The following is a 72089-nucleotide window of genomic DNA, read 5'->3' as shown; positions in this document are numbered from 1 at the left end:
TAAAATTCTTAAAGAAGAAAATATGACCCAAAGATTTCCTACAAAGCCAAACTGTATTTCATGTATAAAGAAAAGAGGTAATCTATTTTGAAAACACAAAAATTCAGGAAGCACATTCTTCAATGTGAAGGCTTTAAAGTCTTCTTGAAGAGTTCATATATTGTTAGGCTTCTTTCTCAGCATGCTGATTTGTAGTCTGTTTTTAAGTACCAGTGGTATCAATTAGGGTGCCTCTAGATCCTTGTTTAAGACAGTGACGGCACACAGTGAACTGTTTTTTTTTTTTTTTTTCCATTTATTTTTATTAGTTGGAGGCTAATTACTTTACAATATTGTAGTGGTTTTTGTCATACATTGACATGAATCAGCCATGGATTTACATGTATTCCCCATCCTGATCCCCCCTCCCACCTCTCTCTCCACCCAATCCCTCTGTCTTCCCGGTGCACCAGGCCCGAGCACTTGTCTCATGCATCCAACCTGGGCTGGTGATCTGTTTCACCCTAGACAATATACATGTTTCGATGCTGTTCTCTCGAAACATCCCACCCTCGCCTTCTCCCACAGAGTCTAAAAGTCCACAGTGAACTGTTTTATAGTTGCTATATCAATGACTCTGAACACAAAGGAAAAGTTGGGTACATACTTAGTCTCTCGGATTTGAATTATTTTATTCCCAATTTTCAAGTAAAGCTAGTTTGTAATCCTCATTCAGCAGCTCACTTTTAACTGAAGCTTGTAATTCATTGGCTCTTGAGATATGTAAATATCTTCTTGAAGTGAAGCATTAGTCTCTCAGTCATGCCTAACTCTTTGCGACCCCGTGGACTGCACCCACCAGGCTCCTCTGTCCATGGTTTTCCAGGCAAGGATACCGGGGTGGGTTGCCATTTCCTTGTCCAAAATGTCTTCCTATCCACTGGCTAAAAATCACTGACAGAACTCATTCTTCTCTCCTTTTCTCCTGACTTACTAGAGCATACAACTCAATAATATTAGAATGTCTCAGAAGATATTGCGAATCTCAAAGCTGTGTCTGAACCTATAAACAGCATAACTGCTACCAGCAGTTGGCTCAGTATGAGAACTTGGAATTCATGTGCACAATTGGTATATCACATAACTGCATTTAAATCCCTTTGTAATATGCCATATTTCCAGCAATTCATGACCCTTACTTTTTTTAGTCCTAACTCCTCCAGGACAACAAAGACCAAAAAGAAAGAAACCATTGGGTGGCTGCTTGTGCACTGACCTCAGAACTAGTCCCAGAAGTTGGGTGTCCACACCATGAAAAATAAACACACCCCACCACTGTTGACACTAATTGAGTCCTTCACTTATCTTCTCAGAAGAAAAGCCAAGAAGGTAATTGCTGTGAAGGACAAGCTCCTTCTCATCGCTGGGGGTGGCATCTTCACTACAGGGTTAAAGCCCAGCTCTTGCTGTGAGCTCAGTGCACATGGCCAGTGCCTGTGCTATTCATAGTGTGTGGAGAAGGAAGGCAAGATTACCTCCTGAGACATCTAGCTTCCATGACTCAGCAGCAAATCTTGCAAAAGTTAAGAGAAAGTAGAACATCCAAAAAACAGGTGAGAGGAGACTAAATGTCATTACTCAGAACTTTCTCTTATGATACGTGATTATCTATGATATGCCATCACTTAACATAGTTTTACATACTACCAGATTTGAAAGTTATGAACTTTTTGAACATTGACAGAATTGGACTATTGATAGGAAAATGTGTTATTGGTCACCAGCAGAATAAGTCTGAGTTACCAGGCTCATTTTACTCTCACACATTCTCCTATACTGGCTCCACTGTAACCACATTGGTACTTAGACTTCCATATACCCAAGGCTGACTGCATATATATGGCTTGCCTCCTAACAGTTGCACACTTAGAAGGTCTCTGTGCTTACAGGTCCCTGGGCTTGGTTCATGCTCTGCTATCCCTGTCTTGAAATTCAAATTAGTATTAAACAAAGAGATTCATACTTCCATTTTGTACTGAGCCCTCAAATGAGGAAGGTGTTTTGCATATACCATCCATTAATTTTTATTTGTTACTTTGTTATTCTTAGGTGAAGAAGAGGGATGCTATTTATTGAGCAGCTCCCCCAAATCACAATACATCAAATCATATAAAGAGGGAGATTATTTAACAATTAAAAGCATAATTTAGGGAACTGCATGATTATACCATGCACTATAGAAACAAAATGTATAAATTCAAGTATTAAAAGACAAGGAAAATGTGATAAAAATATGATTATAGTTAAAGACTTTAATTATACTTCTCTGAAATAGGATGGCAATATAGTCAAAAACATTAACAAAGACATGGAGAAATTGAGTATCCCTATAGTAGAGATTTACATTTTTCTCTTTGTCTATGAAACATTTACAAAAATTAACAGTGTGCTTACTCAAAGAAAATTTTAAAAATTAAGACTTAGGGATTTTATACTTTACATTTGATTTTGTTGTTGTTTTCAGTTGCTAAGTCATGTCCAACTCTTTGCGACCCCATGGACTGCAGCATGCCAGGCTTCCCTGTTCTTCACTATCTAACAGAGTTTCCTCAAATTCATGTTCACTGTATTGGTGATGCTACCTAACCATTCTCATCCTCTGCTACTCTCTTCTTCACTTGCCTTCAATCCTTCCCAGCAGCAGGGTCTTTTCTAATGAGCTGGCCTGTCACATCAGGTGACCAAAGTATTGGAGTTTCAACTTCGGGAACAGTCCTTCCAATGAATATTCAGGGTTGATTTCCTTTAGGATTGACAGTTTGATCTCCTTGCTGCCCAAGGGACTCTCAAGAGTCTTCTCCAGCACCGCAATTTGAAAGCATCAATTCTTCAGCACTCAGACTTCTTTATGGTCCAACTCTCACATCCATACATGACTACTGGAAAAACCATAACTTTGACTATACAGACCTTTGTCATCAAAGTGATGTCTTTGCTTTTTAATACTCTGTTTAGGTTTGTCATAGCTCTTTTTCCAAGGAGCAAGTGTCTTTTAATTTCATGACTGCAGTCACTATCTGCAGTTATTTTGGAGCCAAGAAAATAAAACCTGTCACTGCTTCCACTTTTTCCCCTTCTATTTGCCATGAAGTGATAGGACTTGATGGCATGATCTTTGTTTTTTGAATTTTGAATTTTAAGTCAGCTTTTCACTCCCCCTTTTCACCCTCATCAAAAGGCTCTTCAGTTCCCCTACACTCTCTTCCATTAGAGTGGTATCATCTGCATATCTGAAGTTGCTGATATTTCTCCCAGCAATCTTGATTCCAACTTGTGATTCATCCAGCCCGGCGTTTCACATGGTGTTCTGCATATAAGTTAAATAAGCAGGGTGACAATACACAGCCTTGTTGCACTCCTTCCCCAATTTGTAGTCAGTCCATTGTTCCATGTATGGTTCTAACTGTTACTTCTTGACCTGAATACAAATGGTTTCTTGGGAGACAGCTAAGGTGGTCTGCTATTCCCATCTCTTTAAGAATTTCCCACAGTTTGTTGTGATCTACACAGTCAAAGGCTTTAGGGTAGTCAAAGCAGAAGTAGATGTTTTTCTGGAGTTCCCTTGCTTTCTCTATGATCCAACAGATATTGTTAATTTGATTCCCAATTCCTCTGCCTTTTCTAAACCCAATTTGTAATCTTGAAGTTCTTGGTTCATACTGCTGAAGCCTACCTAGCTTGAAGGATTTTGAGTATAACCTTGAGTATAATGAGCATAGCTGTACTGTAGTACAATTATGAACTTTCTTTGGCATTGGCCTTCTTTGGGATTGGAATTAAAAATGACCTTTTCCAGTCCTGGGGCCACTACTGAGTTTTCCAAATTGGTGACATATTGAGTGCAGCACTTTAACAACATCATCTTTTAGAATTTGAAATAGCTCAGCTGGAATTCCATCACTTCCACTAACTTTGTTTGTAGTAATGCTTCCTAAGGCCCACTTGACTTCACACTTCAGGATGTCTGGCTCTAGGTGAGTGACCATAGCATTGTGGTTATCTGGGTCATTAAGACCTTTTTTGTATAGTTCTGTGTATTCTTGCTACCTCTTAATCTCTTCTGCTTCTGTTAGGTCCTTACTGTTTCTGTCCTTTATCATGCCCAACCTTGCTTGTAATATTCCCTTACATGTAATGAAAATATTTCCAATTTTCTTGAAGAGATCTCTAGTCTTTCCAATTCTATTGTTTTTCTTTATTTTTTTGTATTGTTCCTTTAAGAAGGCCTTCTTATCTCTCCTTGCTATTCTCTGAAACTCTGCATTCAGTTGTGTATATCTTTCCCTTTCTCCCTTGCCTTTCATGTCTCTTCTTTCCCCAGTTATTTGTAAGGGCTTCTCTGACAACCAATTTACCTTCTTGCCCCTTCATGGATCACAGCCTTGTTGTGGCAAAGGGGCTTGCATAACTCAATGAAGCTGTGACCCATGCCATGTATGACCACCCAAGATGGATGGGTCATAGTGAAGAGTTCTGACAAAATGTGGTCCGCTGGGGCATCAAATGGCAAATTACTCCAGTATTCTTGCTGTGAGAACTCCATGAACAGTATGAAAAGGCAAAACGATATGACATTGGAAGATGAGCCCTCCCAGGTCAGAAAATGTCCAATATGCTACTGGGGAAAAGGAGAGGACAATTATGATAATAATAACTCCAGAAAGAATGAAGTGGCTGGACCAAAATGAAAATGACACTCAGCTGTGACTATGTCTGGTGGTGAAAGTCAAGTCCAATGCTGTAAAGAACAATATTGCATAGGAACCTGGAATGTTAGGTCCATGAATCAAGGTAAATTGGACATGGTCAAGCGGGAGATGACAAGAGTGAACATCAACATTTTATGAATCGGTGAACTAAAATGCATGGGAATGTATGGATTTAATTCAGATGATCATTATATCTACCACTGTGAGCAAGAATCCCTTAGAAGAAATGGGAGTAGCCCTCATGTCAACAAGAGTCCAAAACGCAGTACCAAAACACAATCTCAAAACAACAGAATGATCTAGTTCATTTCCAAGCAAACCATTCAACATCACAGTAATCCAAGTGTATGCCCCAACCACTAATGCTGAAGAAGCTGAAGTTGACTGGTTCTATGAAGACCTATAGCACCTTCTAGAACTAACACCCAAAAGATATCCTTTTCATCATAAGGGATTGGAATACAAAAGTAGGAAGTCAAGAGATACCTGGAGTAACAGGCAAGTTTAGCATTGCAGTACAAAATGAAGCAGGGTAAATGCTAATAGAGTTTTGTCAAGAGAACATACTGGTCAGAGCAAACACCCTTTTTCAACAACACAAGAGATGACTTTACACATGGACATCACCAAATGGTCAATACTGATTTCAGGTTGATTATATTCTTTGCAGCCAAAAATGTAGAAGCTCTTTATGATCAGCAAAAACTAGACCTGGAGCTGACTGTGGCTCAGATCATGAACTTCATATTGCAAAATTCAGGCTTAAATTGAAGTAAGTAGGAAAACCACTAGGCCATTTAGGTATGACCTAAATCAAATCTATGATTATACAGTGGAGGTGCCAAACAGAGTGAAGGGATTATATCTTGTAGACAGAGTGCCTGAAGAACCATCAATGAAGGTTCATAACATAGTACAGGAGTCAGTGACCAAAACCATCCCAAAGAAAAAGAAATACATTTGATTAGCATAATCTGATAAAATTAGAAATAAACAATGAAAAAAATCACCAAAATTTTAATGATGTGAATATAAAGAATCATTACCTTGGGAAATTCTTCAACCAAACAGGAAATCAAACTGAAATTATGTCAAGAGAGCAATGAAGAGGAATTCTTATTCTGAAAACCAATGGAACTGAGATGAAAATCCATAGCTGTGATTGACTTAATTTTTAAAGAAGAAAAACCAAGAAAAGGAGCAAAGTATTCATGTTAAGAAATTAGAAAAAGAAGCATAAAATAATCCAAAGTTATTGGGCAGATGGAATTATTTAAATAAAAAGATGAAACAAATAAAGCATAGTGAAAGTTGCTCAGTCATGCTTGACTCTTTGTGACCCCATGGACTCTACAGTCCCCAGAATTCTCCAGGCCAGAATACTGAACTGGGTAGCCTTTCCTTTCTCCAGGGGATCTTCCCAACCCAGGGATCGAACTCAGGTCTCCCTCATTGCAGGCAGATTCTTTACCAGCTGAGCCACAGGGGAAGCCTAAATAAAGCATAATAAAATACTAAATAGAAACAAGAAGTATATATGCAAAGTATTGGTTTTTTAAAACAAATGAGGTAGCTAACCCACTCTCAGATGAGCATAACTTAGAAAAATTGAGGGTAAAAAATACATGACATTAAGAATGAGAAATCACTCATAGCCACAGATACGGGAAAGATTAAGTTGTCCATAGCAACAAAATTGAAAATCTGTATTGAAAATTGGAACCCACTCCAGTATTCTTGCCTGGGAAATCCCATGGACAGAGGAGCCTGGTGGGCTACAGTCCAAGGGGTCGCAAAGAATCAGACACAACTGAGCAAATGACATATATAGAATGCTATGAGCTTCCCTGGTGGCTCAGTCGGTAAAGAATCCACCTGGAATGCAGGAGACCGCCTGCAATTCATAGATCCAGGTTCACTCCCTGGGTTGGGAGGATCCCCTGGAGAAGGCAACTCACTCTGGTATTCTTGGTTGGGAAATCCCATGGACAGAAGAACCTGGTAGGCCACAGTCCATGGGGTCGCAAGAGTCAGACACAACTTAGTGACTAAACCACAACCACAGGATTCTATGAGCATGATGAAGAAGTATAAGGCTACATACTAAGTTGCTATGAATGGGAACATGGTTTATGTGGGAGAGGACCAGGTTATGTAAGATAGAAGGGAAAAATGAGAACCAAAAATGCAAAAAACAAGACTGAACTTAAAATAACCAGCACTTATAATACAATTTGCATTATGCATTCAGGTAAAATTATTCCCACATACAGAAAGTAAAAATTTTGTAAAACAGAGGACCACAGCCTACGGCCAGCATGCAGGTCTTCCAAGAAAAATTCTAACTAAAGGCAGAACATGGCATTAAATTGAGATTCTGGTCCCAGCCCTAGCCTTCCTTCTGTGTCATTTCCTTTTTCAGATTTTTCGTTTCCAGCATAAACTGGTTTGAATTTCCACACAGGACCAGGAGATGGGAGCACCTTTAGGAAGGTGAAAATAGTATGAATGCAGAAAAGCCATGAAGTGCTTAATGGTGTCAGGTTTCCTTCAGTGGTGATGAAAATATTTTGGAAATACATAAAGGTGATGGTTGCACAATATTGTGAATACATGAGATGCTACTGAACTGCCAAATTTTAATGGTTAGTTTTATGTATTGTAAACTTCACCTTAACTTTAAAAAAGCATGAAGAATGTTACAGACAAATATATTCTACATGCTATTTCTGAGCTTAGCTCAAGAGTCACAACCACTTTGAAGCTTATTCTAAACATGTGGAGACAGGTGTGGGATCATCTACTTTAATTATATTCCTAGGTTACCTTTGAAATCCAATTTTTGAATTTTCTAAAGATACAGCTTACCCTCATTGACACAAACTGTAGGCTAAAAGAGATGCAGTCATGTCTGCAATAGTTATGTATTCAGCTGGTAGGGCCTCAGTACTCCAGGAGACTGTGTCCTTCTGGGATGTAAACTCCTCACCCATCTTTTTCTGAAAATCCATGCTGTATCAAATTTCCCTAAACCCAGAAGCAGGCCTCCTGGCCCTTGAATACTCTAGTTCAAGACTTATATCCTGGCACTCCTGATGATACTGCCTATCAGTGCAAGAGACACGGGCTCGATCCCTGGGTCAGGAAGATCTCCTCGAGGAGGAAATGGCAACCCACTCCAGCATTCTTGCCTGGAAAATTCCATGGACAGAGGAGTCTGGTGGGCTTCAGTCCATGGGGTTGCAGAGTTGGGCACGACTGATGAAGCAGCTAAGCACAGCTGATGGTCATATATCCAGAGGGGCGTGTGTGTGTGTGTGTGTGCGTGTGCGTGCACGCACTTGTGTGTCAGAAAAAGAACTCAGACCCACAGCCAATGATGCTTGCTCAAAAATGACCACATTCTAGGACTTCCCTGGAGGTTCAGTGGTTAAGACTCTACTTCCATTGCAGGGGCTGCGGATTCAATCCCTGGTTGGAAAATTAAAATCCTACATGCTGTGTGGTGTGGCCAAATAAACAAACAAATAAACAAAACTTACCACATTCTTACTCTACTAAGGAATAAACTCCCCTCGCAGCTGTAGAAATGTATGTTCAGAATCAACATTGTCCAGCTATATAGGTTCCTCGGCTATCTTATATTAGACTAGAATCCACATTTTAGTTTACAAGCTCTTTTCTACCCACTAGGTTAAAATTCAAAGTCCTTGGTTCACCATTCTTAAATGGTCCAAGAAAAGGGAAAATGTCCTTAGAATAGTACCTTCAGTGGTACTCGCCTCCAAGCCAACTGGATATTTTCCCCTCCCACCACTGCATTAACTTAAAATAATCTACTCCCACACAAGCACTGCAATAGCTATCGTAACACTTCCTAACTCCCACTCCACTCTATTGTCCCAAACACAGATGATTTCCCTGGGATAGTGCTTGTTACACATCAGCTTACTACAGTAACTCTTTCTGCAAGAAAAAGTAACTCGTGTAAATTAATCATGAGGGGAGATCTACTGTAAATGGAAAACTAATACCATTTATTAATCCAATATCTCTGCCAACTAAAAAAGATGCACAATGTGAGAATTGTGAGTTAAGTTTTATTTGGGGCAAAATGAGGACTGCAGCCCAAAAGGCAGCACCTCAGACAGCTCTGGGAAACTTCTCCAAAGTGGTGTGATTTTGGTGAAAGGGAAGTTCAGTGCAATCAAGCACTTGTTTTAGAAAAGGTTTTCTGCTGGTCATGAGGAGTGGATGTCATCATGAAGGGATTTAGTGCTTTTCTAGATATGAGGAGATACAACTATTGGGATTATGAAATTAGTTCCTGAAAATATCTATCTAAAGACCTGTTCTACCAGTTTTCCTGGAGCACAAGGTGCCTGGTTCCCCACCCTGAACTGCCTCCAGGGCATGTCAGGGGTCAACAGCTGCAGCGGCACAGGGTTCAATCTCTGCAGAGGCGATGGCAAATAAATGTCTTTGTTGCTGTTCAGTCACTGGCAAATACCCTTGGCAAGTGCCAATTTGTAGTTGACATCTCCAGCCCAGGTCCCTGAACCTTCCTCTTTTTCCTAATGTTTTTGTCCCTTTCAACTTCTTAATACAGTTTTGATTTCATTAGTTAAAATTCTTTCTTTCCATAACTGTAATGTCCTTGCGTCCATTTGCTTTTACCACATTCATCGTATAGCCTGCCAGTCCTACATCCAGTTTACTGCCTAGATTCTCCATTCCTACATCTGGGTTTTGAGTGCTTCTGGAAGTTGCAGAAAACCATACAATAGAATTGGTGTCATTACAACTCTTGAGTCTATGTTAGGCATATTTCCAACGTTGAAATTGGAGTTGAGTTCTTTCAAAGTACATCCAAGCTGAGATTAAGGAAGAGCAGAAACCAAGAATCATGCAGAACAGACAGGAGAGGAGAGATCACATAGAAAGCGAGACATGGACCAAATTAGGGAGAAGAAAGGCTGACCCTGACATTCCAGTTTTGCTGAGTAGCTCTACAACTCCCCGTTTAAGGTAGTGTGAGAAAACTGGTTCTTGAAAACAAATGATACTTCACAAAATAAGCACCTATCCTTTCAGACACTTTGGTTTTTACACCTGCCACACAGACCATGCCCAAGTTCACCCTGCTGGACAATATGGCTTCCACTGACCATCACTTTCTCAGCTAACTTATGGATTTGCATTGTAACATAAATTTTCTATTTAGTATTTTTCACCAGACTGCAGATTGTATGCTTCATTTCTTTTTATACTCTTGAATTCCTAGCCTAGCATCCTATGACCATATTCATAGTAGATGATCTCTAGATACTTGGTGAATGAATAAACAACTCATTCTTTATTAGTCTTCAGAAGGGTGATAACAGCAAGAAGCTCTAGAGTCTTTGATCTTCAGAAAGGACAAGAAATCAGAAAGGGGGAAGCCCCAGAGAAGGAAATCTTGTTTTCACCAATATTCAAAGGAGGACCAGGAGAAAAGCCAACAGAATGTCACTCCTGAGACCAGGACAGCAGGCAAGCAGGCAAGATCTTCCAGCTCTCCAGGACTCATTCTATTCAGGACCCTTCTGACCTGCCATTGACATTCAGAGGACCCCAAAATAAAGCTGAGCAGAAATATCTAACTATAGTTACATCTTAAAAGCAGGGGGAAATATATTTGCAGAGCCAAACATTGTTTTACCAGTAACCTTACTACCTGCAATCCAAAAGACATCACATTAGTTTTCTGTTTTGTTTGGTTTGCTTATTTCTGGAACTGTGGTTTCTCTTTAGAATAACTCCAGGGTGGAAACATGTGAATACTTTTGAGTTATTAAAACCACCACCGCAGTCTTCAGTTCAAACATGGCAAATATGAAAGGTGACTCTCATTTCACCAAGTTATGAAAATAATATTTGGGGGAGAAAATAAGAAGAAAGAAGCCTCTACATACATGTAAGAAATGCCTATAAGTGATCTAACCCTTTGCTCTTCAAAGTTCAGGCATCTAAAGAGAAACATCATGGGGCCACACCTTCATTTGGCTAAAGATATGGTTTTAAGACACTAAGCTACTCATTTGCAGGTTTCTGCTTAAATTTTCAACCACATTTTAAGCATGAAACTTTGTGGTTCATGAGTTAATGAGATGCCCCCCAAGAAAACACTGCTGTATGGGGTGTCACTCTTGAGATCCTTGGAGTTGGCAGATCACAGTGGGTTCCCTGTGACCCTCTGCATTTGAAATGCATTGGTTTGCTAATGGTTGGTTTCTGACTACAGTGGTCCACAAACTGTTTGTTCTTTTTCTATGGTCTGTGAATGATATGCCTCAAGGAATGGTGGCTGATATTTTTTTCATTTTCCTCCCTAATTTTCTCACTAAAATGTTTAATTAGTGAAAAGGCAACATATTTATAGATATAATAAAACAGTAGAGGAAAGGTTGTTTTAAATATATGCACAACATACTATACTTAGATACACACACATACACATATATATTAAGGTATATATTAAGGACACTTTACATTCATACATATGAGATTTAGGAAACTATATATCTGTGTTTCTCTAGAATATGATGAAAGTGAACTATCATACGAACAATAATTTTTTTGAGATGTTTCAAGATAAAAGGAATATATGTATGCAAAAGTTATAAAAGGAGTGTTTAATATTACATTTATGTAATCCTAACTCTATCCCTAACTTTAATCCTAACCATCCAAGATGTGAACTATATTGAAGACTCACAATAGCAGACATTACATATGCACTATCTTATTGCTCATAAGGACTTTAAAATAGGTATCATGATCCTCATATTAAAAATATGGAAACTGAAGGACTTCCCTGGTGGGAGTGGATAAGAATCTGCCTGCCAATGCAGGGGACAAGGTTTTGATCCCTGGTCCAGGAAGATCCCACATGCCGTGGAGCAACTGGACTCGTGAGCCACAACTACTAAACCAGCGCTCTAGAGTGCACAAGCTGCAACTTCTGAACCTTCCGGCCACAACTTGTGCTGCCCATGTACCTGTAGCCTGTGCTCCACAACAAGAGAAACCACCACAAACAGAAGCCTGAGCACCCAACAAAGGGGAGTAGCTCCCACTCGTCGTAACTAGAGAAAGCCTGTATGCAGCAGTGAAAACCCAGCACAACCAAAACATAAATAAATAAATAATATATTTAAAAAATATAGAAACTGAGGCTGAGAAGCTAAAATGACTCTTAATTCTAATAAAAGATGAACAGTTATGTCAACAATCTAAATTTGCTATTGACTTTTACAACATTATTTAAAAATGACAATATCGTAAAAATTGGTGATGCAATATTTTAATGACAAAACTAATGCTCTCTAGCTCATTTTGGTGTCCAAAAGACATAATAGAAAAGCCCAAACCAGGAGGTAATGGATACTGAAAAGAAAGGTACAGGAATCAGGAAAACAATAGAAAAGGCAATGAATTCCACTGGACTATAGAACATAATAAAGAATTATTATAACAAAATAATATATGAGAAAATGTTTCAAGGAGTCATGCATTAAATTGTGTTGTAGATTAAAGTAATGAAATGCAAATGTTAGTTTAAGCTGAGAATAGTATTGTATTTTACTGTATTTAATACAAAATTCCAATTATCAGTAAGATTTGGTCACCTAAGTAAATGAAAATGTAAATTATTAGGGATCAATAAGTAATTTTTAATTGAAATACAGTTGGTATATGATGTTCAGTTCAGTTCAGTTCAGTCGCTCCGTCATGTCCGACACTTTCCACCCCATGAATCGCAGCACGCCAGGCCTCCATGTCATCACCAACTCCCGGAGTTTATTCAAACTCATGTCCATCGAGTAGGTGATGCCATCCAGCCATCTCTTCCTCTGTTGTCACCTTCTCCTCCTGCCCCCAATCCCTCCCAGCATCAGGGTCTTTTCCAATGAGTCAATTCTTCCCATGAGGTGGACAAAGTACTGTAGTTTCAGCTTCAGCATCAGTCCTTCCAATGAATACCCAGGACTGATCTCCTTTAGGATGGACTGGCTGGATCTCCTTGCAGTCCAAGAGACTCTCAAGAGTCTTCTCCAACACCACAGTTCAAAAGCATCAATTCTTTGGCATTCAGCTTTCTTCATAGTCCAACTCTCACATCCATACATGACCACTGGGAAAACCATAGCCTTGACTAGATGGATCTTTCTTGGTAAAGTAATGTCTCTGCTTTTTAATACGCTATCTAGGTTGATCATAATTTTCCTTCCAAGGAGTAAGCGTCTTTTAATTTCATGGCTGTAATCACCATCTGCAGTGATTTTGGAGCCCCAAAAATAAAGTCTGACACTGTTTCCATTGTTTCCCCATCTATTTTCCAGGAAGTGATGGGACCAGATGCCATGATCTTAGTTTTATGAATGTTGAGCTTTAAGCCAACTTTTTCACTCTCCTCTTTCACTTTCATCAAGAGGCTTTTCAGTTCCTCTTCACTTTCTGCCATAAGGGTGGTGTCATCTGCATATCTGAGGTTATTGATATTTCTCCTGGCAATCTTGATTCCAGCTTGGGCTTCTTCCAGACCAGCATTTCTCATGATGTACTCTGCATATAAGTTAAATAAGCAGGGTGACAATATACAGCCATGACATACTCTTTTTCCTATTTGGAACTTGTCTGTTGTTCCATGTCCAGTTCTAACTGTTGCTTCCTGACCTGCATACAGGTTTCTCAAGAGGCAGGTCAGGTGGTCTGGTATGCCCATCTCTTTCATAATTTTCCACAGTTTATTGTGATCCACTCAGTCGAAGGCTTTGGCGTAGTCAATAAAGCAGAAATAGATGTTTTTCTGGAACTCTCTTGCTTTTTCAATAATCCAGTAGATATTGGCAATTTGATCTCTGGTTCCTCTGCCTTTTCTAAAACCAGCTTGAACATCTGGAAGTTCACGGTTCATGTACTGCTGAAGCCTGGCTTGGAGAATTTTGAGCATTATTTACTAGCGTGTGAGATGAGTGCAATCATGTGGTAGTTTGAGCATTCTTTGGCATTGCCTTTCTTTGGGATTGGAATGAAAACTGACCTTTTCCAGTCCTGTGGCCACTGCTGAGTCTTCCAGATTTGCTGGCATATTGAGTGCAGCACTTTCACAGCATCATCTTTCAGGATTTGAAATAGTTCAACTAGAATTCCATTACCTCCACTAGCTTTGTTCAGTTCAAGTGTTTAACACAATGATTTGACATTTGCATACATTATAAAATAATCATAATGATAGGGGTTAGTATCTGCAATGCTTTTTATATTTCCCAGGCTGTCAAATGTTCAAACAAGAAGTGAGTTCTCCATTCTTATTAAAATTTGCAGCAGATATATTTTCCAAGTTCAAACTGTAGTTCCAGTAGCATTTTCAGGCTTCCACAGAGGCATGAACAAAATTTTTATATTTTAAAACTTATTTAACAACAAAAATTCATTTAACACTTAAGATTGAGGAGTTGCCATTTAACTTCAATTGAAGGTGATTAATTTGCAATGTAATGACAGGATAAAAGGCAAATATCAAGAGACAAACTTAACAGAATTCTATCCGTGACTTCCCAGTAATGAATATGCTCAACTAAAATCACATGATTTTGGACTGATATCAGTATTTGGCTGGATCTATCTGATGGAAAGACATTTTCAAAGATGAAGTATGTGAAATTTCATTAACAGATATCCTTTTGCAATTAATTTTGATGATAGAGAATACCGTGAACATTTTACAAAGTTGAAGGGAAGGATCCCTAAATGGCATTTTACTTATTAAGCTGCTAACATTAGGGGGTTTATCCAAAGTATGTGGAATTTATTGCATCAATTTGCCCTATGTAAGTTCAACCAGAGAATCACCTGATTAAAACAAAACTTTCTCTCTGTATTGAGGTATAATTTATATACAGCATTATATTAGTTTCATGTGTACAACATAATGATTTGATATTAATATATATTGTGAAATGGTCACCACAACAAGCCTAGTCAACATTCAAGAACAAAAAGTATTTTTGGCCTTGCCACACAGCTTGAGCAATCCTAGTTCCCTGAGCAGGGGTAGAATCAGTGCCACTTGCCGTGGAAGCGTGGAATCCTAACCACTGGACTACCAGGGAATTCCCCCAAAATGTTTTTAATTTAAATCATCCCAGGGTATGAGCTAGGATTCAAATTACAGTCTTAATATATTTTGTCTCATTGGGGCTTCCCTGGTGGCTCAGATGGTAAAGAATCTTGTCTCATTATGATACATAAATTATGCTATCTCTGATTATATTTTGTACAAATTAAATTTGCTGTGACCTTAACTAGTTTTTTACCCATCACACTAGGAGTTTTTTTTGTCTTAAAGATGAGAATGACTGAGGCTCAAAGTGGTCAATCAGTTTGTCTTAAGTTACAGAGCCAGAACTTGACCCAAGAAATGTGTCTCTAAGCTTGTTTTTTCATGGTAGAACTCGAACTGATGTCTACTTTCCCATGACAGCTCCCACTGCAGTGGGGGTGAAGTGCTCAGAGATGATGTGAGGGCAGCGCAGTGTGGAGGCCTTGGTGTGTTCTGGTGTTCCCCTCCCTGTCCCTGGTTATAGACCTACTAAGTGCATTATGCTGGCCCTTGGCCATCCCTTTTATACTCTGATTTTACTCAAGGTAGCCACTTAATTAAAGCTTAAGTATCAATGCTCTGATATCATTATAGCTTAAATTTAAAACTAAGTATGTCATATGTTCATAAAAAGATAGGTACATTAATGTCTACTGTAGCTTTTTTCATGCCAGAAAAAAACTGGAAACAAACTAAATGTCTATTAACTGGAGTATGAATAGTCAAATTGTGGCATATTTATATAATGAAATATTACTCATCAATAAAAACAGTGAACTACTGATACATGATCAAACTGAATGGATATAAAATGTATGACACTCAATGGAAGAAGTCAGAAATCAAAGAATGCTTACTGTACAATTTCATTTCTATAAACTTCAAGAGATAGCAGGGACTTCCCTGGTGGTCCAGTGGCTAAGACTCCACGATGCCAATGCAGGAGACTCTGGTTCAATCCCTGGTCAGGGAACTAGATACCTCAGGCCACAACTAAAAAAACCTACAGGCCACAACAGAAGATCCTGCATGCCACAGCTAAATCCTGGTGCAGACAAATAAATAAACATTTTTTAAAAAGAGAGATAACAAAACTTATCTATGGGATGCAAAGCAGACTTGTGGTTGACTCTGGCAGACAGAGGGAACAGACTAGGAAAGAATATGAGAGAACTTTTAGAGTAAGGCAAATGTTCTGTGTTGATCTGGGTATAAACAATTATCAAAACTTAATGAACTGTTCACTTAAGATCTATGTAGTTTACTATTTGTGTTTATACTTTAATTTTTTAAAATACCAAATTTGTTAAAGGCCCCAAGTTTGAACTGGAGTCTGATGCTATTTTAAGCCTTAACAGCTTTGAAACAATATTAAGTTCATACTAGCAAGTATGCTTAATTCACTGCATCAACTCTGCCTTACATGGACACAATCACAGGACTCCTGGCCAAAGCATGGTGCAATTAACAAGGAAAATGAAAAGGCATTCTGAGTTATCGTCTAAAGAGTTAAGCTGAAAATAGCACCATGGTTGTTTTTACAGTGTTGTCTAGCTAGTTGGATACTGCAGTAACTACTGTTATCCATATACATAAGGGTGTTTGAAAGTTTCAAGGGGGTCTGCAGTTTCTTCCTTAGTGTGCATGCTAAAAATGTAATTCCATTTGTAGAGCCTACAACTTTGGTATGGTTCTAAAGAATAATGTGAATGTGAAAATGAAATAGAAGAAACCTTGTAGTAAGAGACAGGCAAATTGATTTCTGATCCTCTGGAAATGAAATTAATTCATGTATTTTGGAGCTGATTAAGTATTTTTCATATATTTAAAACAATGAAAAAAATCTCTCACTTCAACTAAGTTTACACTTACCCACATGGGAATCTTTAAAGTCTCCTGAGAATGTGTTTATTTTCTTTAGTTTTGTTAAGTTTGCTATCTGTTCTTTGAGAAAGAAAAAAAAAAGTCAAATGCAGAAATATTATAAAAGGCTTTGTCTGATGGCTTCTTTTATCATCTTAGAAGGCACTTAGATATCAAAATGCCACTAATGAGCTTACCTTAGACTCTTCACAAAGAAATTATGGACAATTTTTTTTAAGTTTTATTGGGATAACTTTGTATCTTCTTATTGGGATATTTTTGTATCCCTAGTATTCATTTGTCATTGTGCCTAGTACCTAGCAGGTGTTGAAAATGATGGATAGATGAATTGATGGATGGATGGATAAGAATTTTGGAGAGTCTATGGCTTACAACATCACAGACTTACCAAGAGAAAAAATGGCTGCTATTACTACTGACTTATCTATATCAATTTGGACCTCATGAAAAAACTGAAATTGAGAGGCTCCTCCTCTCAAATGGAGGAGGAAATGGAAGATGACCTCCATGGGTACCTTTGTGGTCATTAAGTGGACAAATAAGTCTATAGACTTTGGGTGTATGGAATATCATTGCTTAGCAACAGTGTGTTTTAGAAAATTATAATCTTTCTTCAAATTTTTGGACAAGTGTCTAGATTATGTTAACCAAATTCTCTCTTGAAATATGAATTTTATTCTAGGAAACAAATGAAACAAAAAAAAGATTTTCCCACCAGTGCCATGAAAGAGCTTTGTGAAGTTCTGAATTTCTGTGCCTTTCTTATGATTAGGCACAGTGAAGTGTTTAGTTCATTAGATCCATCTTTTTCTGCCACTATCTTTGTTCCCACGTCCTACCCCCACCCCTGCTCCACTCCTAAACAGAATCTACCACCAAACTTAAAATATCCAAATCCCTGGGGAACTTCTGTCTCTCATGGTGGCCAACACTTCTTCTACCACAGAGACCATTCCTGGTCTCTCATGGGTGGCGGCTTCTCACTGACACAGTAACACCAACAGAAGGAAAGACTCTGCCAATTTACCTTAATAAAATATGAACTTGAATGTGGAGTAGGACCTCTTGAGCTATTACAGGAAAACATAATTACAAGGAGGACTTGACTCTGGTTTTGAATCAGCCTGAAATTGTAGGCAAATCCCTTGACCCCCACCTTACACGTAAAGCCGCAAGACTAAGGGAGGACATCATCTCCTGATGCCAGCTCATCAGATTTCAAGAAAAATAAGTTCCACGTGTTTTAAAAGATTTTCTAACTTGGTGGATTTATATCACAGAAACTTGAATTTAATGGGCTCTCCAGTCCACCATCCCATAATTGTATTATTTTCCTTTTACTATTGGGAATACTGAACTTAGCCTTTTGGAGATGTTATTTAATTTTATATTTCTATCAAAGAATAATTATTTCTAGGCTTTTAGACACCTGTATGCAAAAATGCCAAAACCCTCACATTTTTGCATATAAAGGTTATTCTTTCAAAAGAGAGACTTTGTCAGATATCAGGTGAAGTAGGCATTTCAACATTTTTGATGGTGACAGTGATGACAGTGACAGAAGATCATGTTTTCCAGAGTTGTTGAATTTCTTGCTTAATCTGATTGACTTTATTTCTGACTTGGCCTATTATTAGTTAACTTGTCATTACTTTATTACATCTGATTTTATTATAAGTTGTTCAAATTTTTTTAGATTTTAAAGGTTGAGGAAAGACATGTCATCTTATCCTTTTCCTCTGAGCATGGCTGTGCCTGGAGAATACAAGATACAGATATCCATCTTGAGTTTAAAATCTCTTTAAGAAATGTTTTTCTTATGCATTAAAATTTTGAATCTAGAAACTAATATTTTGTGGGACTTCCCTGGTGGTCCAGTGGTTAAGAATCTGCCTTTTAAAGCAGGAAATGGTTCAAATCCTGATCAGAGAACTAAGATCCCATGTGCCAATGGGCATCTAAGCCCGTATGCCACAGCTAGAGGGAAGCCCACGTGCTACAATGGGGAGCCCACGTGCTGCAATTAAGACTTGATGCAGCAAAATCACAGTAATAATAAAGGAATAAAATAAATTAATTAAAAATAACTGATAGTTTATTCTTTAGGGTAGTACATAGGATTAAGAGTAGGAAGAACTTACATACCAAATTCTGTTATAGTAGGAAGACTTTGTCCATGGCAATAAATATAAGAAAATCAGTCATTCAATCTGTCACCCTGCATCTAATAAGCTCTTTCTATAGGTGTAGTACCATGACAGCAACACAGAGAGTTATTTGGAAGCAGAGAAAAACAGTGAATTAACTAGAAAATATCAAAAGGAAAAGAAAAAACCCTAAAACTACAAATTTTTTAGGGCAGAGGATCTAGATGAAAGCCCAGATACGAGGACAAAAAATCAGCTGGAAGAAAAGGAGACATACACATAAAGATTACTCTTCCAAAAGGGAGAAGCTTACTTGGAATGCATTGGACCACAGGTATCCCCAGGAATCTACACTGGACACATTCAAGCAGAACATACCAAACTAAATCCAATAAATGTCCACTATGTGAACAGCTGGCCTCAGCTGTGTTGTAACTTTTACGGCTGATGCAACGGAATGAGCCATATCATACAAAATTACAACACAAGACCACAACTAAAGACTGGCAGTGATTTGTTTTTTGTGGAATCACAAACTGTCATTATTGCAGGTCATTTCAGAAGGTCCAAGGCAGTGGAAACCTAAGGAATACCAAAAATATAACCCTAGCTAGTAACTAAAAGACTATATTTGTCAATTGTGCAATCCCTGAAATGGTGATTTCTGAGAACACATTTCTCGTATTTTGGTGTTTTTGTATTTGGTATTTCTAGTATTTTGGTATTTTTGCTGAAGAATATGCTGACTTGATAAATATACTAGGTGTTTTAACTTCACACAGTAAACATTCAGGTTTTTCATGAAGTAATTGAATAATAAAGTAATAGCACAAAACCTTATCATTGGTAAGTAAAAATCTGCCTCCAGCTCAAAACACAAAGAAGGTATAAGAAAATTATTAACTAAAAAGTGAGATCAAAATAATCCTTCAGTCTGTTCACATAAAGAAAAGAGTGTTCTTTCCTAACTATGGCTGATATACATAGATATAGACATGACAGCACTCTGGAAATCATTATTGGTTCCCTTCCCCATTCTCTTAGCTATTACAATGGTTCACAGCCTTTCAAAGTTCAATTCTATTATTCCTTAGTATTTAATTTCTCTCTGTAGCAAGATGGGCTTCCCTGGTGGCTCAGTGGTAAAGAATCTGCCTGCAGTGAAGGAGATGCAGGAGACCTGGGTTTGATGCCTGGGTCAGTCTTTGCTGAAGCGACTGAGCATACACATTTAGGGAGATATTATGTTACATTATTTTTTTCTTCTTATTGGACAATAATGGAAAAAATAGGTTGAGAAACACTGTGATAGATGGCCTTTCGGTATTCATTCTTAGTAAGTCAGCCATTATTTCAAGAATATTTATTAAATAAATGTCCTGAATCAGGCAGTGTGATGAGTGGTTGGAGATATAATGGTAAATAAGACCTTGATCCTGTTCTCAAAAATGCCTAACCTATTCAGAGCTCATGAGAGATAAGCAATCAGCCCTGATAGAGAAGGGTCATTACTATCCCAGGAGTGCTTTGGAAACATAGAAGAGATACCAACCTAGCCAAGGTGAGGGTAGGAACCGGGACAGGTTTCCTAAAGATGTGACTTCAGAACTGATCCCTGAATGACTGGTCAGAGTTAGACAAAGTCAGCATGTGTAAGAGCCTAGAGAAAGAGACATGATATAAAAGGAAGGAAATGAAATACTTTAGTATGGCTTGAGCTTAGTGTGAGACAGGAAATTAAAGGAACAGGACTAGAGTCATATGTAAAAATCAATCATGAAGGGTCTTCTATGCAACTCTGAGAAGTTTAAATTTTATCCTGAGGATCCTAGAGTCATGGAGGATTTTAAGCAGATGTTGAAAATACATTACTGAAAACGCATTTTAGAAAGTTTATTTTGGCCACAGTTTGAAAAATAAAGAGGTTCTTGTAGTAGGCCAGGTGAGACAACAGTGGTCAAGTAAGATAACAGTTGTAGTGAGGGTGAATGGAAGAAAGATTTAAGGGGTGTGAAATTAACAGGACCACAGTGGGGTGGGAGGGGTAAAGGACAGACATGATAAGGATGATATCAAATTTCTAGTATGAACAATTGGAAAAAAAAAATAGAAGGGCATCTGGGAATTTGAGATAATCTGGGAACTTCCAAGGGGATATTTCCATTATAAGTTTGATATGTATGACCCTGAAGCCAAGACGAAAATTTGAATTAAAAAAAAACCCCGGCAGATGGATAAGTGAAACTATGGGAGTGAAAAAGCTCATCCAGAAAGACTCTGGAGAATGTGAAGAGGAGATGGACAAGAACAGAACCCTGGAAATATCAACATTTAAAAGACAGCTAGAGAAAGAGGAGCACATGAGAGTAGTTGACTAGTAGCAGGTGGGGAGGAAAGAGGAAGCCAGAGAATGCAGTACCACATATGTGGGAGGGGGGTAGAACTTCTGAAAGAGGAGAAAACAGTCAGCAGCATCAACTGCTATAGACACTACCTAGGAAAGTGACTGAAAAGTGCTCAATTAATCAGCAAGAACTCATTGGTTAACCAGAATGAAGTAATTGGTAATATTGACGAGCTAAGTTTCTACAGAATTATGGGGACAGAGGCCATACTGCTGTGGGCTGAGAAATGAGCTGAAGGTGAAGTAGTTATATCATTAAATACTGGTATCTCTTAAGAAACTTGACTGTGAAGAGGAAGAGAAAAATATATGAGTAGCTAGCTAGGTGGGAATATTATGCATGAAGGGGGGTTTTGTTTCTTTGTTTTATGAAAGAAACTCAAAAATTAAATTCCAGTGAAAGAGAGCCAATAGGGAGAAGTAGATGGTAAACTAGAGAGATATACTCCCACGAAAGGCTGTAGAGAGAGCCAACCAGATTTAACTTTCATTCATTTATCTCTCTCCAAATCTTGTTTATTCAAAATTTGGAAGAGACAAATTCAGAAACTTTCCCTTGGAGACAGGAACTACAACATAGAGTACAGTCTATAAGTATTCTTGGTTTACTTAGTTTACTGTCTGCTAATAACATTGTGTGCTAACATATTTGCCTTCTCCGTTAGAAAGGACAAGGAATTCATTGATACATCTCATTATTGTTCACCTGGTGTCAATATATGAGAACGTCCAGTCTCATGTAAATAACCATAGATGTGGTTTTCCTGACTCTGTAAATAGCAATTTAAATAGATACAGTCCTTGCCCTCTAGAATCTCACAATAAAAAACAGATGACATGGACACACATTACCACTGCCAGTACCACACAAGAGAATATGATGGTTCTTAAATAGGAATTTATATTAGGTACAGTTTGGTATTTGTTTTTTCTGGCTACGGAATATGTGCAAGTTCTGCTGGGAAATTGAGTGTGGTTAGGAAAAGCATTACTTGACTTTCACATAAACAAGAGAGGCCTGGGAGGTAAGGAGGGAGGGAGAACTTGATTGGATTGTAAACTCTAATCGAAATAAATGTATCTAGTGGCTCCCACCACCCAAGCTTATAATTCAATAAGTGATAGCAATTGATAGATTACATAAAAGTCCAGAGAAATATTGATGGAAAAATTAGGCAAAAGTTGAACTGGTAAGCCTGGTTGGAGGGCAAAATGCATACTGGAAATAAAAATGTTAAAGAGGTATGACACATTAGATTGGGTAGAAAAGGGTCCAATGATGAAGTATCAAAGAGCAACCAGGCTGATGGTGCGATAGCTCAGTAGAAGAACACTGTAGTTATGAGGGTTGATGTCCAAACTACACACTACTTTTGGTTTCAGAGAGAAAGAGTGGATGAGGGAGATATGGAAGAAACAGTAGAAGGGTTTAGTAATAACCAGAATGTTGGCATACCCAGAATTTTTTAGCATTTTTCTGATAGAGAAGACAAAATTTTGACATTTCTTCTGGAAAATTCTAGGTTATTAAGATTGCAATTAAGAGCTGCAAAGAGACTTCACATGAAATTATGTTTTAGAATATTTATCTACTTCTTTGTTGTTGCTGTTGTTCAGTCACTATGTTGTGTCCGACTCTTTGTGACCCCATGAACTGCAGCACCCCAAGCTTCCCTGTCCCTCATTATCTCCTGGAGCTTGTTCAAACTCATGTCCATTGAGTCAGTGATGCCATCCAACCATCTCATCCTCTGTTGCCCCCTTCTCCTTCTGCCCTCAATCTTTTCCAGCATGAGGGACTTTTCCAATGAGTCAGCTCTTTGCATCAGGTGGCCATCTACTTCCTAGACTTGGCTATTCATAAGTCTATACAGAGCATCTTGAACTCTATATTCTAGTAGGCAAGAAGTAATAAATGATGTTGGAAAGAAAAGCTGAGGGCAGAGTTTTTAGGTTGAGAGAGTTTAACCCAAGGTCAAAAGCTAGCAAGAGACAACACCAGGACTTCAGCTCAATCTTTGATTCTAAATCCTGTGGTCACAGAAGTCCGGGGATGGGGAAATAGGGAACATGCCACAGTTAGAATATTACTACCATAACCTGGCAAGAAGGAATGAGAACTTGAACAAAGGCAGAGGCGACAAGAAAAGAGGGAAGATGGATTTCAAAGAAACTGTGGAGGAAGTGTTAAAAAGATTTGATAACTAAGTAAACATGGCAGGTAAGAAAGAAGTGTACATCACAATGAGTGTGGGGTTTTATCAGAAACGACTCATCACACAGGGCAACTGAGTTGTGGCAACAATGAGATGAACGTATATTCACATGGCATCTAAGAGAATCAGTTCATAACCACCTGTTTAAATAAAGAAGACCATTATGATAGTGAGATTTCAACAAAAAGTTTTGCTGGATCAGTCGTGATTTAAAAAAAAAGCAGTAAAGATCTGTGATTTTTTTCCTAGCACCACTCCTCAGAATGTTCCAATTAGCATGCATGAGTAAACGCAGCCAATTTAGATTAGAGGGTTCCTGGAAAGGACATATCAAGCTTAAATAATTTATAGAAAATAAGAGATTACAGAATGTTAGAAACAGGAAAAGTCTTAAAGATCACTTAGTTCAATAATTTCCATTAAAAAAAACAACTATGTACAGACCTCTACAAACATATACAAAAGTGAAGAGCATACAACATCACTCATTATTAGAGAAATGCAAATCAAAACCACAATGAGGTACCATTACACACCAGTCAGGATGGCTGCTATCCAAAAGTCTACAAGCAATAAATGCTGGAGAGGCTGTGGAGAAAAGGGAACCCTCTTACACTGTTGGTGGGAATGCAAACTAGTACAGCCACTATGGAAAACAGTGTGGAGATTCCTTAAAAAACTGGAAATAGAACTGCCATATGACCCAGCAATACCACTTCTGGGCATACACACTGAGGAAACCAGATCTGAAAGAGACACGTGCACCCCAATGTTCATCGCAGCACTGTTTATAATAGCCAGGACATGGAAGCAACCTAGATGCCCATCAGCAGATGAATGGATAAGGAAGCTGTGGTACATATACACCATGGAATTTTACTCAGCCGTCAAAAAGAATTCATTTGAACCAGTCCTAATGAGATGGATGAAACTGGAGCCCCTTATACAGAGTGAAGTAAGCCAGAAAGATAAAGAACATTACAACATACTAACACATATATATGGAATTTAGAAAGATGGTAACGATAACCCTATATGCAAAACAGAAAAAGAGACACAGAAATACAGAACAGACTTTTGAACTCTGTGGGAGAAGGTGAGGGTGGGATGTTTCAAAAGAACAGCATGTATACTATCTATGGTGAAACAGATCACCAGCCCAGGTGGGATGCATGAGACAAGTGCTCCGGCCTGGTGCACTGGGAAGACCCAGAGGAATCGGGTGGAGAGGGAGGTGGGAGGGGGGATCGGGATGGGGAATAAGTGTAAATCTATGGCTGATTCATATCAATGTATGACAAAACCCACTGAAATGTTGTGAAGCAATTAGCCTCCAACTAATAAAAAAATTAAAAAAAAAAAAAAAAAAAAAAAAAAAAAAAAAGTGAAGAGCATAGTATAATGAATATCCACTGACTTATCACCAATTTGATGATTATAAATTTATGGCCAACCTTGTTTCATCTTTTTTCCCCATCCCATGATATCTGTTTCATCCATAAATATTTTAAGACTGAATCTCTAAAAGATGAGAATTCTTTTAAAAACATAATAATATCATTATACATAAAACTTAACAATAATTTCTTAATACTATAAAATATGCAATTAGCAGTCAACATTTCTCTGTTTCATAATTTCTCTAGAAATGTCTCTGAAATCTTTTTAATCTATAGTTTCCCTTCTCTCTCTTTTTTTTTTTAAATTTTTGCTGCTAATAAGACAGAAGCCAGGTAATATGTCTGATAAAATTTCCCACTTTCTGAACTTTGCTGAATGCATCCCAATGATGTCATTTTAAATAGTCATATGTTTCCTATAATTTCTCTAGATACAGAGATTTCATCAGGTTCAAGTCCTACTGATTGGGACGAATGCTCCACAGGTGACGGAGGAATGATGGTCCAACTGACTGATGGTCAGTTCTTTTTTGGTGTGAAAATTCCCTTATTTTTAAAAGATGGCTTAAATTGAAGTCTTCTTGAGGTTAAGTGCTTCACTTGTTGGTAGAACAAACTTTCAGTCTTTTGATTCTCAACCCCTTTTATTGTATCTTATACTATTAACAACTTACTGAGTGATTATATTGTACCAATTAACTCTGCTAGGAATTGCATGAGATGTGGCTGCACCAGTTCTCAAAGTTACCCAAGCCCTAAATCCAGAAATCATCCTAATCTTCTCCACTTCTCTAACTTCTACTGGGTCCTATTACTTTTATCTATTTAACATCACTTTTCTTTGCTCCATTCTTTCCATTTCCCACTGCTACTGCTTTAGTTTAGACCTTTACTGTTGCATTTCTGGACCACTAAAATATCTTCTTGAAATTCTCCTCCTCCACAACAATCTCACTTCCCTCAATCCACCTCTGCCTTATCAACAAAAGATTTTTCCAAACTTCAATTCTAAATATATTGTTTTTCTGCTTTAATCTTTTGGGATTCTCTCATTTCCATGGTGGAGTCTGTACCCCTCAGTGCAGCCTAAGCCCCCTCCCTCGTCTGGCCTTTGCGCATCTGACCAACCTCATCTGTTCCTACATCCACTCACTATATTCCAATCTATTGAATCACTGAAGTTTTTTCAATGTGCCAGTAAGGATACATAGTGATTAAAAGTAGGCTCTAGAACTGGACTTGACTCTGGTCCTTAGATTCCCCCATTTATTAGCCATCTAACCCAGGGCATACTTACCATCCCAGGGCCTCACTTGCCTCACCTTTTGATGGGAATAATCTCAAAGAATTGTTTTCTGTGTGGGAAGGATAAGCAAAATTACATACACAAATGAAGAACAAGCATGAGAGAATTCAGTGAATGCTAGATACTGTTGGTATGTTTTTCATGTTTCCATATCCTTTAAACTCATTCCCAAGAATGTTTTTTCTCTTCCTTCTTGATAACATCTTATCTATGGATAGTAAACTCCTATTCTGATGTCACAGCCCAGCTCCATTGCTCATGTATCATTTAGAATTAAAACACCATACATTCATAGCACCTCTAAACCTTGTATATATTTTGACTGCTCTGCCTCAGATCCATCTACGCGTGCATGCATGCATTAGTTGCTCACTCATGTCCAACTCTGTGACCCCGTGGACTGTAGCCCACCAGGCTCCTATGTCCATGGGATTTTCCAAGCAAGAATACTGGAGTGGGTTGCCATTTCCTCCTCCAGGGGATCTTCCTGACCCAGGGATTGAACCTGTGTCTCCTACAATGGAAGCGGATTCTAAAATTTTTAAAGACAAAGACAGGATCTGTCTTGTTTTTGGCTCTCCATCCTGGGACATTTGCTTTCCATTGTCCTGTCTCAGTGGACAGTTCCATAATTTAAAGTTTGGTAAATTGAACTAAGATGGGGTTGAGTTGAATTTTTAGAGCTTATCCAATTGTCTTGACTATGAGTCTGTATCTTTTTTTTTATTTTTATTTTTGTTGTTGTTGAGTCTATATCTTTTAAACAACTTTCCTGAAACAAAAGACAATTTATCCAAAGCATCTAACAGGGTGACTGGCACATACGCTTAAAACTAGTATTTATTAATTTTTGGTTTCTCAGGTAGACTTCACAGTTAGAGGAAGGTTTAATGACTGGACAAGCAGAATATGCAAGCTATTAAGCTAAGTTTCTCTTTGCAAATTAAAAAATTCAGTACTTTAGTTTATCAATCAGTTTCTTGTGTGTCTGGTTTCCATGAATCATCTCTATAACAACAGCTCACCCTTGCCAGCTCTAATCACTGTTTTCTATACCCATGGGGAAAAAATTAAATGTGAAAATGAACAGAAAAGAGGTATACTGAAGCCCAAGAAAATACACTGAGGTGATATTTCCTGTACAACAGAAAAAGACCATACAGGTAGATAGTCTAAAGAGGTTTATTTTACAACGCAAAAAGTGCAACCTGCTTCTCAGTAGCAGGATTCTCAGAAACTTAGTATAAATTTTATACTCAGCAATATATCTCAGTAAATATATTTTATAAATTCTGACATTTAATTATACCAAATTTATTAGTCACTAAATCATATTTGAATAACATAAAATAATTGATTTTAAAGTATTAATTGCTTATCAGCTCCTGTCTTTTATTATTTAGTTTCTTTTGCTTTTTTTACTAAACTAATAATGTAGGACTATTTCTGATTACAGTAAGTTTTCCTTCCTTTCAACATAGTGAAAATTTGCATAATTATGAAAATTTTAAACAGTTAAATCTCTTGCTACTTATTTTAATTCAAATCCAGTATATTTTTATATATATTCAGAACTCAAACTATTCATCTTCATCTTAACCTTCAATTAAATTCCACAATGCAAACCTCTTGGCACTAGAACCACAGTTCATGTTTATTCAACTGAGCTTGTGTCTTGAAAAAGTGTGGAAGTTCGGGACTTTTCTGGTGAGAATCCACATTCTGACATCACTTTGGCCATGACAGTGATTGGCTGTGGGAAGGCAAAAAAGAGTTTATAGCCCACAAGAGCAAGTGAATGAGTGAGTGAGAGAGCAGAGAGAGTACTCAATCTGTGTCACTCACTCCTGGGAGCCTGCCTTCTCACTCCAGGGCTGCAAAAGGTAAGGTTTAATATAACAACTTCATTATCTTATAAATCAGACACTCTGCATTTCACATCTCTGGGCTTGGTTTTGAACATTCTATTTAAATATAGATATTAACACATTGTAGAGAATTGCTATATAATATAACACTTGTTTATCATTAAACTAGTACCTCAGGTTTTAGATTCTTTTGAAAAGGCTGTTTATTAACCTATGCGTGGAAATAAGCTCTTATTATTATGTACATTAACTAGAAAATTATGCTTTCTACTTTTTCTCTCTGTACCTCACAGATAACTGTTTTTACTCATTCTAACGCATCAAGGTAACCTAACTGGAATACTATTTTGCATTTATAAATGTGCCTCAATGTATGTTGATTTATCCATCAGTTATGCCTAATCTGTACTTCAGTTATAAACAATATTTTCCAAAATATATATTTGGTTTCAAAGTGTTAATATCTTATAGCTCTAAAATCAGAATGGAAAAATGCATAGCACTAGGGAAATAAATGATGCTGTTAGTTTATCATACTCTTCCCAATAAAAACTTGCAATTAGATTCTCAAAACAATCGTTTAAAAATTTTTGAATTGTTGTCTGGGTTAGTAGTGGGCACTATAGAGGTCTTCTGCTTTTGATGAATCACAAAGTAAATAAAATGAGATTTAGGTACACAGCCGATTGCTGCCTAGGTGAATCACTTGGTTCTTTTTATATTATTCCTGTTATATTTTCATCTAGTTGTTTTTAAGGTTTGTTATGAGAAATTTTATACTCCAAAATCTTTCTACAGTTCTACATATTTACATTTTTAGCTCTTTAAGATACTGTAATTATTCCAACTCTTTTCATAAAGCTACAGAGCAGTAATCTTCCTGTTTGTTGGTGGGCTCCATCATGAATGGCCAAATTCAAAGTATTATTCAGAGAACCTCAATAGCAATGAAAGCTTCTTAAACAGACAAGTCCCCTTCAGGGGAAAGCCTCTTTATTCCCATGTGGCCATCAAGAACTAAAGTAGACAGGTCTGTGAGCAAGCTAACAAGCAGCAAAATCAAAGACCCACTCCGCCACAAAGACAGGTGACAGAGGACCCAAGACAGATTTTCCAGGCCTCTAACCTTCCTCTGTGTAATGTTTATTTTAGCTTCAGATACTCAATAAGGATGTGATAAATCATGACCAGTGATGATAAAATGCAGAATCTACTTTCAGATATAGTATATGACATGGATTTCATACATTTTAAATATTACTTCTCCCAGTGTATTTATGGGGAAATTCTGATCACCATTACATACTGCTTTTAAACATTGCCAAAGCTGTCACTCTGGAGAACTCTCTCAGTTAAGTGTGTTGGTGGCTTTCAGCTAAGTTTGTTCAACTTTTATTAAATTAGGATTTTATCAAACAGAATGAAATTAGGATAGGATTTCATGATTGCTCTCCTTTGCCTGTGAGAAATCTGTATGGAACTGAGATGTTTGCAAGGGTGCAAACCCCATGACTGCTCACAAACTACTCCTATTCTGAGAGTTGCGTCTTCTATTCCTCCATAGAACTGACATGACTATCATCCTGACCCTGAAAAGGTCCACGTCCATTCCATAACAATCTCCCACACCAGTGATTATAAGCTTAAATGGAACTGGAGAACAATGTAATTTGAGGAGATTGCCTCTGATATCCCAAGATGAACTCTGATAACTTTTCTCATATATTTATCCTTAAACATGGATGTTGGGGTGCTACATGTTGTGAGAATAATACTTCACATATCATGGATTTTTCACACACCTAAAAATTCAAATATTCTAAGATATCCAAGGAAAAATGGCTCTTAGTCTTCATAGTACAAACAAACTTTTAATTTAAAAGCTATATAGGTGCTGGAAAGAGCCTGTAGTACAACTGGCATAAAAGTAATCATTCAAATGTATTCAATTTTTTCCTTAGTTTTTAATTATAAACAAAACAAACAGGTCACATAACTATGCCAATGGTATCACGAGGTCTCCTCACCCCAATGTGAAACACACTAAGCATTCAAACTCTGGCAGTGATAAAATGGATTTTCATTTACAAGTCAGATCAGATAGGTTAAAACCAAATATGGAACTCATGATTATTCAAATAGATGGATAAAGTCTATCTTCTACCACTTACATAGAAGGAACCATTTTAAAACAAAAGCAAAAATTTGGTCCTAGTGAGTCAAAACTTTAATTGGACAAAAAATGAAAACAAATACATCTCCTAGTATGTGAAGAAAAGCTACATTCTTAGTTTTCCTCATTAACTTTACCACTTTGTTAATTCCAGAAGCAATCACCAAAATGAAGACAGTTTTAATTTTGCTCAGCATTTTGGGAATGGCCTGCGCTCTTTCAGTAAGTTCTTTACTAAAAACCTATAGTTCTTTCCATTTTTTTGTCTTTTGATATTAAACAGAGAATATATAGTAATTGATTGCTCTTTTAAACAGATGAAAAATTTGCATCAAAGAGCCAAATTAGAGGATTCTGAAGAAAATGGGGTAATTCATTTTTAGCATGATTCCTTGGTTCAACGACACTGACTCTAGATTTATTGTACATGAAACATGAATATATCATTTATTGTGTTCATGCAGGTATTTAAGTACAGGCCCCGATACTATCTTTATAAGCATGCCTACTTTTATCCTGCTCTAAAACGATTTGCAGTTCAAGTAAGTATAAAAATTAATTTTTTTTCACTCTTTATAATTGAAAGGGGATTGAATTTAACTACAAAACACCTAAATTCAACTCTCACTGAAATTCAGCCAGAAAGACCACTTGCTAAAGCAGTCTGTTTTTAATATAATAAAGCTTATTCCCAAGTTTTCTTATAAAGCAGAGCTATACATGCACATAGAATAAACTCATTTGGGCCCAGTCTAGAATGATATAATGAAAGCAAACACCACAGAAGATTGAGTTCAGGTGTTTTGACTAATTCACTGACAAAGTGGACAGTTTTATCAGTTGTTGACATTTAAGTGATGCAGCCACTAACTGCCATATTCTAGTAGATTCAATACTGTCATATAGCTGTTTTACATCCAATAACGTAGAGTCCTTTAATTTAGGGGGAAATGAATTCATAAACAACAAAGACCATTACAAAATTCCTGATAATCTATGATTTGCTGAAGATTTTCTTAACCTTTGACCTGTGTAACTCACTAGAATAAGAATGGCTCAAGAATGCAAAGGAAAGAGAGAAATTCATGAAGCAAACTAAAAAACTTGTGAGAAAAACAAAACATCCTTAAAATTTGTAAACAAACAGAAAATAACTAACCACTAAAAATAAGAGTTTCTGTTTATACTGGGTTACTACCTGTGAAGAGGGTTCTGAAAACTAGAGGGTGTGGTGCTGATTTTAAATAGACAACAAACCAGCACTGTGCTATTTTTATTACTATACAGTTTGGGTTCAGGGCACCAATTATGCACCATCTGACCCAGGACTCCTGAGACACTAAAAGCAGTCAGGACGCTGAAAACTATGCCTCAGCACAGTGGCTTGGCATAACATCCTGCCATATGTTGAGCTAACCCATTTCTAACTCATACAATGATAGGAAAAGATCATTTTAAAGTATTTCTAGCACCATAATAATTATGGGGAATGTGTGTAGCCGCAGAAATATGAGCACAGTTGATACAAGCATTGTGGGTTTTCAGAATTGCCTTCCATTCTTTTGTTTGCCCATAAAAAACAGTGCTCATTTGAAATTTTGTTGTCTTTCTTAAACAAAATAGAAATGATAATACCTTCAAATTTTGGACTACTTCCTCAACTTTTCTAAAATATCATATACTTAGAGATATTCCTATCTAGAAAATTTTACAGATATATACATGTGGTCCAATTCAAATGTCCACACTGAAAAGATATTAGGAAAGGTTATATTGTTCCTTATTGATAGACCCAAACTTCACAGATTTTTAAGCAGATCTTTAATATTTAAAATTGCTACAGACTATATGCAGGTAGGTCTATCTCAAGCAATGTAGAATTTGTAAATAAGAGAGTTGTTTTAAAATAGAATTCATAACACAACATTGTAAATTGCCAACAAAAATTTTTTTAAAAAGAAAAACTAAATTAAATAAATAAAATAGAATCCAATAAAATATATCTCACAATCTAACAGTCTGAGCTAGTATTGATGATCTACTGTTCCACTTTACAAAGTTTGATTTCCAAGATGTTTCTCCTTGCATGTCTATTTATATGCTTCCATAGCTCTTAACTATTCATTTTGTTAAGTCTATTAAGTATTTAGTATGCAGATTATCACCCCCAAAATCATTAAGCTTCATTGGCTTTGAAATTCATGTTATATTCAGATGGAATCTTTGTTTTTATATAATCATTTCCAGAATACCAATATGTATGAAATATATTGATTGCCAGGCTGTCAGCCTATTGCAGTTTATCTGCTTGGCTATAGAAATGGAAGTATAAATAAGGTTAATACCCTAAGCATTTTTAATTGAGGAAACTTTTTTTTATGATTAAAATATTTGATTAGTGTGTGAACTCTTAGACAGCAAGGACTTTATCTTATATTTCTTTTATCAGACTCATCTCAGTTATCACAGTACTTGACGTGGAAAAACTGCCCATATTTCCAACTTCCTCTCTTGCTATGATTGTGATTATCAGTACAACACCTGGAATGTGTCTTCTGGAATTAAAAAAATCCAGTAAGGATAGAGGTTGGAAGGAGTATATGAAAGACTTCCAGAAGGATATGTAGGACTTAGTAACAACTTGGTAATAAGGCCTAACCGAAAGAAAGGAGAATAAAAAAATGCTGAGGCTTCAAGGCATTTCAAGCAGTTTTAAAATTGTCTTTATGTAGGTACTAATTGTGGCTGAAGTAGAATGAAAGCTAGGGGTGAGGAAGCTTGTAAAATGATTAAAACACTCCCACTGAGTATGATTTCAACACCTTTAGACCATGAAATTTTTGTACCTTGTTTTATGTCCCTGGATAAGTTCCAGAGTTTCCTGGTTTATAGTGTATGGGAACTTGAATAGAATTTTTATCCTGCTGTTGTATGAAAATCAAATAAATCTTAATTACATTAAAAAACCACTCCTGCTGAGACAAAATACACAAATAAGCTGTCCTCTGTCTGTTTAATTTAACTAACAAACAGAAATAGTTTCAATAGAACCTTATGCTTTTTTCACCTCTGGGCTAGGGAAGACACAGCCATTAAGGTCACGGCAGTGGAAGAGTCAGTCTAATTGTTCTCTTTTCCACCCACGATTATTCTGGGCTCAAGGGGACAGCATTCCTTTCCCTGGGTGTATGGCGTGGCCACCTGAAGAATGAGCCCCACAGGCAGAGACCTGAGCAGTACTGGGACATAAATATTCCCTCAACTGATCTCTCACCCTAAGGTTCTTCTATAGCTATGTTTTCTAAGACCCACAGTACTTCACAAGTCACCAGAATCAAAGGTAAATTTGCAGGGCAGAAAATGATAGAGTCTTACGTTGGGTTATTACTTATACCAAGGATAAATAGTGGTTGGGGAAAAAAAAGGAAAATTTAATTGGGATTAACATTTCCTTTTAAAAAGTAGCAAAGTTGGAACTTCTCTGGCCCAGTGGCTAAGACTCTGGACTCCCAACGCAGGAGGCCTGGGTTCAATCCCTGGTCAGGGAACTAGGCCTTGCATGCAACAACTAAAAACTGTAAATATACATAAATATTTATGTATAAATAAATACGTAAATAAATATTTTAAAAAACATAGCAAAGCTCATTAACTTTTATTTTTATATAGACTCCTTGGTTTAATTTATTCTCATTCAATATTGAGTTTTTAGAGAAATGGTACTCATAAATTTCCTAAATAGGTAAATTATTTTATCTTCTTATATGACTTGTATCTCTTCTATGAATTTTTCTCTCATAAAGTTTTATAGACATACACACACTTCAATTTAGGAATGGCTTTAATTAGATTGGGCTTCCCTGATGACTCAGACAGTAAAGCCTCTCTCTGCAGTGTGGGAGACCCAGGTTCAATCCCTGGGTTGGGAAGATCCCCTGGAGAAGGAAATAGCAACCCACTCCAGTACTCTTGCCTGGAAAATTCCATAGACTGAGGAGCCTGGTAGGCTACAGTCCATGGGGTCACAAAGAGTCGGACACAACTGAGCGACTTCACTTTAATTAGATTAAAAGATACTAAAATTATACGCAAATTTAATTTCAAGTCAAAGTCTAATTTAAATTCACCAGGAGAGCTCATCATTTAAGAAAATCATCCAGGTGGTGCTACTGATAAAGAACCTGCCTACAGTGCTGAAGAAAAGGAGACACAGATTAGATACCTAGGTTGGGAAGAGCTCCTGAAGGAGGGCTTGGCTACCCGCTCCAGTATTCTTGCCTGGAGAATCCCATGGACAGAGGAAGCCAGCGGGCTACAGTCCATAGGGTCACACAGAGTCAGACACGACTGAAGCGATTTAGAACACAACAACTTATATTTTGTAATAATTCAAATTATCATTTCATTCATATTTTATAAAGAAAATGAAACAATGGTATCTATGTTTTAGCTTAAGATTTGCCGTGAACTGGTTGGAGAATTCAGCCATTGTGAGCTTCAGATTCCTTCTCTGTAAAATAAAAAAATTGGACCAGATAATCCTCTCATTCTCTCAGAGCTAAGTCATTTTGCCATTCATTGCTCTAGTTTTTACACACAAAACGTTTTAACATATTGTCAATGCTTTTGAAGTTAAAAATGGAGTATTTCAAAGCATATCTTGGTCACTGTAAAATACACCTTTTTCTCTAACCTCGTTTTGTATATGTCTAGTCTCTTCATATCTTTCTCACAGTAGCTGAGAACTGTTCTAAGTAAATAAATACATATGTACATATATTCATATGTGTATGAATTCATGTATACATATTTTTTAGAGCAGTAGTGACTCATCTGAAGAAAATGGAAATGGTGATAGCTCAGAAGAGGAGGAGGAAGAAGAGGTAAGGAATTTCTGCAGTCTTTTTTTTTTTTTTTCATAACAAACCAGACAGCACAAAATAAATAAATAGGAAACTAGTTTCCTGTAGCTTAGACTCAGCAAATAGCCACTGCCAGCTTACCAACTGCCCCCAGTCTTCTATTTTGGAGAAGGGGGTTATTATTTAAATTAGAATTAACTAAAACGACCTGTTTAAAACACTATTACAGTTTGGGGTTAAAGTTACCTGTAAGTGGTACATGAATACAAAAGTATCTCCATTTTAAGTGGAAGAAATGTTGATTCTGAAAGAAAGGAAGAAAGCATTATTTACATTTATAGATGGACAGAGTGTGATGGTGAAAGGTAAATACATAATAATCCTAAACTTAGCGCAATACTTGTTTTATGTATTGCACTGTTTATAAGGACTGAACTTTAAAAATTCAGTTTGATGAGTGGGTAGTATAAGAAAGTTAGTCTTAGATTCTCTACAGTGTTATTGTGTCATCTGCCTTTCTTTTTTAATGTTCATTTATTTATGGTTGTGCTGGATCTTTGTTGCTGTGTGCAGGCTTTCTCTAGATGTGAGTGGGGTTACTCTAGTTGCAGTGCTTGGGTTTGTGGTGGCTTCTTTTGTTGTAGCGAGCTCAGCAGTTGTGGCCCATGGGCTTAGTTGCCCTGTGGCATGTGGAATCCTCCCAGACCAGGGATCGAACCCGTGTCCCCTGAATTGGCAGGCAGATTCTTAACCACTGGACCACCAGGGAAGTGCCTCATCTGCCTTCTTGACTCACACAGTAGGGCTGTTCTTTTTAATTGGAATTTCATATGTCTTTTTGTCTAATAATGAAATTCATGTCCTTGCAGAAATGCAAATACTCAAGATGTAGAAATATCTTCCTATACAGTACTACAAATTAGTGTAGTTCATGGCTAAAATTCTACATAACCTGGAAATTGTACTAACATGTTTACAGCTAATATCCTTGCCCGTGCAAACTACTATTTAGGTACACTTTCCTGGATAGTCAATTATAGCTATCCACTGGTTTGGGAACCTTCTAAATTCAGGTATTCTTAGGTGCTATTTATGAAGGGACAATGACAGTCCAAAATGGATCATGGATAAATGTCTGCTATCCTGAAAACCAAGTGGTATGGGAACTTTAAAAGTGACAAATAATTAGTTTAATTTTTTAAACCATAAAATAACATTTTCAGTACCATAATTTAACCCAACAGCTTTTAAAGGAAGACCTTACAAGAATGTCAAGCCAGTACCAGGAAAAATGCCACCTATTAAATCCCACAAAATTTTGCCCAGAGTTCCACATACTAATCTTACACAAGAACTAAGCTAGGGTAATCCATTTAACTACAGCTGTTTGCTGTACAGTGACTGTAAAATTGCCTTACCAGCTAGATTTCCCAACTGGATTGCATACCTTTTGGCAATGGTTCTTGATTTGTTGTAATGGTGGTTGGGGATGGAAGAAGATTAAGAGTCCTTCAGAAAAAAAAAAAAAAAAAAAGAGTCCTTCAGGACTCTGATGAAATCTCACCTACTCAATATTTCCCCAACAGTCTGTGAACATTTCTAGTCCTCTCAGAACTTATCTGCAAGCTCCCAAGACCCAAGACCTTGAGACCACAGGTTACAACCACTGGTTGAGGATGAACAGTGCTGTAATCTCTTCTGCATCTCTTTACGCTGCCCAGCTCAGATTCTTATATGTATTTAGTGCCCAGTCAATATTTGGTGGTTCGGTTTTAGAACTTCAGAGGAATAAATGCTCCAAGGACCATTCATTCAACGTGATAATGGAACACTGCATGCATAAAATTTGTAGTCTTCCATCCTGAAGACAATTTAGAACTTCTTTTTTCCCCATCTCTTCTCTAAAATTTCACTGGCAATTTAGGTTAAATACAGAGTCCCCAGAATTGTATTCCCAGGATCAGGTGCTTAGGCATATTTTCTACTTCATGATCATACATTTTTTCCCCTCTCCTAAATTATCCAGTCTCACATTTTAAAGTTTTATTGACACATTGGCTTCCGTTGTGGCTCAGCTGGTAAAGAATAGGCCTGCAATGTGGGAGACTTGTGTTCTATCCCTGGGTTGAGAAGATCCCCTGGAGAAGGGAAAGGCTACCCACCCCAGTATTCTGGCCTGGAGAATTCCATGGACTATACAGTCCATGGGGTTGCAAAGAGTCAGACACGACTGAGCAACTTTCACTTTCAATATACATAACACAATTATCGTAAGTCTGTAGATGATTGAAATTTCAGAAATCGAACACTTTGTCTTACCCAGAACCTATAGAAAAAGCAGCACATGTTTTGTGCTCCATCCCATTAATTAATCAACCCCCACCAAGGGCAAATGCTATGATGACTCCTATCAGAAAATTGTTTTTGGCTCTTTCTGTGTTTCATTCACAAACACACATGTATATATGGAATCATGCAGCATATACGCTTTTACATGTAGCCTCTTTTACTCTCAGCTTCAGAGACTGACCCATATGGTTCTGTAGTTGTAAATCATTTGTTTTCAATATCAGTGTTTCATCATGTCTGTGTATCACAATGTGCTAACCTTCTGTTGATGGGCAGTTAAGGAGTCTTCAGATTTGGGCTGTGACCAAAGAGTGCCGCTGTAAATGGTCTAGCACTCCTGCTGGTGAACATGTGCATTCATTTCTGGAGGCCACTCTACCTAGATGTGAAATGTCTATGTTGAAAGGTCTGCATATATTCATCCTGAGGAGACGCCACCAACAGCTTCCCACGCGAAGATACTAATGTAAACTCCCACTATCCCTATGGGAGCATTCCATCAGCTCTACATTCTCATCAACACGTTTCTTTCAGCCATTTTAGTCATTCTAGTGGGTTAATAATACACTCAAGTACAAATGACTGTTAATTTTTCTATTCAAAAAGATATTTGAGGTCTAGGGCTTCCCTGGTGGCCCTGATGGTAAAGAATTCACCTGCAATGCAGGAGACCTGGGTTTGATCCCTGGGTCAGGAAGATCCCCTGGAGAAGGGAATGGCTATCTACTCCAATATTCTTGCCTGGAGAATTCCATGGACAGAGGAGTCTGGCAGACTATAGTCCATGGGGTTGCAAAGAGTTGAACATGACAGAGCGACTAACACACATACATCCATCAAAAGTTTGACCTACTTTCCCTTTTAAGTCACTGCAGCAGGACCACCTTAAATAAAGTACCAGAAAAAGAAAGGGTGTTGTAGGGGAAAATAGAGAGAATCCTACGAATTGGGAGTCTGGGTCTGTGGTCACGACCCTGCTGCTAATGAAATGCCATGTCTTTGACCTTGTGCTAGTCGTTTGTCCCACTGGACCTCAGTTTTTTCACTTGTGAAACAAGTGTGAAGGACCCAATCTGTATATTTTCTTACCCAAAAGAGCTTTCCTCTTTCTCCCCTAAAAGGTTTAGTCTGTTGGACTGAAGTATATAAACATGAAAAAGTAAATAAACAGTATGACGTTTGTGGAATATTTGACAAAGTTAGCTTGGTGACTGTTTTGAGGTGAACTCTAGTAGTCCCAAGCATTCATTGAAACAGTAAAATTTACAAATCTGATGAAACAGACATAGATCATTTTTGTAATAAGAAAAGCTAAATGTGGCTTTTGTTTGTTTGTTTTGAAGTCTTAAAATATAAGATGCCTAGTTAAAGTTATCCTAACATATAATCCCTTTAAAAATGCATTGAAATAAATTCACTTTTCTAGTACTCATTTAAACTAAATAAATTCTCTGTGTATGAATTCTTGACTTTCAATACTAGCTATGAATTACTTTGGGAGATTAACTCAGTCAACAGTTTATTGCCTAACAACATGGAGTAAAGACAAAATAGTAAAATATTGAAGATGGTAAAAATATTCATAGAGGAGTAGTAATTTTTAGAAAACATCTTCCTATAATAACATAATACACCAGTAAGAATTTATTGGAGTGTTTAGTTTCTTCATTTCACAGAAAAATCATGGAATCTTTTGAATACTGCACATAGCTCAGAACTGGTTTATATGTTAGCAGATGGATTTTGAATTTAATATATCTCTTTTTCCTTAAATACTCTTGAAAGTAAATGAAATACATTAACTTCTTTTTTTTTATAGTACATAAGAGATGCAATTAACTTGTTTGAAGAGAGGGGGTTCTATAAAAAAAGAAAATTCCTTAAAATAAAAACATCCTAGGTGTAGTGTGGGCAATTCACATAAATCCTCCTCCTCATGGAAAATCATCATGGTACAAAAAAAGGGCTCAATTTTTCTTTTAGTTAGAAAGATATAGTTTCATCACTCACCATAAGACTTTAGTTAATTATTTAATTTATCTGAGCTTACTTTCCTTTTCTAAAGAGTATAAGTAATAATCTCACCTTACAAGGCATCTCTAGGGAATAAGAAAATAAATCTAAATTTATCAGCTTATTTGTCAGCAAATACAATAATTAATGTACTATCATGTCACAGTAGTTATTAATTAATAAGACTTCAAGCTGCTCCTGCTGCTAAGTAGCTTCAGTCGTGTCCAACTCTGTGCGACCCCATAGCCGGCAGCCCACCAGGCTCCGCCATCCCTGGGATTCTTCAGGCAAGAACACTGGAGCCTAAGCTATATATGCTATGATACCATATAGTCAGACGTGCTGAAATTATTACATAAATATTTTTGAATTGATTAAATAGAATATAGAAATATCTAAAACACACCATAGTGAGGTAAACAGGGTAAAAATACTTTGAATTCCAAGAAGTGAGAACTGCAGCTGGCGTAAGAGGAAGCCAAGTTGTCAACACTGGGCGAAAAGATGGCTGAGGGAAACCATCGACCATTGTTATTTTCCCAATAATGGTTCATGACTCCAACAAATCTTCAGCTATCTTTCAGTTAAAATAATTTTTTTCTTGCTCTGGACATTTTCAACAGGAGACTTCAAATGAAGAAGGAAACAACGGAGGGAATGAAGATTCTGATGAAAATGAAGACGAAGAATCAGAGGCTGAGAATGCCACCCTTTCCACTACCACACTTGGCTATGGAGAGGAGATTACACCTGGAACTGGACACATAGGTCTAGCTGCCATCCGGCTTCCCAAGAAGGTAACAATTCCTCCAAAATGTTCAATCTGCTTTCCTTTCTTTACTGAAGTCCGAGGTTATCCTGACACTATACATACAGTATTTTATATCATCTTCATTAACTTGATGAAAAAGTAAGAGCAGGTACAATATCCCTGTTTACAAATAAATAAGGAGAAATCTTTTCCTAGGCAAGATCTCTTCCCATGTTCTTACACTGACTTTTCAACATTACCACAGAAGACAAAGGCCAAGCATCTTAGCAATGGATAAAAAGTGCGGAGAGATACCACTGCATTTCTGGGAAGAGGTTTCCAAGGCAGAGAAAGCAGGTAGCAAAGTTACAGAAAGCATCTCCCACAGGAAAGACTTATTTATCAAGTGGCTTTTTTTCCATTAGCATCCAATGACAAAGGTACTAATTCTGAATTTAAAACCTCCACCAGGTTCTTTTGTAAGTTAAATTGGTTTCTATTCAAAATTGCATGTAGTACAATAATGTCAGTACAGAAAGCTTGTGTTGGATGAAACAATGGCCTTAAGTTTTATGTTTTTCACATCTAGATTTGAATTCTTTCAAACTTTTCCTTATAGGCTGGGGCTACAGGAAAGAAGGCTACAAAAGAGGATGAGAGTGATGAAGAAGAAGAGGAAGAAGAAGAGGAAGAAAATGAGGCAGAAGTGGATGACAATGAGCAAGGCATAAATGGCACCAGCAGCAACAGTACAGAGGTTGACAATGGCCATGGCAGCAGTGGTGGGGATAATGGAGAGGAAGAAGGCGAAGAGGAAAGTGTCACTGAAGCCAATACAGAAAGAACCTCAGTGGCTGGAGAGACCACTATTTCTCCAAATGGTGGGTTTAAATCTACAACCCCACCCCAGGAGGTCTATGGGACCACCCCACCACTGTTTGGGAAAACCACCACCCCTGGGGAGTATGAACAAACAGGCACCAATGAGTATGACAATGGGTATGAAATCTATGAAAGTGAGAATGGAGATCCTCGTGGGGACAGTTATCGAGCCTATGAGGATGAGTATAGCTACTATAAAGGGCGTGGCTATGACAGCTATGATGGTCAAGATTACTACAGCCACCAGTGAAGGCCCAGATTGGGATGAGTTCACCCATTCTGGGATTTTGTGTGGCTACCCCTTTCAAAGTTCAACTCAGGAAGGTGCAATATAACAAATGTGCATTTTATAATATGGAATGGTGCTACTGTTCCAAAGTGGTTTTTCTGTAATTGCTTCTGCAAGTAATGGGCTTCTTATTGATTTTCCCTAGTATATTATTGAAAGCTCATAAATCAGGGCCATTCATCAAGTGGTACACCAATGCATGAGATAGTGTATGACTGAGTATTTTGAGGTTGTAGTCCTATAAATAGTAATTTTAATGTGTTTCCACTAACTGCTAAAACATATTCTGTGCAAGAGCTGCTTCTTAGAAGAGATTAGATTCACTAACATTAGTGACACTGTATACAATAAATGTGCAGTTCTTTAATCACACTACCTGTCACTGTATATTAGGTTTAATTATCACTGTCATGTATTTTTATGTGACCTGTATGTATATTGTATCTATGGATTTTATCACAAATAAAAATGCAACCCTTCAGATGTGTTATAATTATGAAGAAAAAATTCAGGATGGGAAAAGGTGAGACCAGAGGGAGAACAATTCAGCTAAAGGACAAAAGTTTATTTCTACTATAGTTTAAAACTCAGAAAGACTATAGACATTTTCTCATGGATAAATTAACTCGACTAAGATTTTGACATGCTTGTGGGCAGGCTCAGCCATGTATATCATGATAAATAGCTTTTATTAGACTTGCCAGATTTTATGAATGAAAATGTAGGATACCTAGTTAAATTTGAATTTCAGATAAATAATGAGTAACTCATTAGTATAAGTATGTGCCATGCAATATTTGGCCTTTGTGAACTATTTGGGACATATTTGTACTAAATGAATGATTTATTATTTGAAATTTAAGTTTAATTGAATGTCCTGTGTTACATCTGGCAACCCCATACCTATTTGATTTGGTTTTAGGTAGGGTAGGGGTGGGATGAGGTAGAAAACTCTTACACATACATCAACCCATCATCTCCTAATTTTTTATTATGAAAAAAACCAAGCCTTCAGAAAGGTTGGGTAACTAGTACATGAGCACCTAGATTCACCAATGGTTAACATTTTGCCACATTTATCTCTATTTCTATGTGCCTACCTTCATATGTGTGTATGTATATATATATACACATATACATATATATACACACACACATATATATATATATATATATATATCTTTGCTGTTGTTCAGTCAATCAGTCTTGTTCAACTATTTGCGACCCCATGGACTGCTGCATGCCAGGCTTCCCTGTCCTTCACCAGGAGATGTATGTATGTATATATATGGTGGTGGAGTCACTCAGTCGTGTCCGACTCTTTGCGACCCAATGGACTGTAGCCCACCAGGCTCCTCCGTCCACGGGATTTTCCAGGCAAGAGTACTAGAGTGGGCTGCCATTTCCTTCTCCAGGGGATCTTCCCGACCCAGGGATCAAACCCGGGACTCCCACATGGTAGACAGACGCTTTACCATCTGAGCCACCAGGGAAGTCATATATATATATAAATAAATAAATAAATATATATATATATATATATACACATTGCAGGCAGACGCTTTAAACTCTGAGCCACCAGTAAATCCTCACAAAACTTTATCAGGTATGTTTTATTGTCATTGCCAATATTATTGACAAAGCGGCTGAGGAATAAAGAGATTAAGCAGCTTGCATCAGATCATTATGGCAAAACTGAAGTTAAGACATAGAGAGCCTAGCTTTAGGATCTGTTTCTTAACCATTAGCCTATGTTCATCAGGAATGCTATATTCATTAGTATGTATTCATTAAGAATGGATGTTAAGCCATGAGTGGGCAGAAAATCTTTAATGATGAGGGCTTGTTGAACAAATAAACCTTGTTCTCTATCACAAATTTCTTAGGACCAGCTATATTTTATGACTTGAGCCCTAAAGAACATTTCCAAAGCAAGGATCCTCTGATGTTTTTGGTATACCTTTCTAAATAGGCTGTTTGGTATTGTGCAGAATGCATGAAACCTGGAATTAGGTGGGCTTGAATGATGGTGACATCAAGAGCTTCCTTCCTTAGTCTTTGTTCCCTCACCTTCTACATATGGAGTATACTCTGCCGAGTACACTGCCGTGTACACTGGATTGCTGTTCAGAATCCAGTACATTGTGAGATACCCAGAGCATCATAACCTCTCTCCTCTCCAGTCCTTTCTTTCCTGTACCTTAACACTTAGGTGTATCTGATTGTAATAGAATTACCTGACCATAAAAACTGCCTTTTGAGAATTCATAGAACTTTTTTTCTTGTCCTAATGAATCTTTGTAAGCAAAAACTTTTTTTTTTTATTTATTTTTATTAGTTGGAGGCTAATTACTTCACAACATTTCAGTGGGTTTTGTCATACATTGACATGAATCAGCCATGGAGTTACATGTATTCCCCGACCCGATCCCCCCTCCCACCTCCCTCTCCACCCAATTCCTCTGGGTCTTCCCAGTGCACCAGGCCGGAGCACTTGTCTCATGCATCCCACCTGGGCTGGTGATCTGTTTCACTATAGATAATATACATGCTGTTCTCTCAAAACATCCCACCCTCGCCTTCTCCCACAGAGTCCAAAAGTCTGTTCTGTACCTCTGTCTCTTTTTCTGTTTTGCATATAGGGTTATCGTTACCATCTTTATAAATTCCATATATATGTGTTAGTATGCTGTAATGTTCTTTATCTTTCTGGCTTACTTCACTCTGTATAAGGGGCTCCAGTTTCATCCATCTCATTAGAACTGATTCAAATGAATTCTTTTTAATGGCTGAGTAATATTCCATGGTGTATATGTACCACAGCTTCCTTATCCATTCGTCTGCTGATGGGCATCTAGGTTGCTTCCATGTCCTGGCTATTATAAACAGTGCTGCGATGAACATTGGGGTGCATGTGTCTCTTTCAGATCTGGTTTCCTCAGTGTGTATGCCCAGAAGTGGGATTGCTGGGTCATATGGCAGTTCTATTTCCAGTTTTTTAAGAAATCTCCACACTGTTCTCATAGTGGCTGTACTAGTTTGCATTCCCACCAACAGTGTAAGAGGGTTCCCTTTTCTCCACACCTTCTCCAGCATTTATTGCTTGTAGACTTTTGGATAGCAGCCATCCTGACTGGTGTGTAATGGTACCTCATTGTGGTTTTGATTTGCATTTCTCTGATAATGAGTGATGCTGAGCATCTTTTCATGTGTTTGTTAGCCATCTGTATGTCTTCTTTGGAGAAATGTCTGTTTAGTTCTTTGGCCCATTTTTTGATTGGGTCATTTATTTTTCTGGAATTGAGCTTCAGGAGTTGCTTGTATATTTTTGAGATTAATCCTTTGTCTGTTTATTCATTTGCTATTATTTTCTCCCAATCTGAGGGCTGTCTGTTCACCTTGCTTATAGTTTCCTTTGTAGTGCAAAAGCTTTTAAGTTTCATTAGGTCCCATTTGTTTAGTTTTGCTTTTATTTCCAATATTCTGGAAGCAAAAACTTGTGATTAGATGGACGCCTTGGGAATAGTGTGATAAATATTTATTAGGTGATATAGGTAATCTTTCCTATTTATTTGTGACATTGTCATAAACCAACTCAATATATCATAGAATCATCAAATCTTAGATTTGGAAAGGATTGCTGAAATCTCTGAACTTTATTCATATTTTGAAGTTATTCATTGTTATATAAGACTTCCTTGTAGCTCAAATGGTAAAGAATCTGCCTGTGAGGCCAGAGACCAGGGCTTGATCCCTGGGTTGGGAAGTTCCTCTGGAGAAGGGAATGACAATCCACTCCAGTATTTTTGCCTGGAGAATTCCACAGACAGAGAAGACTGGCAGGCTATAGTCCATGGGGTCGCAAAGAGTCGGACATGACTAAGCGACTAACACAGTCCACACCGTCTAGTTCATTGTTATATACAAAAATCGGTTAATCTTTCCTTTTACTTTTGTTTGTTTGCTTTGCTTTTGACTATTCTACCTCAGGGATTCAAGTTAGTACACTTCAGTCCCTGAGTGCAGAATGGTGGCTATTCTCCACCATTGCTCAAGCATGTAGGAATCTCCTTCAGACTTGCAGCATAATTTCTAAAGGAGCACTGTGGCAAGCCTTCACTTGGAGTATGCAGTGGTAGCATAGGAAAAATTAAAACCAAGTCCAGAAACTAGCACAAACGGGTAATCAGATAGTAAGGCCTGTATACCATCGGCTACCCAGGGTCCATGGAGACAATGAAGTTCTTGGATGAAGACTAGGAGGTGGGCTGGTGAGGGCTATGATTTAACACAGTCCCTGCACACCTTGGAGGCTTCCCTAGTGGCTCAGTCAGTAAAGAATCTGCCTGCAATGCAGGAGACCTGGGTTTGGTCTGTGGGTTGGGAAAATCCCCTGGAGAAGGAAATGGCAACCCACTGCAATATTCTTGCCTGGGAAATCCCATGGACAGAGAGGCCTGGTGGGCTACAGTCCATGGGGTCAAAAGAGTCAGACATGACTTAGTGACTAAATCACCACGGCAAACCCTAATGATGCCCTTCACAGCTGCTCTCTCCTCTGTATCATGCAATATCTTCTGCATGGAAGCACTCTCTTGAAATACTTATCCTACTTACGTGTCAGAGTTCCAATCTCTTCCTGCCATTCTAGCTAGTAAGCCTCCCTGGCCTCTTGCTCCAAATTCCCTTTGATTTTCCCTACCAGAAGCTCTATTTTCTATAATTCCTCATCGTATCTATTGAAGGCTCACCTGGAAGAAACTTGATGCAAATTACTAAAAAAGGAAGAGGAACATTTTAATTTTTCACAGAGAAAGATAATCTTTCCCCCCAAGAATAAATCAAATGACTCCTTTGAATGGAGAAAAGATAAAAAGTGAAATAAATTATGCTTATATGAGATGGTGGTGGTAATGAAGTTGGATATTAATACTCTCCTACACATAGAAAATTCTTTTTTTTGTTTAATGGTAGATAGCTGTCTGTAGCTGTGACTGAGATCCTAGGTGCCAATCAGTATCTGTTCACCCTTATTTCTCTGAACCCTGGAGGTTTTTAGCTAAGCCGGTGGCTACAGAATAACTTCTAATTTCTTCCACTTGCCTTGGAGCTAGATGTGTCCGTTTGATTTAAGTTCTGGCATGATTATATGTGCACAAGCTCTTGGTTGTCTCCCTCAAGATAGATGTTATTCTCTTTCTCTTCCTCCCATTTCTCCCTCCTATGGCTGGAATGCAACCATGGTGGTGAGTCATCTGTGACTGTCTTTGGATGACAAGGTCACAAGGTAGAAAAGGTCTGGCTTTAAGGAGCATGATACCAGTCCTGGACACCCAATCCCTAGAAATTAACTTCTATTTTTTTAAGACACTTTGCTAACAGGTTTCTATAAATTTTTTTCCTGAAAGTTATATCCTAACCCAGTAGTTCTCAAAGTGTAGCCATCAGAAGAGCAATATCAGTATCACCAGAGAACATGTTAGAAGTGCAAAGTCTGGAGCTCCATTCAAGATCTGTTAAATCAGAAACGGGGGTGGTGGAGGTGGTCAGGTGATTCTCTTGCACCTTAAGATTTCAGAAACACAATTTTCATTAATATAATAAGTAATGTTTATTAGACACTTGCTAAGAGTCAGTTGGTTTCTAAGTATGTTACATATATTACTTCACTTAATTCTTACAGTTACTGGAAATCAACTCCATTTCATTGGTAAGCGCACTGACTTACAGAGATCTTTAGTAACTTGGCTGAGACAATAGGGCTGGTAAGTGGAGGAAAGGAGACTGGTCCAGGGTTCATGCCCTGGGTACCTCTCAGAGCTTCTTTCTTCATACAGAAAGGATGCCCTGTTAAGATAAGTGAATCTATCTGGGAATCAGAAGAAGAAACTTTTGATAAGAGCATGTGTAACAACAATAACAATGTTTCACTCCTTTGCCCTTCAGAGTTAATAAGATAAAACTTTACAGCTTTCATGTCATGCTCAGGTGATAAAAAAAAATCCCCTTGAGAAAAGCAACTGCTAATAAGCAAGGAAAATCTCCTTTTATGCTGTTGCCCAAATAGGGCAATACTTTGTCCCTTTTGAGCAGTCAAGCATCCCCACATGGCAATGTGATTCTAACAGGGCCATGAAGATCTAACTGCAGCTACTGGGTTTGGTCACTGAAATTCCACAGATTCAGCCAGTAGGGAGACCGAGCTATGGTGGAGTCAAGCAGTTTCCACAAGAGCAAGAGCAGGGTCAGCCTGAGGTCCTCTCCCTGCGTCCCTGGTCCCATGGGAGACCCTGAACCAGAGAGGCCAGACGGCAGACAGCACAGGTCCTGGGTCATTCTGCTGATGAGCGACCAGGTCTTACCTCTAGCCAAGGAGACTGTTATTCAATTTCCAAGTCATGTCTCTTTTGGGACCCCAAAAGACTGTAGCCCATGGACTGTAGCCCTCTGTTCAACAGGCTCCTCTGTTCATGGGCAAGCATACTGGAGTGTGTTGCTATTTCCCTCTCCAGGGGATCCTCCCACCCCAGGGATTGAACCCGTGTTTCCTGCTTTGGCAGGTGGGTTCTTTACCATTGAGCCACTGGGGAAGCCCAGCCAAGCAGAAAGACTTATGCTGAGGTCTGCAATTAAACCCTAAGGCGAGGCAGGTAGGGGTAAAATTGAAAGTCCTATACTCAACTGAAACTAGGAAGGTAGATGAGAAATGACCTTGTGATTATCTCCCATAAGACAGAGAGGAGGTCTGCCTAGAGCATCTCCTCAGCTGGCTGCTCATCCTTTTTTGCTCCAGGAGAAATCACAAGGCGCTTTGCCCAGACTAATGCTGGACTGCAGTCAGTTCTTGCCCATATGGTGTACATGGAGACGTACAAGGTTGTCAGAGAGCTGCTCCTCCAAACGCCTCTTCTAAATACTAAAGTTTGGGAGGCTTAGGAGCGTCCTGGACCATTTAAAGAGGCTGGCCACAAAAGGAAAGGGAGTTTGGATGGACTAAGAAGGGTCCTAGGGCATGAAAGAGGGCTACTTCTGCGAGACAATTCATGGAGACATGTGGGCCCTCATCAGGCAATGAGGTGCTAACTGGCCTCCCAGCACATGCCACACTTTCGGGGTGGTTGGTTTGGATATTAGCATAGCCACAAGATAGCTGCTTCTGAGAGATGACTTTGTACCTCTCCCTGTGGTTACTCCAGGGCCTATCTCCTCACTTCAAGTCCCTCTTACCTCCTCCATCATGATGCCTCAACCAATATCCTCCCCAGCGGGCAGCCAGAATTAGCCATATTTAATCTGAGCACCGAATATCCCTCTTGGACTTTTCAATTTATTATTGAAACATAAAGTCTATATCCTGCCTCTTTTGTGGTTGGCCCTGTTGATTTTCTATCACCCTTTCCGCTCTTAAAAAGATTTTCACATTGCAAAACTAAAGCTTTAGCTTTCCAAATGACTGCTTATGCTGAAAGTTTCAAGAGCCTATTTCAGAACTGAAAAACCAAATGTTGACTTTCTTTCCATTTGGCTTCCTCTTATTGAAAAAAACAAAACAAAACAATACCCAATCCATCTCTAGGTAAAGTGAATCTCTCTGAATGATAAAGAGAAGAAATAACAAAGATATAAGAAAAGCAGAAAAATACAAATACACTCTTCTGAAAAGGATAGTCTAATGTCAAGAAATGTGAATTTCACTTAAAAAAAAGAATCAACGTTGATTAAAAGGAAACCATGAAACAATCACTTTTGTTTATCCAAATATAAGCACTTGTAAATATTTTCTCCCCTTACATCTTTAAAATACTCAATGGGTTAGAAACTCATTAACTTGATTTGTTGTTCTAAGAATGAAAGTTCCATACAAATTTCATTCTTTCATATTCTGCTTTTTTTCAGGAGGCTTTCCTTCCCATATTTTATAATTTCCAGGGTCCAGGAAGATAGGCCCTCCATCAATGTGTGCAGAATTTGTCTTATCTCTTTTTCTAAAATTTTTTTATTTTAGTTGATTCACAATGTTTTGTTAGTTTCAGGTACACAGCAAAGTGAAGCACCTATACATGTACATATATCCACTCTTTTTTTAAGATTATTTTCATATACATGCCATTACAGAGCATTGAATAGAGTTCCCTGTGCTATGTCTTATCTTTTTAAAAAATACAAATTCAACCTTTTTATTTTATTTTAGTCATGGGTCAGCAAACTGTCTCTGTAAAGGACCAGATAATGAATATTTTTGGCTTTGAAGGCCATATGGCCTCTGTCACAACTCGTTAAATCTGTCACTGTAGCAAAATCTGCCATAGACACAATGTAAATAAATATGCATGGCTGTGTTCTAATAAAACTCTATATGCAAAAACAAATGTTGGGCCAGATTTGGCCCACAGGTCATAGTTTGCTCACTCCCATTTTAGATGACTGTGTAAAGTCATAACCATAAAGAATTGATTAATTTAAAATTTTTGTTGTTGTTGTTGTTTAGTTGCTAATTTGTGTCTGACTCTTTTATGACCCCATGGACTGCAGGCTCCTCTGTCCATGGGATTTTCCAGGCAAAAAAATGGAGTGGGTTACTAGGTCCTTCTCTAGGGGATTTCCCAACCCAGGGACTGAATCTGTGTCTCCTGCATTGGTAGGCAGATTATCACTGGGCCACCTGGGAAGCCCAATTTAAAATTTTAGCTGTTGTTAATCACTTTGGATACAAGCCAACTATCAATGAACTCACAAAACATGTAGTAAAATTTCTGGTATTTGTTACAGCAATCTGTGAGTTGTTTCTTTTCTGCAGCCACTTAATAAAATGCTTCTGATACCTCCCCAACCTGAAAACACCAAGAATGCTATTTATCTTTAATAAACAATACTGAAGATAATATTTTTATTATCCTAATTATCTTTTGAAATTTCATGACAGAGATTTTTCAGGCATGTCTCACCTCTTATCGAGCTGAGGGAAAGCTTAATCTTGATTCTAGCTATAGGACAGTTACAGAAAATCAACAGCATAACATAAACCATTACTTATGCTATACAGAAAGAGTTATTATCAAATCAGTACTACTATGGTTAACTCTATGGTTGCAGAATGTGGGCTCAATACTTGTAATTCCCAGGCTCTAGAGCACACGCACAATAGTTGTGGCACACGAGTTCCACACGGCCTGCAAAAATAAAAATATTTACTATCTGGTCCTTTATAGAGAAAGTTTGCTGACCCACGTTAGCCAGAAGCATGCATGATCTTCCCGGATAAGGAATCAAACCTGTTTCTCCTGCACTGATAGGTGGATTCTTTACCTCTGAGCCACCAGGGAAGCCTCAGTTAAAGAGCTTTTAATTCATGGAGTTATTTTAAGTCCTGATCCACATATAAGAAGTTCAATTGGTTCTACTGGAGAAAGTCATATGGAGAAGCACCAAAGCACCATCTTAGATGGTGTAGCCTAATTAAGTCTTCAGAGAACTCCTGCACCCACTCTGTGTGAATGTCCCAAATGAGAGATCTAGTAAGTACCACACAGCTAAGCCAAGTTACCCTATAGACACTTGAGAGAAAATAATCAGCGGGTGTTTTAAACCACTAAGTTTGGAGGTAGTTTGTTACATGGCAAAAGATAACTGAAATAAGAACAAATAAGCACAGAGACAATCTGGGTTCATGAAAATTATGATAGTCATGAGAAAAGAACTAAAGTAAAAGAATAACACAATACAGATAAACATGAAGTTTAAAAACTGAGAAGAGTAGATATGCCCAAATTAGGTAAGAAAACAGCATGTGTCCAATACAATGAATAACTAGCTGGTATGTGTCATCATGTTCTGTCTCTTAAGAGGATATTCGGTCTTGTAAAACAAAATGGCAAGGAGTATTTGGGAATGAAAGATATTTCCCCCTTGAGGTCACACAACAAAATTTTACAGCTACTTCCAGTAATATCACCATGTCCTGAAGGAAAAGTCTGGTGTCATTATAATTACATTTTAACCACACCCTCTGAATTACACTTTAAGGTGTAATAAGACATCTTTCTAATATAAAAATAAAAGTAAATTATATTGACATATCTTTCTTTGCTAGTAATAGCTGAATTGTAAACAAATAGCCTAGAGCAACGAACACAGCTAGTTTCACACTGTTCGTGACTCTTTGTGGTTCCATGAGTCTTTGTGGTTCCATATCTGGCTGAAATTTGTATGTACTTCTGTTGAAATTCCCAAACACCAAGAGAAAAAAAGTTTAAAACCAAAAATAAACATAATTTGGGGGTAGATGAGAAAGTTGTAAGTGACGTTTTAAAAAGTGACCTTTCTAAAACTCAGGATGAATATTGATCCTCATGAATGAACATATTTAAAACAGAAATGTTTCCTTCTGCTAAAAACACAGCAAGCCTCAACAGACCCATTTCAGACTCACTTCTGGAAATCAATAGGGAATAATTTTTCTATGAAATGCCTAAAGCCTTGACAAGTCTTCAGCCTTGACAAGTCTTTAAGGGTCCATATGGTAAGGAGGAGATGCTCAAAAAGGGTCCCCCTTTTTCATTCACAACACTGTGAAGAACCCCCCCCCCCGATTCAGGAGGGAAAACTCTTTATATTTATTGTGTATATAAATGAGAAAATAGAGCATTATTTTAGTTAGTCAGAAATATGTATAGTATATGCATACCTCTAAAACCCTGCAATGATACAGAGAACTGTATTATCAAATGTGTTAACAATGCGTTGGGAACCAACATCTCACAAGATAAAAAGAGTTCCTACAATCTTAAGTTTTTAAAAATGTATATCAAAATAATTGGACCTAGAGCACAAGTACAGAGAAGACAGGTGGGAGGTTCCAGAAATAGATGGAAAAACAAAACAAGACAAAACAAAAACACATAGCTTTACTCCTAGATGAGGGTCTGGTAACTGAACAGACTGTAGGTTATTAGTCTGCTCATATTTTATATGATTGTTCTCAATCAAGTGAAGAATAAGAAATAAAAAAAATCAGCACAAAATTAAACATGTTTTGTGGACTATTTTTATCTAAAAATCTCTTTAAAGATCAACTCCATGTGTCAGGCTGGCCCAGGAAAGCCAAGCAAGGTGCATCATCTTGAGCCACGAACCAAGAACCAGAAGAGAGTTCATGTCTATTTCCTGTTTTTTCTATTCTTTCCTAATTTTATTTTATTTTTCAATTAAATATAAATAGTGTGAGGCTAGATAACATTTTTTACTGAACCCTGGTCTTTATCTTTGGTTCCTAAGAAATGTTATGGCAAAACTGTTTATCACAGAAAAATATTTAGGAAATTTACATTGAGGTTTTGAAGCTCAAGCTCAATCAGGGGGCAAGTTTTAAGACAGTAGATGTAACATCTCTATTTCACAGAACTTCAGCAAATTCTCTGTTTTTCCCCCATGGTTTCTTCTCTGCAAACTTTCAGCCAAAATAGGCTCATTTTTTTTTTCCCTCTTTTTTTGCTTTAGTCAATTGTAGGTTCTAAATTTAAAGTTCAAGTTGCATTTTTATTTTTTGAGCTTTGAATTCATTTTAGTTTTGGGAGTGCATATATATTTAGCTACTCCCAGTTTACTCCTTGGTAGGACCGGTAGCTAAGTCAACTTTTCTCTTAATGTTCTATGAATTTTCTCTCATAGAACACAGATTCATCTAGATAGAATTAAACACTTTCTCATCACTTAAATGAGGGGAAATCTCTTATACACTAAAAGTTTTTGAAAAGAAGGAAAGACAAAGGAAAACATATTTGAGAGCTATCTGAAACTATAAAATAATATTAGTGAAAAACCCCAATATTTTCTAAGGCTGTACCACGGACAAGGCACATACCAGGTGCTTACTTCTATGTGATCATTCAAAAGTATAAAGTTATTATTATAGAAGAGGACAAAGCCTTAAAACATTGCAGACTTTCTAACTGTTATAGAAATTTGTGAATGTGTTACGTAGCTGTATGCTTCTGTTCAGTCTTACAGATGACTGAGCACTATTGGTTGGCCTCTCCTTTCCTTTACTTCCATTTCCTTGTTAGCCTTTTTCTGTATCAGTCAAATCCTTTACATTTTGCTGAAATTCCAGTCATTAGTATTTGCGATGTCTAGGGAAATAGCCCACCATATGCTCTTAAACTTCAACTCTATTATTTCTTTCACTATTTCATTGATTACTTTTTTCCTTTATCAAATGATCATAAAAGGAAACATGGTAGGAAAATAGAGGACAGAAAGGAGATACAGAAGGATGTCATCTGAATACCGGATTACTATATAATGATGGGAGAATGGGTGGGATGAGGAGCTATCATGTATTTATCATTTAGTTTAGAATTAAGAACATTTGTCAATTTAATGTTTATGCTGACTTTATGAGATGGTACAGTGAAGTGGTTTTCAAACCTCACTTTGCAGTCAGATTGCCAAATTGTAAATTCTGGCTGTTTATATTATCTGGATATATGACCTTAAGCAAGTCACTTCACATAATTGCTTGTGTCTTATCACTGAAATCAGAATGATAGTAACAGTATCTACAATATAGAGTTTTTGTAAACATTAAGTGAGTTAAAGACCACACTTAGAATAATACTTGGATTTTAGTAATCACTCAATGAAAGTTTAGCTTATTATCAAGCTCTCTATTGTCAGATGGAGATATTGAGGCTACAGAAGTTCAATTTAATTGCTTAAGAAACTGACCACAGCAAACAAGAGGTAAGAGTCAGCATTTGAACTCAGGTCTGTTTGACTCCAAAGCTACCAGTTAAATATCTCCACTGTCGATGACAATGTTCAAATACCCTAAACTTCATGGTTAAATGGTTGTGAATCATCAGGGGCACCAGCCCAAGAGCTAAAATTCTAATCCTGGCAAGTGTTTTAAGAACCAGCTTCAGACACTCAGAAGAGGATGTGCAGAACTTGGGAAAGCAAAAATAGGGATTCAGCCTGAACTAGAAAAGAAATCATTCTCTCAGCTAAAGCTACCCAAGGGCTGTTGCGCTTGTTTTCTTTTGGTTTTTGTCTGTTTTGAAAGTTAGAAGAATTGGGAGCTTACATTGAAATCTCATTACATATCATTTATAGTATGCTAAATTGTGTTAAGCTATAGGTAGTTCTCGGGCTTCCCTTGTGGCTCAGCTGGTAAAGAATCCACCTGCAATGCGGGAGACCTGGGTTCAATCCCTAGGTTGGGAAGATCCCCTGGAGAAGGGAAAGGCTACCCACTCCAGTATTCTGGCCTAGAGAATTCCATGGGCTGTATAGTCCATGGGGTCACAAAGAGTTGGACACGACTGAGCGACTTTCACTTCATTCCACTTCATAGGTAGTTCTTATTGTTTGGCATGAGTTAAAAAATTCTTACACTATCTTTTATTAATGTTTTCTACATAAAATTCTAACATAAATTATCCCTCCGGGTAGTATAATATTTTAAACTAAATGGAACCTCCTGAACTCTTGCAATCATGAATTTGGCAGGCAGACTGGACCAAACAACTGCCCTAAAAATGCTTATTCCGATATGCATATGCTACTTGTTTCATTGAAAAAGTCAATTGACCATTTTATATATATATAAAATTGACCATTTTATAACATTCACATACAAACCCAAACTCTCAATGTTTCCTGCTAAACCACTTCTACAGTTTTCCTCATAACAATATCATGGAGTAACTTTATTCTTCCAGTCGCTCAAAATGAAAACCTTGGTGCCATCCTTGATTCTTGATTTTCTCTCACAGCCACATCCAGTATATCAGTCATTCCTATTGGCTTTACTTTCAAAATAAATCTAGAACATGACCACTTCTCACCGTTTCTTCTGGTTCAAGTCCCAAATGTCTCATGACTGGATTACTACAAGAGCTTGCTTGCCAGACTTTGTCTTTTCCTACTCAGTCCCTCCTTGAATTCCTCCCTTGCCCAAGACCTCTAAGGGCTTCCTTCTCACTCAAGTGAAGTCAGGAGCCTCATGATGACCCAGGGGCACTACATCATCTGCCATTTAATACCCCTCTGGCTTCATTTCCTGCTATTCCCCTTTGCAGTCCATCCAGCCAAATTGACCTCTTTCCTGTCTTGGAACAAGTCAGCAGGCTCTTATCCCTGAGAAGTCTCCTCTTCTCTTCCTTTTGACTAGAATGTAATTCCACTACAAAGTCATATGTCTACAGGTCTTTACTGGAAAGTCACCCCCTCAACAAGGCCTTCCCGGGCCTCTTAATCTAAAATTTCACCCAATGTTCCCACTCCCAGTGCTTGTTATTGTCATCTCCCTGCAACGCTTTTTCTTCTTAGACTGAGTCTGTGTCACTACCCAACATAATGTATTTTACTTATTTATGTTGTTTATTGCTTATCTCTCCACCAGCTTATAAACTCCGTGAAGACCGGGATTCTTTTTCCTACCTGTTTCCCTAATGCCTGTCACATAATAGGCACTCAATGCATTTTTCTTAAATATCGCTGAAGTTCATTCAGGCACAATTGAAATGACAAACTTTCTACACAAAAGAATAGCTGCAATGTTTTCTGTTTGTAAACTTGCGAGTTACTCAGCCAGAACTAATAGTTCTGAAATCACTTTTAATTATTTGACAACATAATATACCAAGCTGAGGTATTTATATTTTCTGTTTATCCCACTTTCTGGAACATTTGATAGCAGCTTTTTACCACAAAAACATTTTTAGATTAAAATTACTCTGCCCCCTATGGTTATCTGTGGACACTGGTAGCAAATTGTTTTCTAGTGCTAAATGAGCCAGTGCTGATTGGCCATTGGGTACTCTAACAAACTTTAAATTTCAGCAAAATACCCAAAGACTGCTAATCCTGCAGAAGAAACCAGGTATTCTGAAGGTCAAAGATCCCCAGGTAATTTGACTCTCTTGATAGCAAATAGCCTTATAACATAGTTTACATTTTTAAGATGCATGCCATTCAGGTAGGAATGTTGCTTTTGAAAATAAATGCATATTGAAAATATTTTCCAGTGGGCACAACTATGTAATATTTAGTGTTTTGTTTTATAAAAAGAAAGTGTGTTACTAAGCTCTAGAAATGAACAACTAAAATTTGTGGCTTGGTAGCATTTTCTCTCTGGTCTGACTACCAATATTATCAATCTACACAATGACTCAAGGACTTTAATTTTACTCTATACTTTTGCTTATAAGACAGAATAAGGATAATATGATCAGACTTATGCTCTCAAACCTCATCTGTGCTGATATTTCTACTGATTAGCATAAGTTATTAGATACATGGCTTACACTGTCCTGATCCCTAGAACGCTCAGAAGCTAAATCATGACTAGGATTAAGGTTCTTAAAATTGCATTAATTTAGAGGATAATAGCCCAGGATTTTAGAATATATTTAATAGTTTTATTTATTTCACCAAAGTTTTTACTTTGAAATGATTGAAAATTACAATAGTATTTAGCTTATTTTTCCTATTAAAAGTATTTTTCTCTCAAGTACTACCAAAGAGTGGTGTAAATTTTTAATTTTCATATTGGTTGTTATATGTCTGTGTGGTAATTAGTAAAATACTTAGTATCAAAACCAACAGATGAGTCATCCAAAGTTATGTCAATTTTCTTTTTCAATCTATTGGCTTTCTAGACTTAAACAAACTCAGTAGATTCTCTTAACACATTTACCAAAGTATAAACATGTACCTTTATCCATAATAAAATGTTAGTCTTTTAAACATCATTTTGTTGAGCCCAATATAATTCTATGATTAGCCTTTATATCAACTCCATGTAGATTGTTCTGCAATAAGATAAAAGAATAGAAACTTATTCAAGGTGGTGTAGAGTCTGGCTCTAGGGCTACATTGCCTGGCTGCTAATCCTGGTTCTGCCTCTGAACACCTAGGAATTCTGGGACAAATTATTTGAATTTGTGTCTATTTATTAATCTATAAAACAGGGCTGGTAACATCACCTAACTCCATAGGGTTATTGTTATCTACAATAATTGAATACAGGTCAAATTTTTAGGACAGTGTTTGGCTCATTTTAGTTTTCAGTAAATGTTAGCTATTAAAATAGGTATTATATAAATTGTCTTGGTCTCCAGACCACAGGTGGCTCCCACTTCATATACTTTGCTAATGAGTATGAGGATATATATTTGGGCACCAGGCTGATAGCAAACAAGATTTCATTCCTCACAGTGGGGCTTGCTATCCTGGCAGATTCATTTAGTCTGTTACGAGCTGTTATACTAACTTAATGTTATTTTTAAACTGTTCATTTATTTTAATGACTATAGCTAACCTTTATTGAGCATTTACTATGTGCCAGACTTTGTGTAAAGAGCTATCTAAGAGTTTTTTCATCAGATATAACTATAAATATTACTCACGTCTTACAAATGAGGTAACCAAAGTTAGGAGAGTTTAAATGACTTGCCCAGGGTTCCTTGGCTATTAAATAACAGAGTCAAGAACTCAAACATAAATCTCACTTTAAAACCCTAGTTCTTAATTTTGCTATACTTCCTCTCTGAGACATGGAATTCTGAGTTGATCATTGCTATCATCACACAGGTCCCTGAGTAAGCTGAATACACTTACAAAGGGCTAAAAGAAAATGGTCATTTAAAAATCTGTTTTCCCTTTCTTGTTCAAATTACATTTCTATTGATCTATCTTCAAGTTTACTAACTCTTTGCTTAATATTATTCTGAATTATATAAATAATTCAATTAAATTCTCTCTCTCTAAAGACAAAAGGGAAAAGTTTGGGCTGACAATAGAGTAAATAAATATCTATAAATTCATTTCTATATTGTTTTAATAATGTTGGACAATTTTCACATTCACATTGGAATGATTAGACATATGAAAGCTCTTAAAGTTTCTACACTTAGATTTAAATTATATACAGTTTTTTTAAACAAAAGGAAATGGACTAATGGACTGCTAAGGGGATGGATATTTATATAGACTTTTGTGTTCTATTTATTCTTATGGCTACAGTTCATAACTGGCAATACTTTAGGATAAAATATTATTGTCTTTTTACAGAGATTCTCAAAGATGCGAATCTTCTGTTTGGAACTGCTCCTTTTCAGCTTGACCCTGGCAGCACCAGTAAGCATTTACGAATTCAGTTGCACATCATATAATCTCTTGCTCTCTTTATCTATTTTTCCTTTAAGCAACATCTTTGTAAACTAGTAGCACTTACCTAGTTCAGTTACAATAAAATACCAAACACAGAGGAAGTATCCAACACTTGGCACAAATGTCTGTCACCAAGAAGGCCCTCAACGAACATGTAAGAATTACAAGATGTCCACATGTTGCCTTTGGAGAAGCACCAGAAAGAATATTTTCAAGAAAACCAATAGCCAGCCATAGTGTTTCAATCAGTTAATGCCAATGAGCAAATATACTCTAATTGTAACATGTCAAAAGAACTTCTCAATATTTTACCAAAATCTGAAAAGAGTTTGACTTGAATGCTCTATGGCTAAGCAACTAGACTGTATAACTGTAAGACTACACAAAGGAACCAGAGCTTTTCTGTAATTCTTGCAACATTCCAACACTGTGAGATCCTGCTAGTGATCTTCTCTTCATCAGCAAGGCTAAAGATGGAAAGAAGTTCCCCGCAGCTTAACCCAAATCAAGCTCCAGTTTCCTTCTGTGTCTTTTCTTCTCCTTGATTCACCCAGATAAACACTCAGGATGTGACTAACTCATCTTGTGAAAATGCTGAGTGTTACAGATATTTTCTGCCAAGGAGACACAGTGCTCATAAGATAATGTCTGAAAAACATCCTAACTTCTCAGGGTTGGAGAAGCGTGGAAGCAAGTGGTCATTCTGTTGTCAGAGAAGAACTTACATACAGGTCCTGAGTGAGTGGGTAAGCAACCACTGACAAGCGTGAGCCATGCCAACCGCTGAGGAGAGTAGGAGTTGAGAAAACAGGTCCCCTCTCAGCACGCATGCTCTAGCAGTCCTGTGGGGGTGCGTACAGCTTAAAATAGACATCTGCCAGGCCCAATACACAGAACTGACTTTGCTCAGTCAGGGCCACAGAGGCACGCGCGAGGCGTGAGGAGGATGGAGTGGGTCCTGCTGACCCAGCTCAATCCCACCAGCTGAGGATGGGTCTATTTTGAGCAACACATTCCAAAGGACAGCTGGAGCGGCATCTCTGACCATTTTCCAGTAAATGTGCTATGTCAACATCAATCCACTGACCACTGGTCAAGAGAGGATGCCAGTCTTCTTCCTCTGAAGGAAACAAGGCCATCTCCATTTCAGAGCCACGTTCAAGGGCAGAACTGCCAAGTGGGTAGGGAGGGGGTGTGGGAGGAGGAGTGGTGCAGATTTCAAGTGAAAGAGGTTCGGCAAGGATACAGAGACAAATTTGGAATTACAAATAGCTATGTGTGACGTTTTCTTCCAAATGGATTTTATTTGGGTAATTATCTAAATTATTCAATTACAGATTGGTGGTATCAGAAATCAGTGTATACTGAGCCACTTACCTATGTTCTGGATATATAATCCAAATTCAAACTCTAGGAGAGGAAAAGATTTTCCTCAATCTTCTTTGGGTCTCTGGCTGGGTCTGAAAATGAAACCAACAAAGACAGATTAACAGGAGAAGAGCATACAAATTTGTTTTATAATTTTACAGGTATATGGAAGACTTCACAAAAGAATGAGGGCTGAAAGAAATGATGAGGGCAGGAGGTTTTTAATTCCATTTAGACAAAGTAGTAAGATATTGTGAAGAATTGACAGGACAAACAGGATAGGATTAGATAATCCTTATCTTCCTTAATTAGGAAGATCAAGATTAGTTTAACAAGATTTATTTGCATATTCCCCTGTGCCATCTCTAGACCGATAAGAAATTGTCTCTAGTAAAAGGAGAATTTATTCCCTACCTTTAGGCAGAAAAGGAAACTTTTTCTACATGTTTTACTTCTTAATTGCCTTCAGCTCAAAATAATTTTTATGTCAAAAAGGCATATTTAGGGGACTTCCCTGGTGATCCAGTGCTTAAGACTTCGCTTTTCAATGCAGGGGGTACAGGTTCGATCACTAGTCAGGGAGTTAAGATCCCACAAGCTTTGTGGCCAAAAACTAAAACATAAAACAGAAACAACACTGCAACAATTTCAATGAAGACATTTTAAATGGTTCACATTTTTAAAAGGCATATTTAGGGGTAACATTCTTGTTTCCTTCAAAAACAAAATTTTAAGTGGAAAAAATAAAATATGATTGTTGAGCCATGCAATTTAATTAATAAGCATCAATATGCAATGAGACCATAAAGACTTTGTTATAGGTTACTTTGTTATAAATTCATGATTTATTATTGTGAACTATATTTAGGTTCTCTATACTATCATGTAAGTTTTTCACACGTTACATGTATGTTCTGTAAGAAGATACTGAATACCCCAAACTATCATTTCTTTCTTTTGCTTAATAGGTACCTATATCATTTTTTAAAATATTTTCTCTCTCCTATAGCCCCATTTCCAGAGCTACTTAAGCTCTTTTGATATTTCTGAGGAATGATACAATGCTCTAAATTTATATGCACATGATCGTATAAGAACCAACAAAAGGAGGGGGCAATAAAGGGTAGAATTATAAAATATGCCCTTAGGGGATAAAAATTACTATGAAATTGAAAAAAAAAGTAACTTTCTTCAGTTTTTTTGTTAGGTAAGATTCTGGATTTTTGATAGTAGAAGCAATGGAAAGCTTAACCGTTCATAGTGTCATCCCATAAATCACATTCTATAAAATACAATCTTTCAAAATGTCATTTTCCCTTTCCCTGAAAGAAAAACTGCCCAGGTGACTGGCAACAATAAAGTCCCCTCTCCAGTGTATTCCTTCCCCTTTGGTGCAGGGCTATGGTTTCACTTTTGATGGACCATCAGGAGCATCATATCCTAATTCTAACAGCAATGACTGAACTTATACCATCAATGCACATACAATCCACACCTCACTCAACTCTGATTTTAGTTCACCGATACCAAACACTCCCAGCGTGCCAGGGAAAATTTTTCAGTGGATACAAATGACATTTAAGCTTTTTCACTTGGAGGGCCACCCCTCCCAACTCAGCTGTTCTCCCATACTGAACGAGGTTCTTAGTAGAGACAGCACTGTCTCCCTCTAGGGAAGGAAGGTCAGCACCCTCCTTCAATGTAGAAACAAATGTCATGTACGTGACCATCTTCTTTTGGTCAGAATGATTTTCTACATTGAATAACCCAGTGAGAGAAAAAGGTTTCTCAGGTGGCACACAGAAGAATCTTCCTGCCAACGCAGGAGACTTGGGTTTGGTCCCTGGGTTGGGATGATCCCCTGGAGGAGGAAATAGCAACCCACCCTAGTATTCTGGCCTGGAAAATTCCATGGACAGAGGAGCCTGGTGGGCTACTGTCCATGGGGTCACGAAGAGTTGGATACGACTGAGGGACTGAGAACTGAGCACTGAGTGAGAAAAATAAAGGAGACATTTATTGTTTGAAGAAATGAGTGAAAGAAGAAATACTTGGTGATGTTTTATTTCTTGTTTCCTTTCAGACATTGCAACCACAGGCTGAGAAAACGAAGCAAGACTGTGTGGAAGAACAGAGGGTAAACAGAATTATTCTTCTCAAATACACCTCTTCCAACTCTATAAAGAGAAAAGTCAATATGGGGAAATTTTTAACTGTCAAAATATTCTTGTGTACCTAGAATGGAAATGGAAAATTACACAACCTACTTTTGGCACTTTTAATTCACACAATGTGTGATATAAAAGAAAAAAGCCTTCTGAATGGGAACTTGTTTCTCTTCATGTGATTTCTTCCTTCAGAGGGATAAAATTCTAGGATGTTGCTATTAGCAAACAATATTTTCCCATGCATGTACATGAGAACAAAGTAATAAATGAGGGAGAAAACAAAGGGAAGTGAGCTAACAAGTCTTTATGAGGAATTCTCTGTACATGGAGTTAGTTTTCACATGCAACCAGAAAGTTAAACAAGAACTCTCAGCATTTCATGTCACCAAATTGCAGTTTACTTCTGCCTAGCAGGGTTTCTCCTGGCAGTCTCAGAAAATTCTGTTCTAAAAACTAACAATCTTCTGTTCTCTATCTTAGCTTAAAATTACAAAGGCAAAAACTACAAGCTTAAGAGCCTGAATATTTATGCTGCGAGTTTTGCCAATTTGACATCAGCATGAATACTGTAAAATCCGCCTTTCTCCTCATACCGCTGCCTTCTCCTACCTGAAAATATTACCCATTCTCCATTTGCATTGAAATTTATAGTAAAATTGATACACTCTGAGGAGAGAGCTGTTTGATATTCATACTCATCGTCAAGGAAAACCGATTTAGAGACAGAAACAAGCTGCTCTCTTCGGGAGCTGGCTGACATACGCCCTCCTGTGGTTATCAGAAGTACTACCATCTGTTAGATGCATAAGTAGACTTCACCGGAGTTAAAAATATCTTTTACTATTAAAAAGAGAGCCAGACAAAAACCACTACAATATTGTAAAGTAATTAGCCTCCAACTAATAAAAATAAATGAAAAAAAAAGAGAGCCAGAAAACTTCTAAGTTAAAGATAAATCCACATTAATACAATGTTGTGTTTTTGTAGATAACGTACAAGGGTCACCATGAGAAACATGGTTATTATATGTTTAAATATGCTTCCACCTCGTCTGGAAGGAAAAACCAAACTGATATGAAGGTAAGTCGAATCCAAGTGATCCTTATCCGGAGCCAGCTCTGGATCAACACTGGGAGAAACTGTAAGGGAGACATTTACTTTTGTCTGGTCTGGAGTTTCTGTCTGTGGCTGGTGCTTTTGTCCCTTTCCCTGGTCCCAGGCTCCTGGAGCATCTCTGCTACGGACCTCTGGGTCCCAGAGTCTTCCTGACACAGACAGGCCACCTCATGCCCTGGCCCAAACCCTACCCTGCTTTAAGACCTGCCACAGCACATGTGATGCTGGTGGACGCCAGACACCCATGAGTTTTTCATGTTATTGCTTCTGAGTAAAGTAAAGTTTCTCCAGCACCACAATTCAAAGGCATCAATTATTTGGCGTTCTGCCCTCTTTATGGTCCAGCTCTCTCAACTGTATGTGACCACTGGGAAGACACATACTATACAGCCTTGACTATACATACAGACCTTTGTCAGCAGTGTAATGTCTCTGCTTTTCAAACACTGAAACGTTTGATCCTTTATAAGGAGGTTTTCTGGACATACTGTATCATATGCTCTTATGGGAGGAGGGATTAGAAGGAAATCATTTTGACCTTTTTTAGGAAAAAGTGACACATTTTAATGTCCCTTAAATTCATTCTACAGATGACACTATCTGTGTCAGGATGCTTGGAAGAGAAAGAATAAGTGCTCTGTCACTGGAGTAAAACAATACTTCTTTTCACTCAGTCCCTTCTTGTAAATTCATTGGCCAAAGAGCTAGAAACAGTTTAAAATGCCATCAACAAAATGACTATTTACTTTTTTCCCCCAAATCTGGCTTCATTCCCCATAAAAGTAGCAGTTTCCCTTCAGAATGTTATTTTGTTCTGCTCAATATTCTTTAAATGCATCTCTAAGATTTAACATCTGTAAGACTCAGTGTCTTTTAAACTTACTGGTTGTAACAAATATATGTTGAGTGCTTCCTATTGTTCAAGATATTATGTGAGATAAATGATTGATAAAACTTAACTCTTTCCAGGATTTTAGAGTTAGAAAAGAATAAAATGTGCTTACAAAATTGACTATACCCTGAAAAAGAAAGTGCTATCTGAGTGGTACCCCCAAAAGTCATGCTTTAGGGCTTGGAGTAGAAAAGATTAGTTCCTAAACTGGTGCTCACAGAAAGCTATATATTGGAAATAATTCAGCTGGAGGATGAGTAGGATTTGAGTAAACATTTGTGTGGGAGAGACTGTTCTCCATGAAAAGAATAAAGTGAGCCAAGGCATGGAGATAGGAAAGCAGGATATAGGAAAGCAGATTGGCCAATGGATACGTTCACTGTTCAACCATCATACAATCAACAATGCAATCAGAAGTCAACTGGCATAAGCAAATGCAAAATGATTGGCCATCATATACCACGATTTAGAAGTTGTTTAACTTTTCTATAAAAGAAATCTGTTTGATCTATAAAGAAATTCACACAGCTCATTAGTATACATGTTACTGTTTCAAAAGCAGTAAAAGCATCAAATATAAAACAAAACTTCCCCCTTCAGAATAGGAAGGGGAAAAATTAAGAAGGGATTATTATAGTGTACCTGTTTAACTCAAAAGTTTCTATTAGCAGTGAGATAATGAACTTGGTTGCAAAGGAAAGAATAGATGTCCAGGTAAAACTTTTCCAGATGCAATGGCTTAAGTCAAATGTTTAAAATATTTTTTATTCCAAAAAAAACCTCATCATAAAGTTTTTCTATTATATTTTCCCTCATGAGAAAACCTTACTTATTTTCAGAATATACCTGCTATAAAAGATTAGTAAATAATAACTCCCCAAAATAAGTCATTTCAAATTATATCTTAAAAATACTACACATTGAAATGTTTGGGTACTGCATATTAGCCAGCTTTGTAAGAATAGAAGACACCCCCATAAATCATTTTTATCTTGATAATTACCCTCTGCCTCCAATGTTAATAAGATTTATATAAAAAAGCAGGCAGACTTCCAAGTAGAACAGTACTCCTATTTGAGGACGGATCTGAACCTAGTGACGTAATAACAGTGACCTGCATGTGTCAACCTGGAGAAGACAAAGCATTCAGTGAATACGGAGGAAACCTTTCCTTTCCCGGAAGGGTTGTACACGAAAGAGGAAATAACCTTAACGACTGTTCCATCAGGAAAAAAGGGATACTAGTTACTGGTTGCAGGTTAAAAAAAATTGAAAAAAAATTTAGAATATCCTTAAGTGAAATGATCTGACATGAAAAGTAACAAGCAATTAGCTGACAAAATGTTCCGGGACAGACCAGCTGACCACAGATCATATGTGTGAAGGACGTGGGCTGGGAGGCTGGGACACCCAACTCTGTCTCTAACTGAATGTTGCATTTAGAGCTCAGATTCTATAGCCTCTCAACAGCAATATGTTTAATATAAAAGTTATCTTTTTTCTTGCCTTCACTTTTGCATGTCAACATTCTAGTTATTAAAGAAAAGGAAGAGAAGTCGCTCAGTCACGTCCGACTCTTTGCGACCCCATGGACTATAGCTTATCAGGCTCCTCCGTCCATGGGATTCTCCAGGCAAGAGTACTGGAGCGGGTTGCCATTTCCCCTTCTTCAATTTGGGCACCAGTAGAAGGTTTTTCTTTGTAACTTTTTTCTTTGGCATAATCCTAATCCAAGTGATTACATCTCATTCTCAGACACTGCAGCAGACTCCTAACTGTTCTTTCTTAGCCTGATTCCTCCTTGTTACTCTCTTATTCATACACCATCACTGCCTCCCCATCCTCTATAAAATAAAACCAAATTCTTCTGCCTGAAGTTCTGACACTCTGTATGTCTGTGCAAACCCTGACTGAATACCAGGTCTCTGCCCTACCACATCGCCCCCAAACTTCATTAAACCCTGTAGGACCACTACCTCTGCCATTTAATAAGTCACCAGGTACTGCCTGGAACATAAAACACCAACCCAACTTCTTATATGTCTCAGTCTCTCAATAAATATCTCTTATTTTGATTTCATGTTATCCACCAGTTCAAAGGTTTATGTAGTGTTGTAAATTTTAGCTCACCTTATAAGCTTGAGGTGGAGGGAAAGTATGCTATTTATTCTGCCTATAATTGTTCTTTTGCTCAAGAGCTCCCACCCATGTGTTAATAAATGCGGAGGGAGTATGCAGAAATTAATTTAAATTCAACCTATTTAAATTAAGTTTATCTAATCTTTAACTGTTCAGTCTCTTTTGGATAAAAATGCTCAGATCCTCACTTCCGCCATCTCCCCCTAAGATGGCAAGAATGCATATAAGGGAGTCAGGTATGGCTTAACACCATCCACTACAACGTGGCCAGGTTACTCAGTCATGTCCAATTCTTTGCGACCCCATGGACTGTAGCCCTTCAGGCTCCTTAGTCCATAGGATTTTCCAGGCAGAAATACTGGAGTGGGTTGTCATTTCCTTCTCTAGTCCACTACATACCATACACCATATGTACAAACACGGCTTATACAACAGTGGAGAGGAAGTCACAGCATCCTCAGACATGGAAGGGGCAATACTGCTTGCCCTGCCAAGTCACTGGCTACAACAGCTTAGGGCCAAACAGTACAGTCTCAGGGTGATGGAGGGCACAGTGGGGATTCAGCCTCTCCTGGATCTCATGGACAATGTAGATCCCTCTTTGTCTATATATGTCTCACATTATTCCTAGTATATATGCTCCATCTAAATACATTGCTCCTTTTAGAGCCACTTCACTCCCTCTGGAAAGTTCCTGAAAACTCTCAGATGCTTCCACAGAGAAAGAGGGAGTGGGCAAAATCAATCTCAGTCCCTCTTCTTCCTGACCACATTGTTCAAGCTTCTTGCATCTTGGCTGTACCTCAGGTTTGGTAAGGTGCTGTCTATGAAGCAGCATCCTTACAGACCTTCTCCCCGAAAAGGAAAAATTGAGATACAAGCATAAACACTCTTCTTCTCCACTCTCTTTTTCATCCCATTATTCTCTCAGCGGCTTTTCTTATCTGGGCCTTCATTATTTAAACTTATGATCTAGAAGAGTAGTTCTCAAAGTGTACTTACAGGCCAGCAGCATCAACATCAGCTGGGAACTTGTCATAAATGCAGATTCTTGAGCCTCACCCCAAGCCTATAGAATCACAAACTCTGGCCATTGGGTCCAACAATCTTTGTTTCAGTAAGCCTTCCAAATAGTTCTGATAAGTGCTAAATTTGAAAACTATTGATCTAGACTATCTAATTTGGTTTGTTACATGACAAAAGAGGAAGAAAATAAAGATAATGATTACCTTCTCAGACAATAACCAGGGTCACCAACAGTTGTTGCAAGATCCTTTGTTTGAATATCAGAAGCTTAGTATTACCTACATTCTTTTATTTGTATATCCTCTGTAAAAAAAAAAAAAAAAAGGAAAAAGAAGAGAGGAAAATATTATACCTTTGAAGACCAGGGCCAAAACAAAGAGAGAGAATAGGGGTGTGGGGAGGGAGAGAGAGAGAGAGAATGAGAGAGAGAGAATAATCATGTTTGAAAGATGAACTCCATTTCACTTGAAATGTCTCACTGGTCACAAGGTGAGGACCACACTCTGTCTTCCTTAAATTCAGATCCTCCTTTAAAATCAGGCCCTAATCTATATTTCCAAATTTACTTCTCTTATTTGTCTTCCTTAAATTCAGATCCTCCTTTAAAATCAGGCCCTAATCTATATTTCCAAATTTACTTCTCTTATTTAGGATTATCCTTTTTATCATTCTCTTTAGGCTTTCTCTACTCCAGCCTTATAGTTTTATTCATATTATCTTTCAAATGTTTCCTGTTTCCAAACCTTTGAATATGATACTTATTCTTAGGATAGTGTCACCATTTTCCTTTCATGTATTGGAATCTCACCCACTCTTAAAGCCTTGTTCATTCTTCTTTTTCTGTGAAACCTGCTTTGTCTATTTCAAAATTCTCTCTGCCAACAAATCTCTTTTGAGTTAAAAGACTCTTTTTATTAAGTATCTGGTGGGGTTTTAAACATTATGGCCTAAAAGAATTATTAAATTTTAAAAGTTTTAACATAAAATAATCACTTTATATTGAAAATTACACTTTAGCAGGAAGAAAAAACCAAAGGTATTGCTCTTCCCCATTCTGGCAAGAGAAGTCAAGAGCCAGCACCTAAAGAAAACATTGTCCAGAAAAAAGAGGAAGACTTGTTCCTTCCTGGAACCAATGAAAATAACAAAAGCACAAAATCTCAAAATCTTTTGGGAAATAAACAGTCAGTGAATGAAGACTACAGTATCAGTAGCAAAGAAAATGCCCACAGTGACCTAAAGATGTCCATTTATCCTGAATCGACTGGGAAGCATGGGGCTGAGGACAGAGACATTACTATCCGCAAACTACACAACCAAGTATATGGCACAGCTCTCATCAGAAATAACATGTACCACAGAACGGAGCCCAGGACTGTGACTGAACTCTTGGGGAAAGAAAACAAAGATAACAAACCCAGGAATGTCCTAGGCAAAATTCCAGCAGATGCCAACTATGCTAAAGCCTCCTCACATCTTAAGAATCACCAAAGAGATTCCCAAGCCCAGAATATTCCAGTAAAAAGCAAAACTACCCACCTCATCCAACACAACATGGACTATCTAAAACAGCTCCCCAAAGTAAAAAAAATCCCCAGTGATTTTGAGGGCAGTGGTTACCCTGATCTTCAAGGGAGAGGAGATAATGATCTCTCTCCTTTTAGTGGAGATGGTCCACCTTTCAAGGACATTTCTGGTAAAGCAGATGCTATTTATCCTGACCGAGAAGGTACAGATACTCAAACAGAGCTTTTCAGCCCAAGTGAAACTGAGACCACTAGCCCTGATGCAAAAGGACCAGGTTATAATGAGATCCCAGAGAAAGAAAGGAATGGCAGAAAAACTACTGGAACCAGGGGTAAAACAGCCCAAGAGGCAAATACTGCTGATGTAAGCCTAGTGGAGGGCAGCAATGACATCATAGGTAGCACGGATTTTAAGAAACTCCCTGGAAAAGAAGGAAACAGAGTGGATGGCAGCAGCCAAAATGCTCATCAAGGGGAAATAGAGTTTCATTACCCTCATGTACCCTCAAAAGACAGAAGAAAAGATGGCAGTAGTGATGGAGCTGAAAGTACTAATTATAATGAAATTCCAAAAAATGGCAAAGGTAGCAGCAGAAAAGGTACAGAACATTCTAATAGAAATCAAGAGACCTCAAAGGAAAAACAAAGATTTCCTAGTAAGAGCAAAGGTCAGGGCCAGTTCATTCCTTCTCGTGGTCTTGATAATGAAATTAAAAATGAAATAGGTTCCCATAATGGTCCCAATAATGAGGGAACCATAATAACACACAGCAGGAAAAATCATTATGTACCCCACAGACAACATAATTACACACGGAACAAGGGTGGGTCACAAAGCAAAGGCACCTGGGGTTACAGGAACTCCCATCCCAATAGGAGGCTTCGCCCCCCTAAAAAGCATGACAGTAGTGAGTCATCTGACAGCGACAGTTCCAGTGAGAGTGACGGGGACTAGAAATTCCCAGCAGGATAAAGATTTGAACTCTTAGTTATCAGTGACTTAACAGTATAAAGGGGGCCCACTTGATAGCAGATCAGATGAAGGACAGAGTCAGGAGTTGAATAAGCCAGGAGACCTGGCCTCTTGGGGAGAACTCTTGCTATCTTAATGGTCATAGTGTGAAATCCTCATGATGCTTTATGAAATTTTATTCAAAGCTATGATGCTTTTTTAAGGAAAAAAATTCATTAAGGATTCATGGAATAGGTAATATTTGAATAGGTATCATTTAAAAATAGGTTGTATCACAAAACCCTTTGTTGTTTGCTCTGTAGACATGAAAAACAATATCTCTTATATGATAATCTGTAATTAAATGACCTGTAAGAAAGTCTATTGTCTGTGGTGCTTCCTTTAAGACTCAACAAGATGAGTTCTGCCTCTGGCAAAGGCAGTGTTATGAAATTAATCCACTGACTAAGGCTTGAAAGCCTCCCTTCATCCCACTCTGCTCAAGCCAGTATTTCCTTTTTCCTCTGACCTCCTCTGCTCTAATAAAGATATCCTGCTTCATGTCCTACTATGCTCTTTTCTCTGTTGCACGTTTACAATTTCTTCTAGAACAAATTTTACTTCCTGACACAACTCTTCATGTTATCACTTTTCTCAGTTCTACCTCTTTCTAAACAAAGAAGGAAATGGGTATGCAGGAGGGAAAGAGGGAGAATTTAAGAAGGAGATGCACAAATGAAAAACCAAGGTAAAAACTTACTTTGGCAGATATTGTTCATTGGCTGATTCCAATCATCTCAAGCCTGTTTCTTTTTTCTGGCCTTTAGTATAGATGCTTTCCCAGCTAATGGCCTTGTGATACCATTCTGGAAATCAGCCCTAAGCCTTCTGATCAGAAAGAGAAGCAGAATTCTGGAAGGCTTTTGCTCTTCTCGGTAAGAGCAGGTACAGTTAGTACCATCCTTCCTCTTTTCTTACCCTATTCTTCTTTAGCAACAACATGACGCCTGGAGGTGCAGCAGCCATTTTGTGGCCAAGAGGAAAGGCACGAGATAATAGAAAAATATTTCCATCTGCCATTGCCTTCCCCCGGGGATAGAACCTACATTGGCAGGCGGTTTCTTTACCACTAAGCCACCAGGGAAGCACACAGAAACCTATACTAGCATTTAAGTTGCAGATAAGTAAGTTGAAATTGACCTGCAAGTTTTATCCCAGATTATATCAGACCTTTACATGTGAATGGTCTGATCACATGAAAAACGCTTGGTGCTGTAAAAGAAAAACAATGAGCTGTAAAGGAAAAACAGAGAGAACAAAGGTTTTCTCTGGGTGATTACAGGCGAAATCTTCCAAAGGTTGTCTGTCCTAGTCTGCTACTTAGTGGGGAAACTGTGCATTTCAATCCTCTGATCAGATTTTAGTTCCTCTGTCCCAGCCTCAATATTCATGCATATTTATTCAAAACACTGACAATGTTTGATTTTCCTCATCCATTTAAGGGAAACACTAAATGTGTCAGCATCCATGATGCACTGCTAAGAGCTGATGCAGACATGGAGTGATGAGTCCAAAACAGAAGGCCCAATACACACCGAGAAAACCAGAACTGAAAGAGACACATGCACCCCAATGTTCATCGCAGCACTGTTTATAATAGCCAGGACATTGGAGCAACCTAGATGCCCATCAGCAGACGAATGGATAAGGAAGCTGTGGTACATATACACCGTGGAATATTACTCAGCCATTAAAAAGAATTCATTCGAATCAGTTCTAATGAGATGGATGAAACTGGAGCCCATTATACTGAGTGAAGTAAGCCAGAAAGATAAAGAACATTACAGCATACTAACACATATATATGGAGTTTAAAAAGATGGTAATGATAACCCTATATGCAAAACAGAAAAAGAGACACAGATGTACAGAACAGACTTTTAGACTCTGTGGGAGAAGGTGAAGGTGGGATGTTCTGAGAGAACAGCATTGAAACAAGTATACTATCAAGGGTGAAACAGATCACCAGCCCAGGTTGGATGCATGAGACAAGTGCTCAGGGCTGGTGCACTGGGAAGACCCAGAGGGATGGGATGGAGAGGGAGGCGGGAGGAGGGATCGGGATGGGGAACACATGTAAATCCATGGCTGATTCATGTCAATGTATGGCAAAAACCACTACAATATTGTAAAGTAATTAGCCTCCAACTAATAAAAATAAATGGAAAAAAAAGAAAAGAATATATAAACACACACACAAAACAGAAGGCCCAGAACTTTGGGAGAAC

The 72089-nt window shown here is 37.8% G+C and overlaps 2 protein-coding genes across 5 annotated transcripts; both read left to right on the top strand.

The window, feature by feature from the left end:
- Window positions 1-27980: 27980 nt before the first annotated feature.
- On the top strand, window positions 27981-41920 carry LOC122673418 (integrin binding sialoprotein). 3 transcript variants are annotated; one of them, XM_043871180.1, is made up of 7 exons: window positions 27981-28135; window positions 30448-30515; window positions 30611-30661; window positions 30758-30835; window positions 35111-35176; window positions 40141-40314; window positions 40888-41920. In XM_043871180.1, exons 2-7 carry the CDS (start codon window positions 30462-30464, stop codon window positions 41398-41400), a joined length of 936 nt encoding a protein of 311 aa, XP_043727115.1. In that variant the 5' UTR covers window positions 27981-28135; window positions 30448-30461; the 3' UTR covers window positions 41401-41920. The 3 variants fall into 3 exon arrangements, with proteins under 3 accessions (XP_043727115.1, XP_043727116.1, XP_043727117.1); XM_043871181.1 differs by lacking the exon at window positions 35111-35176; XM_043871182.1 differs by lacking the exons at window positions 30611-30661; window positions 30758-30835 and having other exon boundaries at window positions 27982-28135.
- A 14407-nt stretch (window positions 41921-56327) lies between these two features.
- Window positions 56328-70180, top strand: MEPE (matrix extracellular phosphoglycoprotein). 2 transcript variants are annotated; one of them, XM_043871179.1, is made up of 5 exons: window positions 56328-56349; window positions 58516-58581; window positions 62066-62119; window positions 63138-63230; window positions 68344-70180. In XM_043871179.1, exons 2-5 carry the CDS (start codon window positions 58528-58530, stop codon window positions 69802-69804), a joined length of 1662 nt encoding a protein of 553 aa, XP_043727114.1. In that variant the 5' UTR covers window positions 56328-56349; window positions 58516-58527; the 3' UTR covers window positions 69805-70180. The 2 variants fall into 2 exon arrangements, with proteins under 2 accessions (XP_043727114.1, XP_043727112.1); XM_043871177.1 differs by having other exon boundaries at window positions 68341-70180.
- Window positions 70181-72089: the final 1909 nt, after the last annotated feature.

This window comes from Cervus elaphus, chromosome 17 (assembly GCF_910594005.1).
Source record: "Cervus elaphus chromosome 17, mCerEla1.1, whole genome shotgun sequence".
In the NCBI taxonomy this organism is placed as follows: domain Eukaryota; kingdom Metazoa; phylum Chordata; class Mammalia; order Artiodactyla; family Cervidae; genus Cervus; species Cervus elaphus.
This window is presented reverse-complemented; position numbering and strand designations above follow the sequence as displayed.

Bases quoted from the DNA above. Each gene is read 5' to 3' on its own strand.
- LOC122673418 (XM_043871180.1), top strand. From the start codon at position 30,462: ATGAAGACAGTTTTAATTTTGCTCAGCATTTTGGGAATGGCCTGCGCT. The intron at 30,516-30,610 runs GTAAGTTCTTTA...TCTTTTAAACAG, and splicing joins GAATGGCCTGCGCTCTTTCA to ATGAAAAATTTGCATCAAAG. The intron at 30,662-30,757 runs GTAATTCATTTT...GTGTTCATGCAG, and splicing joins AGGATTCTGAAGAAAATGGG to GTATTTAAGTACAGGCCCCG.
- MEPE (XM_043871177.1), top strand. From the start codon at position 58,528: ATGCGAATCTTCTGTTTGGAACTGCTCCTTTTCAGCTTGACCCTGGCA. The intron at 58,582-62,065 runs GTAAGCATTTAC...GTTTCCTTTCAG, and splicing joins GCTTGACCCTGGCAGCACCA to ACATTGCAACCACAGGCTGA. The intron at 63,231-68,340 runs GTAAGTCGAATC...ATTACACTTTAG, and splicing joins AAAACCAAACTGATATGAAG to CAGGAAGAAAAAACCAAAGG.